Here is a 60,948-nt window from a genome sequence, read left to right as displayed (position 1 = left end):
TATGTAAACGTGTAACAGTAGATAGCCTATTTAGTGAGAGTTTCAACTAACGATATCCAAAGTGGCTCTCTGTGACCTTTGTGCATTTGCAGGTTGTGTATCATTTCGTTGTTTTGTTTTGGATATGGACCGCTTTGTCTGACGCAAATACATAATAGGCTAATAAATATTAGGTGTTGTTAAAAGAAGTAAAAGTTTCTTCGGCATTTTTCGGAAATAAAGCTAAGTCTCTATGTTTTCTTGTTGCTAATTCCTGGCTGAGATGTTTGGTATTGGCAAAACTTGCACTTTTAATGCAATTTTGTTTAAAATTAGGCACTTTTTTTTAGACTGATAGCATCATTCTCAATATCGTAACGTCACACGCGTGCCAAAGGGGGGTTGTAACCCCCAAACCCCCCCCCCCCCCCATTTGGCTACGCCACTGGTCGTAACAAAGCAATCAAAATGTTTTATAAATTAAATAAAATGTTACCACAATAGCTTAACGATTGAGTCGTAGCGTAGCCTAAAGATTTGAGTAGGCTACAAGACGTAGTCCGGGAACATCGTGAATCTGGGGTGGTAAAAGGATAGACCCTCGGCTCGGCCCCAGAGGCTCACACGACGACGACGTCATATTTTAAACTGATTGTCCTGCTTTATAATAATAATCGTGTTTTTATTTGCATCCATTGCGATAACATACAGTGCACTGCGATCACAGATGCGATACAACAGACGACAGGAAGCAGCAAAAGTGACATAGTCTTCAAGTCAGCTGGTCCCCTTATTTTGGCTTGCCATTAGGCCTAAGTGTCTTTACCGAGACACAGCCGCGTCCTTTCGAACGCCAAATATCCGAGAGACGTTCTCATCACTCGGATATCTGGTATCATGCACCCTATAACGTCCGAGTTTTGTCGCTACTACCTTTTTCTAGATCTCTGCTATGTTTGTCATATACTGTTTTTTCGTTGTGATTGTTAGAATTAAAAACAAACTAAACCGCCACAAAAACGCGTAGCCTAACGATTGAGTCACTTCGGGTGAGAATTTAGTTTAAAAAAAGGATTACGTTGTGATCGTTAGAATTAAAAACAAACTAAACCGCCACAAAAATGCGTAGCCTAACGATTGAGTCACTTCGGGTGAGAATTTAGTTTAAAAAAAGGATTACCTCTTGGAGGTATCGAACTTATATCCTGGGAGTTCAAACCAGACGATAACCGCACGCGCCACTGAATCACTTTTCAAAAGCAGTTGAATTTAGTTATATATCAGCATTTTTTTCAGCAACAGCGCGCATGCGCAGTAAAAGCGACGTAAAGATTAAAAAAACAGGCATGGAACGGCTGTATTTACGGCGCTGTAAACGTAGCCACTTCCTTTTAAATTTGCATTTGCAAATCTAACTTTGATTTGATGATAAAAATCAAATACGAAATATACGTCACAATAACTATTATTAGAATCAATACATGAACTAATATCAATCAAAACAATAGGAAATTTCTCGAACCATAAATGCCGTGTGCTCGTTGGCAGGGCGCTATCTCGGATATTTCTTATTTACGTAATTATTGCCTTTGTTTCGTGACGCAATAATGAATTCGTTCAGCTTTGTTGTAAGGCTGCAGTTGCAACAACATACCCGACCTGGAACCGAACCCAGTCCTACTTGCACTACAGCCGGTGACACTAACCGTTCTGTCATTAAGCTAACTGGAAGCCTGTAGGTGGCATCCATGAAAGGTTTAAACCAAAAAGTAAACGAGAAGCAATATTCAAGAAAATCATCATCATCATTAAGTTCCTTCCTCTCGTCGAGGGTTGGAGGCAATGAGACGCTAAGTTTCTCTGTTGTGAGATTTTTCTACTGCAGTTTTGTAATTAAGTCCTGACCGGTCTTCAATATCATTCTTGATGGTCTGCCGCTATTGCGTTTGCCGTTCATTTTTTCTTCTAGCAGTTGTCTTTGAATAGAATTATCGCGAATCATGTGGTAAAAATATCTCAATTTTCTTGATTGAATTGTTTGTAGAACTTCCGTGTTGGTTTGTGTTTTAGACAGTGGCGTTGCCAGGAATTTTGAAAAGGGGGGGGGGGGGGTTGACGGCCGGCGGGCGAAGCCCGACAGCGTCTCTGCCAAAGGTGACACCCAGCGGCGGGGGTCTGGAGAGCTTCCTCCAGAAAATTTTCAAAAATTACTTTGAATTTGGTGCATTCTGAGAGCATTTTCAACAAAAATGTGGGTATAAATATTCCTGTAAAATGTCCAGTGACATAGCAAAAGGGTGAGATCATGTTTTCTTGGACATTTTTCGGTAATAAAGCTAAGTCTCTACGTTTTCTTGTTGCTAATTCCTAGCTGAGATATTTGAATGTTTGGTATTGGCAAAACTCGCTCCTTTAATGCAGTTTCGTTTAAAATTAGGCAAACTTTGTTTTGGAGACATAGAGACTGAAAGCAATCATTCTAAATATTGTGACGTCACACTCGTGCCAAAGGGGGGTGGGGGTTGTAACCCCCAAAACCCCCCTTGGCTACGCCACTGATTCTAGATACATCTTTGTTTGTGATTTTATCCTTCCATGAAATTTTAAGCATTCTTCTATAAATCCACATTTCAAATGCCTCAAGTCGTTTAACCATTTGTGATAACTTTCTATGTTTCTGCATTGTAAAGTAACGTATAGTCCATATATAGCATTTCATAATTTGTTTTCGAGTGTTGATGTTAATTTTGCGTGTTGTGTCTTTTTCATTTTTACGAAGTTGTTTCTTGCTATTTCTATTCGTCTCAATATTTTCGTATCACATCTGCCATTTTCAGTTATTGCTGTCTCAGACAGGCAAAGCTTTTGATTTGCTCGACCAGCATTCCGTCAATCGTAATATTTAACTTGGTACATTTTCTTTTCTTGTAATAATCATCGTTTTCGTCTTGTTTGTGTTGATTTTGGTGTTATATTTCTTTCCAGTATTGTTCACTTTTTCTATTATTGTTTGGAAAACTTCTGCTAAATATTTTCTACTTATTTTCTTACAAGCACTGTCACCTCGCAGTGAAATTTCTAAAATACGTTTTCACATTCCCTGCAATGAAAGACATCTCGTGACATCATTTTAATTCCATGGCCGTTGCACAAATTGAACCATCCTTGTCTGGAGCCATGTTTGATTCAATTCTTTTGGTCGTTTGATTCGTCACCTCGTTTAATTTCAGGTTCAATGGTGTTCGTCGTTTCAACACAACAAAATGCAATGGACTTATCGAATGCCTGCATGGTGAGGATGAATGTGGAGCTGGCTGCTCTGGTGAGTTGCAGACATTGACAATTGTTCAAGTAAAACAAAAATCATTAACTTATCAAATTATGTTCTAAATCAACTATGGGACGTTTATTACGTAGGTTAAGCTTTTCTTTGTTGATTGTTGCTGGTGTGAGGTCATGAATTTTAAGCGCTATATTTTATTGTATGCGATAAACCTCAAATAGTTTAGTTTTCGTTGCATTTGCAATGAGTTTTGTTGTTATATCGTGATCTCCGTACATAGATTGTCTTCAGGGTTTCACGTTTGTTGTCTTGGTTTATGATTAAGCAGATTGTTCATGAGTTTATGCAGTTTCACATCGACCAAGTCAGGAATTCGTAGAAGTAGAAAATCGCCAACTCGGCTGCAATATCCGAAATGTGGAGATGAAAGTGTTGCCAGATATTTTAATTTTTCAGAAAAAGTATTATTTTGGCATTTTTAAATTAATGGTCGCCCACAATTAAACAATGTCACAATTTACTTCTACCTCTTACCAGGAAAGAGACTTGTAAAGGTTCAATGACGTAGTTTTAATGGGTTATAACCGAAAAGCAGTCAAATCAAATGTCGAATAGTTCTACTAGTGAAATTATAATGAAAATTCTTGAAGGACTTTAACGAATGGTTCAGCACTTCTAGCAACTAATCAAAGTACATAATAGTAACAGTGAACAGCAATAGATTCCAACGCTTACAACTATTAATCGAGTTTAACGTAATCCACTCACAGCTTCTCATACGATTCTAATTTCAATCAAAAATTATATTAGCATCAACTTTACTTTAGTCGTATTCAATAACTTCAACTCTCGATCAATAATAATCTTTGCGTCTATTGCCAACTGCCACTACCACAAAAATAATCTCTCATAATAATTAAAACGCAAATTACACCACTATTTATAGCAGGTTGTTTGGTCTAGTAACTTCGAGAAGATTACGTAATGTTACAGAACTCATTGTTCTGTCAAGTTGCATTCTTCATAAACCCTGCACCTGGCAAAACATGAGAAGCAGGCAAAAGAAGCTTCCTTATTCTAGAAATAAGTCAGGTAATAAAGATTTTGCAATCAGAAATTCCCTGGTAAACATCCTTATGACGTCATGACAAACGACATTTGGCAATTGTGAAAAACAAGAGAATATTCCAGATTTGCATGTTACAGAATGATCTGGAAGTACGTTACATAACAAAGATTTTGCAATCAGAGGTTACTACAGGTCAATAACCGATAATAACACATCGCATAAGAATTTTACAATCAAAGCAGCACGTTCAGTCAAGATACAAAGCAGCCCATCGCGAGGCTTTGCACATTGATTGTAACATACGCCCCCCCTTAGAATATTGTTGCAAACAATATAACAACACAATCAATCACAAAAATAAACACATTACAAAACAATTAATTACTCGACAAAACAATTCTCATAAGTTATCTTCAACGACTCATTAGTCCATCGTTGCATGAACTACCAACGACAGCGTTTTCAAAACAATAATCACGTTTACTGCGAAAGTTTCCACCGTCCTCAATTACTTCAGTGCACCGGCCAGCGAGATGACACATCTTCTTACATCGGAAACACTTCCTCTCAGGACAGTCTTTGGCCAGATGACCTTCTCTGTGACAGTTGTAGCAAGCCTTTTCATCAAAAGGGCAGCTCCAAGCTATGTGTCCAATCTCCCCACATGGGTAGCAATGGTTGTCACGGCAACATCTGTTTTCCGAATGTCCGCCGTCAGCAACGCATTCCCTGGCAAAGTGTTCGCGTCTACCGCATCTATAACAAACTCCAAATGGTCGTCGCCTGCCTCCTCTTTTAATTGGGTCTTTCATATTAACAAATTTCTTCAGAGTCAGGTCGTTTTCTTGAATCTAAGCCAATTTATTCCTCGTAACGGTTAATTTGGACTGTACCTCAGCTACCTTTAGAGGCTTTATGTTATCTTCCCCCTTCTTTGCCTGTGCCCTCGTAACAGCGGCGGCAGATATAGGCTACCCCACTCCGGATCAGGTTCACTAGGTGCCCTTGCTTCATCCACATTACCAATCACTAGATCAACCAAAGGCCTTTCCAAACACAAGGCTTCCACAATTCCGGTAAGGAGTATCGATATGCACTCTCGCTAAAGGTCCTTGACTTAAAGTGTGATCAATTGCCGTGGTATGACCCGTTTTACCAGTCAATTGATCTTCACTGACTAAGCTTCTTTTAATAATTATACCCGTACATCCAGTATCCCGTAAAACTTTTACCTCCTTATTTCCCACTTTCGCATCCACTGTGGGTAAATTAGTGTCAATTTGTTTTTCTTCACACTACCGGTCACGTTCCTCAACGGCTGATGTGTAGTTTGTGAACGCGGCTTGTCTCTGCATTTCTTCGTTTCATGCCCATATCTACTGCAGAAATTGCACCACTTTCGTCCATCCCTGGGTTTAATTCGACCATCAATAGCTTTATGACCTATCATATTACATTTAAAGCAAAGTATTTCGCTGGTAGAAAGGCTCTTGCGAAAACTACTGGTATGACCTTTGTCGATATTACGTCGAAATGGTTCTTTATGCGCCAATTTCTTGCCATGAGCAACCAAGTACTGTTCTGCTACACTGGCTATGTCTTTTAGAGTCTTTGGACTTCTCTAGGGACGGTAGATACCGGGACGCGCAACTCCGTTGTTCCGCCAACATTAGAAAGGTCAATTGCCAATTTGTCATTTTTTTCACGCTTTGTTGCTCGCTTGTTTTCAACTAAAAACCTTAAATTACTTTAAAACCAACTTCGTTCTTCTTATATAACCTATAAAATGTACATTATTTTGTAAATCAGAAAAAATCGTAACCCTTCTAGTGTTGCGGATAAGCCAAAAGCGGATGTAGTTGCGCATCCCGATATTCTACTGTCCCTAGGACTTCTCTCCATTAAATAAACAGAAAGATCTTTTGAACACGATTCTGTAAATTGTTCCTTAACTATAAGGTTTGCCAACCCGTCCAATGTTTGTTCAGCCCCCGAAAGTTCAAACCATGTTAACAAAAGGTTTCTTAGACGTTCAATAAATTGACCTGGGCTTTCGTGTCGTTCAGGCTTTGCTTCACGGAATCTTTGACGCTATCCATGCTCGGTAAAATTGTATCGCTTTAACAGAGCTAATTTCAATCTGTCGTTGTCCATAGCCTCTTCTTGTGAAAGTCTTGAATATGGTAGCCATTTTAACAAGTCGAAATTCTGCCACTGAAAATGACTAGAATGAAACCGCCAACCAATCATAAGCTACGGTTTAAGTGACGTAAAAAGAGCGAAAAGAAGATCATAGAAAGCAAGTTAAGTAATGGATTTTTTGTCAGCTGGTTGGCTTAGGGGTTAGGGTCAAGGCTAGAAAGTAGTCATTTCATTGACGCGAGTTCGATTCCCACCACTGCTGTTGCTCTTTTTCTTCTGTAATTACCAAATAAAGTTCAAAACAAGCATTAACTCTCTGGATGAGTGCTAGAAGGGTCACAATTGGACGGTAGCCTCTTATAACATGTTCTGATTGGTTGGCGGTTGCATTGTAGTCATTCGCAGTGGCAGGATTTCGACTTGTTAAAGTGGCTACCTTGAATATACATCAAGAGCTTGTCCCGATAACAACATGCTTAACTGGGCAGCTCACGTTGACTTCTCCAATTTGGCTATTACAGCGTATCTTTCAAATCTTAACAAATAACTATCTAGCTCATGTTTTTCCTCAACAAAGGATGGCAAATCTGGACGTCTAACTTGCGCCACAACAACATCTCGAACATTATCGTTAGTAGAATTAGATCGCTCACCAATGTCCAGTTTTTGTTTTTGTAAATCAAGTTTTAACTTTTCCAATTCATATTGCGCTCTTCTTTCTTCTGCTTCGCGTTGTGCCCGTTTCTCTTCAGCTTCAAGTTCTGCTTTCCTTATTTCACGAGCAGCTCTTCTTTCTTCTCTTTCGTCAGCTTCTCGCTGAGCTTTTTGGTCCATTATCTTGCGATAACTCTTCAATCACAAACTGAGACTTCTCATTTTCACTCAGCCCCATTCGTTCAACCATGCTCTGTAAGTCTTCGATCATCTCATTTTTGACGGTATCCGCCATTTTGACAGCTTGTTGTTGATATATTGTTCTTTCGGTATCCCGGACGAGCCCTCAGAATGTCACAATTTCTTTCTACCTCTTGCCAGGAAAGAGACTTGGAAAGGTTCAATGATGTAGTTGAATGGGTTGTAACCGAAAAGCAGTCAATCAAATGTCGAATAGTTCTAGTGCAGCGTTTCTTAACCGGGGGTGCTGGAATAGACTGTAGGGGGTGCTAAATGCATGCAGTATAGTATCAAAAAATGCCATTTTACTTTTCTGCATTTTTTCTTCTTTCTGCCAGTATCAGCAGTTGTCACATCAATGATTGCTGTTTCGAAGTAGCCTACATGATTTGCTGTTATTGTAGTCATCTCCCAGTCAAGTACGCAAATTGATCCTGAGTAGTTTGTGCGAATTTACCTGGTGGGTGCTTTGTTGTAATATTGTTGCTCACCTTTCGCTTCTAGAAATCACCATCGCAAAATATGTTCCCACAAATCACTCATATCTAGAATGAATACAGCAGCCCTTCTTGGCAGACATGAGTGATGATAACAGACTAAAGGAGGAGCTGATTGACATGCAGGTGAATCAGAGTTGTCGGACAAAGTTTCGTCCTTCCGCTTGCTGATTTCTGGTGTGATCAGTTGACAGCATATCCTGCATTGGCACGAGCAGCATTGGAATGATCGTTCCATTTTCGACTGCCTACCTGTGTGAAAAGGCGTTCTCCACCATGCTCCAAATCAAAACAATTGGCCGGAACTGCCTTCAACATTGGTTGTTCCACGATATAAGAGTGGCTTTCACCAACACGAAGCCTCGAATAGAGAAATTGGCCACACATAAGCAACAACAGAAATCACATTGATACATGTGTAACTAGTTACCCAGCTGGGTAACTTAAGTATGCTTTTCACTCATAGCTTGTCACGCCAGTGTCGGAGCCAGGTAAGAGCATTGTTTGTGATGTTTTTGAGGTCGTTGCCATCACATGAAGGGCTAAGGGGGCAGTTGATGAGGATGTGCTTCATCGTCTGATTGTCTAGGCCGCAATCACACGTTGGATCAGGAGTCATCTTCTATCGGAAAAGATTGCTTTTATTTCTCCCGACTCCGCAGCGGGCTCTATTTAGGCAGCACCACTCTCTTCTCTCAAGGGTGGGAGTTTGTTGCAGACTTTCGGAAGGACTTGGGATGGCAGGATGTTGTGCCCTATCGTCCTCAGAGGTCCACATTTCCAATCGTACAGCAGTCGCGCTTGTGTGTTCCAATGGGCCGACTTTGATGAAGCTCTTGCGTGACTTGAGTCTTGTTGGAATACGTTTGTGTTCATACAGAGGGTGGCGTTGGTCGGATATTTGTTTTACTCTTTCCTTTTTCGTAGCGACTTCTCTTCGGATATGAGGTGGAGCTATAGTTGCTAAGTTATAGAGGTCGGAGATTGGTGTTAGGCGGAGTGTGCCAGTTATGATTCTACATGCTTGGTTTAATTCGGAGTCAATTACTTTGGTGTAGCTTGACCTAGCCCATACTGGAGCGCAGTATTCAGCGGTCGAATAACAGAGAGCCAGTGCTGTTTGCTTCAGTGTGTGCTCATCTGCTCTCCAGTTTGAGTTTCCCAGCTTTTGCAAAAGGTTATTGCGAGCAGATAATTTTTTCTTAAGCTTCAGTAGGTGTGTCTTATAGGATAGGGTCCTGTCCAGTGTTATGCCAAGGTATACAGGAAAGGGGGTATATTGTAAAGCAGTGTTTTCCCAATTGATAATAAGTTTTTGGTTAGCCTTATGATTGTTCAAGTGAAAGCATGTTACTTGGGTTTTGGAAGGGTTTGCATTTAGACTCCAGTACTTGTAATATGTGGTATACTCGGAGAGTGCTCCTGTTAAGGTCTTTTCTATCACCGAGAAGTTTTTTGATTGGGTAGCTAGGCTGAGGTCGTCGGCATAAATGAAACGACGTACGTTGGGGGGTTTTGGTTGATCATTGGAGTATATGTTAAATAAGATAGGTGCAAGGACAGAGCCTTGCGGCAGGCCATTACGTTGGGTTCTCCAGCGGCTTTTGCGACCATTCATCTCAACAAAAAAATCGTCTATTTGTAAGAAGTGATTGAATAGCTGGGTTGATTGTGGGGTTCTTGATGACTTGATCCAGTTTAAGAAGCAAGGCCCTATGGTTGATGGTATCATAAGCGGCAGATAGGTCTACGAAGACCGTTCCAGTGGCTAGTTTCTGTTCGAATCCATCCTCTATATATTGAGTTTGGTTTAATACTTGACAGCAGCAAGAGCGCCCTGGTCGAAAACCTGCCTGGTCATGTGTGAGTTGGTCATCTACTTGCGTTGAAATCCTATTTAGTATGAGGCGTTCGTATACTTTCATGAGGATGCATAAAAGTGATATTGGTCTATAATTCTTTGGGGAAGAGGGATCTTTTTGGGGTTGCAAAAGAGCTACTACCTTTGCTTTTCTCCAGATCTTTGGGATTGTTGCACCGGCCAGACAATTGTTGAAGAATTTTAAGAGCCAGGATTTAGCTTTCGTACCAAAATGGAGGATCTGTTCAGTAGTGATTCCATCTAGGCCAGTTGCTTTACCACTTTTCAAGTGTTTGAAGGCTACCTGAAGGTCTGCTGGTGTGAAAAATTGATCGTTGGTTTCCCTTTCTAGTAAAGTATCGCTTTTGTGCCTGGTGGGTTTGTGGTATCGGTGCTTGGCTTTGGTCTTTCCATTAAGAAGCAGTTGGTGGGCGACTTCGTTTGGTGTGACTGCTGCGAGGTTATTTTGCAGTTGATTATCAGAATTTAATTTTTTTATGGTAGCCCATGCTTTCTTGCTATTGTGGCGAAGGTCAGTTGACTCTATCATTTCTCTCCAGCGCGTTTTTCTTTCTTCATCGAGTTTGTTGAGGACTGTTTCGCCAAGGCTCAGTGCTTCTTGGCTGAAAGGATCCTGGTTGTATTGGTTCCGTTATTCTTGATACACTTCTTTGCTTTCAGTTGTGAGACCAGGTATGTATTCTTTGCGGCTTCCTCTTGGTATGATCTGTTTTGAGACCTTCCAAACCAGTTTTTGAAAAACAGTGTAGGCTATGATTGGGGTGTGGGGGTTATATTGTCGATTTCTGCGTCTAGTACTTGTGTAAAGTTGTCCCAGTTAGCTTTGCGGAAATTGAACCGTGGCAATGGTTTGAAGATTCTGGGCTGAATTACTGGGTTTATGTTGATGCATACTGGGAGGTGTTGAGACTTGGGTATGGGTTCGAGGATTGTTCTTTTAACCCATATCCTCCTGAATCAAAATTTTTTGTATGTATATTATTTTTAAGGTATCTTAACCAAATTGAACAATATTTTTGAAAAAAAAATTTGGTGGGGACAATATTATCAACAATTTTTGGCCTGTCAGTTTAAACTGACGTTAGGAGCAGGAGGGAGCAGATAAAATAAATACGAAAAAGCTTTCTCGGTCAGTGTTTAGTCTAATTCGTATTCAACCAAAGCAATAATGGAAAAGGACAAAAAAGTCAAGAAATCACTACATGTTAACGAATCAAATAAATGTCACAGTATCAAAAGATAGGAATGTTCTTGGTTGATTCAACGTCTGGCGATATTGATTTATCGTAAAAATGTACTTCATATTGGCTTGAAACCATTTCGTGTCACATGTTCACCCGGCTTTAGTTCAGCTAAAATAGCCCAATTCTGACATCATCTACTGTATTTCATGTGGTACTTCTTAAAACACCGAGGATGTAGGCCAACATTGCAGGTTTCACAAAATAAAGGGATGTTCCAGAACATCCTGGTTTGGCGCAGCGGCGTTGCTTCCCTTTTATGATCCAGTGTTGGGCAGTGCTGTATGTTATATGGGGTTGCGGAGATGCCCTGGGTCCCGGAAACAGTATATCTGGAACATCTTTTCGATAAAGCTGGTGGTAACTTTCACCAACTGCTATTCTGAAGCTCAGAGCATCTAAACGAATTTCACCAGCATCGGTCTTGCGATGGCGATATATTTGAAAAGCATTGTTGACTGCCATATCAATACAAAAACGAAATAATGGCCACCACCATTTTTTGCTTCTCAAGTTGATCATATACTTTGAAACATTTTGATCCAAACGGTCAACACCACCCATGTGTTGGTTGTAAACGTGTATTACATTTGGCTGCTGAACATCAATCTTTTTTCTCTCTTGCTTACTATATCGCTTCGCTTTTTGCAGTGGGTCTTTTCCTGCAAAGGTTGACAGGACATTTACTACTTTTCTGTCTTTCCATCGGATAGCAGCAATGTTATGTGATATCTCCACAGCAACATCCGAGGCACCTCTGTGTAACTTGTCAATTTCATTAACTCGCTAGAGGGGAGGATTTTCCATGCAGTTAACTCTGGCTGTTCCGGTAGCAGCAATAGACTTTTCACGAAGGTGTCGCAGAAGTCCCGGACTTGTGAAAAAGTCGTCCATAACCACATGATAGTTGGAACTGGACTCGCTTTGCGGAGGTAGATGTTGCATCAAATCAGCTACTACTGCAGCACCCATCCCAAGTCCAATATCCTCGTACTCTTCCAGCTGGGAGTCTTTTCCTGCATAAGGGCGGAATTGTACGCAGTAGCCTAACGGCTTCGCTAGCACCCACAGCTTATAGCCAAACTTTATAGGCTTCCCATGAATGTATTGTTTTGCGCCATGTTTCCCAAAGTATGGTACCATGCTTTCATCCACACTCACATGTTGTTCAGGTTTGTAGTTTGCAAGGCATTGTTTGTTCACTGCAGCAAAGAATGGCCGGAGTTTGGAAAATTTGTCACTTTTGTCTAATTGCTGGTTGTCAGAGAGATGAAGAAATTGCTTACATTCTTCAAATTCATTTTTTGTCACCAGTTCAGTTACCATTTGGTTGTTGGAATCCTTTCACCTCTGCCAATACATCTCTTGTTGTGACTTTTGATTATATCTGCTTAACAGAAGGATTACTTGAAATTGATAATATTTCAAGTACATCGACTTGTTGAATGCCCTCATTCCCAACGAGATCCAATTCAGCATTAGCCAACAACTGTCTACCAGATAGATTGTCTGGAATACAATCCATTTCACCACCATCATCTTCATCTGTATCCATACCATCATCTTCAGGAGGAAATATAACTAAATTTGCTTTAGACACGACTTCTGATATTGATTCTTTCATCAGTTTCTAACCTTTCAAGAGCTTCCAATGCCTTAAAAACTGTCAATTTGTTGCTATCATGCAAATGTTTTGCCATTGCTATGCTGTATGAAATCAAAAGATGTATGATATATCACTACTTTTAACTTCAAAATGAAACAATTATACCATATTATGTTCACCAATTGACCTAGATTAAATTTTTATTTGCTAATAGTAATATATCAACGTTTTTCTTGAAAATCAAAGTGTTTGCAAAATAACCCCTAAACTCAACTACTCTGCACATAATTTGTAAAATCATATACAATTTACATGCTCCCTTCTGCCTCTAGCGTCAGTTTAGACTGACGGAAGCGGAAATGGTACAAAACTTAAACAAGCAATTAATTTCTTCTAAGTATGCAAAATATGGATACAGCAATGTTGGTTCTAACTAATTTCGTGGTTTATGTCATTATAACGCGATCCAGTAAAAATTGACACCGCTATAATTACGAACAACAAAAAATATCCATTTTGGAAATTTGATCCGTTATATTCAGTCGAAGGATAAACGGAATTTCACTAAATGTACTATAGTGTTAGGTACAGACCTTGCGAACCTCATAACATACTAACTGGGTTTCGACAAAACGGTTTGTAATCTAGAAATCATCTAAATTTGCTGTCAGTTTAAACTGACGGTAGGATGATATGGGTTAAAGGAGTTGATGTATTTTGAGCTAGCAAAAGCAAGGTCGGGATTATAGCCTTTCTTCCAACGGGCACTGTGGAAGGTTGGTTTGTCTTTCGGCGAGTAGAGCAATGAGAGATTATTGTTGGAGGCCCACAGTTCGACCAGTTCTCCATCTTTATTGCTGCTGCTGTATCCCCAAGCAATGCTGTGGCTGTTGAAGTCTCCTATTATGAGGTACGGTTTGCTGTTGTCGATCCAGGTGTTATTTGGCCAGGAAAAAGATTCTGTGGGGGGGTTTATATATCGAGAAGATTTCCAATGAATTAGTTTTTATGTGCAAAATTTCTAAAGCATCCGTTGTTAGATTGGCCGATCCGAGAATAGCTGACTTCTCCCTGCAGAATATGGCACTACCATGGGTTCGGCTGGGAGATTGAATGGCTAAGTAGCCTACATTCCTGGGATGCTAGGAGGGATTTTGTCTCTGTGTGTTTCTTGCAAGCACAGGATGTCTGGTTGTAAGTTAGCTATAAGAACTGCTTTTGTGGCTGACAAACCTTCCTTATTGAAGCTAATTATTTTCATCGTAGGGCCGAGGGTCTATACTTTTACCACCCTAAATATGCTCTTTTCGGCAGTAACTGGAGTGTAGTGTTGAGATTAGTCTCCTGTAAAGGATTGACGGGGATCGCCACGTGAAGGCTCTCAACATGATCCCCTTAAGTATGCTTAAATTTGTCCATGTTCTTTCACTATTCTCGGGTTTTCCTATTTCTTTTATCACCAATGATGACAGTAGTTTTGAAGAATAAACAAAAAGATCAGTTTGTACATCGCTTTCCTTTCAATAGTGCAGGCCAAAGTTTAATGGCGGCGCCGAAATTTTGACATGCTTTAATCGCTTGCTTTTTGATCGCTTGCGGTATATTTTGTATTTTTTTGGCGCCTAACAAACTGTGCTGTTGTTTTAAGAGTGTTGATTCACTTACATAATATAGTTGTAATTGAATTTCTGTTGGTGAATGAAAGTCAAATACCAAATCCTGAATCAACTTCGAACAAGTGCACAGTTTGTTAACAACAACAAGAGACTTCATTACAAAATATATCTCCAGCGATCTGAAGGCATGTCAAAATTTCGGCCTCTACTAAACTTTTGGTCGGCACTGTAGTAGTTGTATGTCAAAGATAGTTAGGGGGTGCTAGACTGTTCAGGCCTGTTTACAGGGGTGCCAGAGTCAGAAAAGGTTAAGAAACACTGTACTAGTGAATGATAATGAAAATTCTTGAAGGACTTTAACGAATGGTTCAGCACTTCCAGCAAATAATCAAAGTAATAGTAACACTGAACAGCAATAGATTCCAACGCTTACAACTATCGAGTTTAACGCTATCCACTCACAGCTTCTCATACGATTCGAATTTCAATCAGAAATTATATTAGCATCAACTTTGCTTTACTCGTATTCAATAACTTCAACTCTCGATCAACAATAATCTTTGCGTCTATTGCCAACTGCCACTACCACAAAAATAATCTCTCATAATAATTAAAACGCAAATTACACCACTATTTATAGCAGGTTGTTTGGTCTAGTAACTTCGAGAAGGATACATAATGTTACAGAACTCATTGTTCTGTCAAGTTGCATTCTTTGTGCCGTCATAAACCCTGCATCTGGCAAAACATGAGAAGCAAGCAAAAGTTATGGGGGAAAGTCATCGGGATTGGCAATGTTTCCACAAACGATGCCAAGAGACAGAGTTTTAAAAATCCTGAGATTTCTTCGATTTGACCTGAAGACTGAAAGGCGTAGGAATTAATTGCATGCAAAAAAAATAAATAATAATAATTGCATGCAAATGATCAGGCTATTCCGTGAAAGCAGAAAGTAGACGCTGGTCTGAGCATGTCTTTTAGGCTGTAATGTGTTTGATATGTCACTAATCAACAGTTGGGTCATTAATAAACAGGTCTGTCAGAGCAACACAAGCCGTAGAGAGTACATACAAACGGTGGCAGAAGATACGATAGGGCATTTCCCAACGACGTCCAGAAAGCGACCAGTGGATGAAGATTCCCTCCAACAGCTCGAATGCTACACCTGTGGTCAAACAAGAGCAAAGTGTTCTAGTTCTAAGTGCAGAAAATCGTACAACTGATGCTTGTCAGCATTGCTAGAAAACCGTGCGCGGACGATGTGCTTCAAACAAGTATAAATCTTGTGCTTGAATAGTGTGTATCGTATGGGGACTTTTCAATCATGCACATGTTAAACTGCATACTTCGTTTTAGCTTGATGTAAATAAAGAAGTATGTTGCTGAAAATAGTTTAAAAAGGAAAGGGATTTGCCTCCTAAATGAAATGTGTAGGATTTCCGTCATTTTGAAATGTTGAGTCAATTGACGCACTCCGTCCTTCTAAGTATGCAAAAAAAAACAAAAAAACTCACATCCTTCTAATGTGTGCTAAGTAATATATTTTTTAAACTTGTATGTTTTATTCAATTTAATTTTTGTACATAAATTTATATTGTTATTTCAAAGTAACTGTTGTGAATTGCCTTAAACTTGCCTGAATTCGTTTGTATTTGTTGATTGACACGTTGCTTCACTCACTCTGTATTGTGCCTGTGTTCCTTGTGCGTTGACTAATCAGTTCGTTACAAACCCGATCAGTTGTACAAGTGTTTAGTTGCCAGTCAGATGCCTAATTCTATTCTCAGTTATGTGCTTTATTTTCAGCAACTCTTTGTGTTTTTAGACGCTCTACTTCTAAGTTAATTAAAGCTTCAATAAAGTAAAGTTTCATCACAATTTAATTAACTTAGTTGTCATGTACAATGGAGCGGTTGATGCAGCCGTCACGATTAGACATCGACGTTAATTCATCTTCAAAGCAATGGCGACACTGGTTAAGAACCTTCGACAACTATATCGAAGCCCTAACCCAAGCACTCCTTGAAGAGCAGAGGCAGAGTGTGGAGAAGCTTAAGATCCTCACAAACTGTGTCTCGCATGGTACTTTTGAGCACATTGAAGAGTGCGAAACTTACGAAGCGGCTGTTACTACGTTGAAGAACCTATATTCCACAACTCCTAGGGAGATCTTCGCCAGACACCTGCTCGCGACTTTAAAGCTACAACCTGGACAGTCGCTAAACGAATTCTTATTGACGCTTCAAAAGCTCTCAAGAGATTGTAATTTCCGCGCTGTGTCGATCGAAGAGTGCCGGAATGAAATGATTCGAGACTCTTTTATCAACAGGATCCTATATCCTATTATTCCACAACGGTTGCTAGAAAATCGCAAATTAAGCCTCGAAAGGGCTGTTGAACAAAGCACCAGCGCTTGAACAGGCTCGAAAGCACTCCGAACTCTATTCGCAAGCACACACGACAGGTCTTGGAATATCTGCAACTGGATTATCTGCAACAGCGGTGACAGAAGGAGTGACTAAGGAAGAAGCAAGTAAAGCAACTGTCTCAGGAAGTGTGAGTAAACTGTGCTTTTTTGCGGGCGCCACTGTCACAAAAGAACTGTGTGTCCCGCTAGGAAGTCTGTTTGTTTTAAGTGCTCGTGAAAAGGACATTTCGCTAATGTTTGCCGATCGAAAGTTCAGCAAGGAGCAAGCACCGGTGCAACGATGTGTGCAATCCATGAAGCGCCAACCTGTCCGCACAAAGGGCAAGCGAGTACTACCGCGGTAGTGTGTGGTACTAAAGTTTCTGCATTGATTGATACCGGTAGCTCGTGCAGTTTTATCAACGAAGATACCGCAAAGCGGTTAAACCTACATGTCAGTCCTTGCTGCAGCAGTGTATCAATGGCTTCATCAAATCTGAAAAGTAATGTTCACGGCAGTTGTACTGTCGATCTTAGTATTAATGACTGCATATATCTCGACGTGCGTTTTAAAGTACTTAACCATTTGTGTAGCGATATATTATTGAGGCAAGATTTTCAATCACAACATAACCAGGTTGTTTTTCAATATGGCGGTAAAAAAGATGACTTTATTATTTCGCAAAGTACGTGTGCGCTGGCCTCAGCTTCTGCTAACAAGCCTTCCCTTTCCACAACCTATCGCCTAATTGTAAATCAATTGCCGTGAAGTCCAGACGTTTCAATAATCAAGACCAAGAGTTCATAAATAAAGAAATTACTCGTCTTTGCACTGAAGGTATAATTCGACCAAGCATTTCCCCCTGGCGTGCACAAATAGTAGTTGTAAAAGATGTGGAAAATGATAAACGCCGTTTATGTGTTGACTATTCGCAAACTATCAACCTGCTTACTCGATGCTTACCCTTCACCTAAAATCGATACTTTAATTAACGAAATGACAAATTATCACGTATTTTCTACATTTGCCACATTTTCTACATTTGCCCCGATAGCTCAATTGGTTAGCGCGTCACTTCTGGAACGAAGAAGCTTCAAGATCAAGCGGCGCTGGTTCGACTCTCGGGGTGTGCGCTTGAGCAACGCACGTTAAGGACTGCTCTCCATTCAGCGGCATCTAATGGATGGAATAGTTCCCCGGCAACAAGACTTCAACAATCGGAAACTTCACTCTGTCAATCTCGGTGACCGGGCCTGCGTCAGTGATTCAAAGCCTCTACAAGTATGCGAAACTGCCAGGATTAAGCTCTGCAAGAAGCTTTCCCAGTCCGAGGATAAAGATTCAATCAATCAATCGATCTCTGTAGCGCCTACCACCAAGTCTCAATTGCTACAAAAGATTGCATTTTTGCGGCATTTGAAGCATGTGGTAAATTGTGTACTTCAGAGTAACCAATGGGGTACCGGCCTTTCAGAGAGAAATGGATAAGCTGGTCCAAGAAGAGGGTCTGGTCGATACATTTCCATACTTGGACAATATCACTGTTGCTGGTCGTGATCAGATAGAGCACGACAACAATGTCAAGCGTCTACTCCAAGCACTCACACTCCGGAACTGGACTCTAAACGAAAAGAAAACTATTTCATCGGTCCGTAGTGTTAATATTCTCGGTTATTTAGTAGGGAATGGTATAATAAAACCGGATCCAGAACGATTGCGATCCCTAAAAGAACTTCCTCCCCTGGAAATGCGAAGTCGTTAAAGAGGGTTCTAGGGTTATTTGCTTACTATGCTAAATGGATATACCGATTTTCTGATAAAATCTCCGTTTGAAAAAAGTGAAGTCGTTCCCGTTAAATGATATCGAGTTAGAAGATTTCGAGGATCTGAAGAGAGGCATCGAAAGAGCTTCACTGCGTTCCACAAATGAGAATTTACCGTTCGTTGTGGAATGCGATGCGTCAGAGGTCGCAGTCTCAGCAACCTTAAATCAAGCCGGTCGACCTGTAGCGTTTATATCTAAATCATTCCAAGGAGGTGAATTACACTACCGGCTGTGGAGAAGGAGGCTACTGCCAGGGCCGTTGACAGGATTTCTCGGGCCCGGTACCAATTTATTTTCGGGCCCCCTTCGGCCTTCATCGACTATGTTATGAAAATAAAGGTTGTTTACAAACTTTTATTGATGTCGTTTAAGCATGGTCATTTAACAAATCTTGCGCAATCTTAAAATTTCTTGAACCGCAAAACTTACTATCTCTATCTAGCGGTTGCTTTTTTGAACTTTTATTTGTCACATGGCGCTAGAGTATTCTAGGCTCACCAGAAGAGAATTTACAGCAAAGGTAGTGCAGACAGTCAGAAAGTTTTCAATTTGATTTGGGAAAGGTGTTTGGGCCTCGATCAAACATTTGCTGATTGCTGCAATCTGAAAAGCGGTTTTGTGCAGTTTTTAGTGCAGTGCAATGCAATTTTTAGTGCAGAAACAGGGATAGCAATCTTCTTACCTGTGCCATTTCAGTTTGAGTTTAAACAAATATTAACCTGTTTATGTTGAAATTCGTGTTTCGGGTAATTCGTGTTTCACTTACCTATTATTTTTAAATGTATGTAGCCATAACATAGCAAAACAGTTTAGAAGTGCAAAAAAAGTGAATTCACAAATGCTTTAACAAACAACATTTTAACACTTTCACCAAGTGGTAATTATGTTTTGCCTTATAGGATCGCCGAGGTGGAGGCTGACTTGGTGACCACATAAGGTCTTTCGCTTCTTTCCTATCTCACTTTTATGTAATGTACCAGTGCATTTGATGTAATATTTTGTGAAAAAAAATAAACCAGTGATTGATTGATTAAACCACTCACCTATACAATACTTTCAAAAAGCTAACAAGTACCCAATCAAAATGCTAACATGAAAACTCAAGTGTACTCAAATGTGCATAATCAGGAACTTAAGTACGATAAAAACAATAGTTTACCAATCTAGTGATATACTTTCAATTCACAACAGAACAGTGTTAATCCATAACAGCACAGAATGGCGTACATGGTTTATTAACTAGGCCTACTCACACAAGATACACTATTATTAGAAACCTGTTGTTAATCATGCTATATTTCACTAAAACATTTTTTTTATTAATTGCTTTATTTTTGGAACATTGTGGTTGTTGAATTTAAGAAGCACAATTATTATGAGCAGCAGTTGCTGTAATCTAACTGTTGAATTAACTTTTCTACATGAAATTATTTTTTCATATGCAAACACTATTGGTCATGCTAAAAACAGCTGTTATTGGAATGGTGCATGAGTGCTGACTTATGTAGATGAAGTTTAATAACTTCATCACATGTTGCAACTACTTCACAGGAATCACAGCATACACAAGAAAATTACTATGATCTTTAACAAAACGGAGCAATATTTACAGTGTAACACTAGTTAATAGGTTTCTAGGTAAGGTCTAACAGCTTCATCACTCACTGACAACTTTGCAGTACTCAGAAAGCCTTCATAGGTTACTGGTGCTTAATGAAATATTATCATGCTTACTGCACAATACCGGCTAACTACTACCTAGTTAAAGTTTTATAACTTCATAAACAATCATCAACCCAGCAGTGTACAGAACACAGCAGAAATATAACTAATAGTAAACACAGGTCTATCAAGTTATAGCTTCATCTTTGCTTGGAATGAAAGAAATGAAACATAAAGCAGCAACGATTTGAAATCACAAACAAAATACTGGCAACTGTCATAAAATACTTATTATACTGGTATCTAAATGTAATATGCTGGTTACACTTGCTGATAGCTACCTCTGTAAAGTCAGGGATATTTATAATTGCGGGATTGTAAATGCTAAAAATGAAATGCTAATTAAGCTATGAGAAATGCTATTTTGTTTACTGTTCACAATTTTTTAGCAATAAACAAAATATGACTGCACAAATGGAATATGCTACAAATAAGACAAACATTTTTATGGCCTACAGTTAAAGGCAGGTTAATTGATTATATACCTATTACACTACTCAATGTTCGCTTATTACTTGCTGACCTTTGACTTTGAGGTCAGTTTTTGAATTGTTTGTCTTACTTTTGGTGGTCGTTCTTAAACTTGTGGCCTGCTGATCACTTTTTCTGGTTCTTACCACAGCAATTAAAGACATGGGTAAAGATCGCATTAAATGCTTCATGGTTTCTGGTACATTCAAGGTTTAACATTTGGCTCAACATAACTTTTGAAAAAAAATAAACTATGCAAAGACCTTGGAGAAAAACATTCCCTTGTTTGGAACATCTACAAAACTTTTACAGCACGTCTGCACCATTGCTAATCAATGTAATCATAGTAAACGAATGTATTCCAATTGCAATAACGGCAAAGCAAAGTTTGCTAGGTTCTGACAAACCTCCATGTTCAGCCATTTCAAAGAATTCCTCTTTGAGAGTTTTGTTTATTTGAAATGTTTAAAGCAAGAATGTCGCTAGTTCAAACAAGACATCTTCTTTATGAAATGCTGAATGAAATCTTGGTACATAGCAAGGTTACACCATTCTAGAACTAGATTACCGGTTGTGAACCAGTAACATTCACTTTGAAGTAAAGCTTATGAAAACAAAACACCCTGTAAAACCAAAACGTTAAGCTAAAAGTGCAACAGCCTTAATGCAGCTTCTGACACTTCAAAAAATACTTTTACCTTGCAAGTTATACCGGTAGATGTAGAAAAAATATTTTATTGTTAAATGGGATATCAATAGACCAACCATACTTTAAGCTAGTCCAGTATTACAAAAAGTATTTCATGTGTCTTGTTTACTTATTGGCAGACTTCAAAATCAATCGTACCTGACTCTTAAAGTTTATGCTAACGAGAAGCTAACCTACAAAACATGAACGCTTTCACCTTATGCTAAAGAAAGGTTTCAATCTATGCTTTTGCAAAATTTAGACAAGGCATTGCAATTAAGTTATGCAAATGTCTTATATAATTTGCCCATTTATGACAATCATTTTAAAATGAGCTGTCTACTTCGTGGTTTAACCTATAACAGTAGTACACAAAGTATGGTGACCCTACCACTACCAGTGTATCATATAAAGCGGTTTCAGTTCAACAGTTGCCAATTCCAAAGTTTTACCACAAAATACGAAAAAATAAACAACCAAAATAATTAAAACACATTTATCTTAAACACACCTTTGTAGGAATTGGGCCTGTCTTGATTTCAAGTATTTAATTGCAACCAACCTGTTTTATTTCAAATGCAGGTAATTTTACTAATGTTGTCACATTTTAACTTAAGATAATGTGGTTTTTGGAGATGTTTTGGTATAAGGGCCCAGCATCTCATTGGTACCGGTACCGGGCCTAAATTATCTTGTCAATGAACAAGTAGGCTACACGCAGTAAACTTTAACAACTAAAAAACAGATTGTTACTGAAACGCAAAAGTCAATTACCTGTGGGCCCCCTGAAATTCTATCACAAAATAACGACCAAGATAATGTGGTGATTTTAGAGATATTTTGATATAAGAGCCCAGGCCCAGCATCTCATTGGTACCGGACCTAAATTATCTTCTCAATGGAAGTACACATCGTAAACTTTAGCAGCTAAAAAACATGTTGTCACTGACACGCAAAAGTCTATTACTAGTAGGCCCCCTGAGATGGTGGGCCCAGTACCCAGAAGGGGGCCCGGTACTTTACCATCTGACGGCTAAAATAGCAGTTTTAACCTCTGATGGCAATTCCTTCAGATCTGATTATATTAAGATCTTGATTATGTTTGAAGTCGCGGGGAATTTTTAAAATCCGGGCCCCTCAAATATTCCGGGCCCGGGTCCAAAAGTACCACCTAGACCCCCCTGTCAACGCCCCTGGCTACTGCCATCGTGGAAGCGGTGCGAAAATGGAGTCACTTCCTTTCCCGTCAACACTTCACTTTGGTTACTGATTAGAGGTCCGTAGCGTTCATGCTAGACAACCGTAAACGAACAAAGATTAAAAACAATAAAATCCAGTGCTGGCAGCTTAAACTATCGTCGTATAGTTACACAATCAAATACAGGCCGGGGAAAAATAACGTCGCCCCTGATTCATTGACTCGGGCTTTCTGTACTTCGATATCGTCAGAGCTTGACCTCGCGAGCATACACTCAGCTCTCTGCCACCCCGGAGTGACACGATTGCTGCACTTCGTGCGTTCTAAAAACTTACCCTACTCTACAGAAGATGTTCGCAAAGTTGGTTCTGCTTGTCGGACATGCTCGGAGCTTAAACCATCATTTTACAAACGTGAAGAGAGCCAACGCATCAAAGCGACTCGTCTCCTAGAAAGGATCAGTATCGACTTTAAAAGCCTCTTACCCTCTACGTCGAACAATAAATGCTTCTTATAATTGACGAATATTCCAGATTTCCCTTCGCCTTTCCATGTCGCGATATGCATGCTTTTACTGCTGTCATTAGTTGTTTAAATAAATTATTTACGCTTTGTGGGGTACCCAACTATGTTCATTCCGACAACCATACGCGCCGACTTCCGGGGGGGCCAGGGGGCGGCGCCCCCCGTAAATTTATAGTTGAGGGGCAACAAAAATGGCTATTACAAGTGGTGTTTCAAAGATAAAATACTTCGCGAAAGAGATTTTAATCGGACTAAAAAGAATGCCGAAAGCAAAAAATAGCCTACGTTGCTCTTTCCCGCAAAACAGCAGCTGATCGCATGGCTTTCTCTGGAACGTTAATTTCTACTAAGATGCGCACGGCACGCACGCTCACAGTCACACACTGCTTATCTTCCCGTGCGTGAGGAGCAACTTCAAAGTCAAAACGCGTGGTAACCAAAAAGCAAATGCGAGGTTGAATGTTTATTCTCATTTCACGAGTTATCCAAACGTCCGTTGGATTTTTGGTGACTTCAAACATGAAATCGATTTTAGTAAATTTTATCGAGTTAAAACTACGACACAACGAACAATTACGTGACTACATTTTGTGAAAATATATACATCTCATACACTCATCAATATACACTCCTGCTCTACCGTGTAGCCCAGTGGTTCCCAACCTGGGGGTAAATTACCCCCGGGGGATAATTTGCCTATTTTTGTGGGGTAATGAGACCCGATTTAGAAACAGCGAAGCAAGTGAAGGTTGTGAACTTTATAAAAGCGAAGGAATTGAACAGCCGTCTTTTCAAGAAACTGTGCAAAAAGATGGAAGAAAGATACGAAGCATTACTGTACCACACAGAAGTACGATGACTGTCTCGTGGCAAAGTGATAACCCGCCTGGTCGAACTTCGTGAGGCTGTCCATGTTTTTCTGATAGAAAAGAAGTCCGACTTGGCTGAAAACTTCTCTAACCAACAGTGGATTTGCCAGCTGTGCTATCTGGCTGATATCTTTGGAGAATTGCTATTGCTAATTGCTATCTGGCTGATATCTTTGGTGAATTGAACAAAGGCAATCTTTTAATTCAAGGCAAGAATGTAGTTGTGATCGACACCGAGTTGGAAGAGGCACCGTGGCGCAGTTTTAGACGCTCGGCAGTCGAATGGACTTAAGTTGAGATCAGCGGCGTTGAAGGAGGACATAGCTGACCACTTAGGCCAGCTAGCCAAGAAGATGGACAACTATACTTTCCGAATTTGGATACGGCTAGTCTCTAATGGTGCACTGAACCCTTCACATGTGATGACAGCCAGGTGGATGATGACGACTTTCCGACCAAAGACACCCTTCTGGTTTAGAAGACTCCAGGACGCACCAACGTTAGCGACACGGGTATTAAATACCCTGACATCTTTTTCAACAACGTATCGCTGTGAACAAGGATTATCAACTGTCTTGGGAATGAAGGCAAAGAAGCGCAATCGCCTAGATGTCGAAAGCGATGTCATAAAGCTGGCGGCTGAAGTCCAGGCCCAATCTTCGCACTGAATGTTTACCACGCATTTTTATCTTGTATTCAGTATTGTAACTTATTGCACTTTGATTGTCAGAGTTGGCCCTTTGAAATACATAGCAATAAACACTTTTTTTTGAAAATTGATTGTGGGGGTAATTGGCTCACTTCAGGCTGGAGATTAGGGTAACAGCCAAAAAAAGGTTGGGAACCACTGTAGCCTATAGTACTCGAGTATAGGTCGAACCCCTACTTTAGAGCTAAAAATCGGTGATATTTCCTTCTCCCGTGTATACGTTGAATAGCTTCTGACACTACCATTCGATGGTTCATCAAAGTATTGGCATTAACATACTGTGAGGAAATTTCAAAGTAGATCGTAGAGTAACTTACGCTGCTGGAATAGTCACATAACTATTCAGGGCAATATTAAGTAAACCAGCTAAACTAGACGCGCTATTTTCAACGAGGTCTTCCCGCTTTGAGATCAATTATGATTCAACAGAACGCATTGTTTGTTCGCAATGTGTGAGAATTAAATCGAAAACCGATAAAAGAAAAGGTGTTTAATTTGGTCTTGGTCGCAGATATTGTCTGCATTAACGACGTCTCTTACCGCTATTATCACCTAGTCCTAGCCAACCTGACATCATTGTTTTATGCGGCTGCTAAGGTTTGACATCAACTTCAACGATCATGGATGTTACGTAATAAGAACGATTATATCTTACACGCAAAAATAAAAAAAATTGTTCTCTTAAAAGAGCTCTTTCTGCTGTTTTGTCTCGTGAGCTTTGCATGTATTGCTCAACCAGAACATAAAGTTTAGAATTGACAAGAAATCATTAAATGAAAATTAAGTTTGAATCACTGCAAATACCGGTATTCAAAACTTTTACTTCGACCTACGCCATTTCACGCTCCGTAATCTACGTCGGCAATGATTTTGCCGCACCAAAAATGCGTTCATTTCGTAAACTGCCGATCTGTAGACAACAGCTAGTCCCGTGTATAAATTGAACCAATCAACCAACCTATCTTTTTGAGGTGAAAATCACTTGCTAACATCTCGAGTATATACGGTCATTCGATAAAAGACTAACTTATTAAGACTTTTGATAAAAATCAAAAGAGAAAGCACTTCACCGTTGTCAACGCTTTGAAGGTAAGTAATTAGCAAAACGAGCGAAATGAGGTAATAAAACTGTAGCGGGTTTCCACTCTGCTTGAGATTTTTTTTTTTTGCGTTTTATTTCGATAACTTCACTATCTTGGTCTTTGTTATTTACTCGCACGAAAAGGAAATGAATCGGCTTGTTTTCCAACTGTTCCAATTTTTAGCTAACAATATCAAAATTTTTGCGACTATAGGCGTACTGCATGCGTAAAACTAATCGTTTCAAGTAGCGGTTCTAATAAATTCGGTTTGCGACCTAGGTGAATATAAACAAGACAGTAAGCTTAATCAAAGGCTATTTTAATTGAGTAAAATAGCGTTACGGTTATGACGTCATCACCTTTCTCGCCCCCCAAGATTTTTTGAAAAGTCGGCGCCTATGCCGACAACGCCATGTGTTTTACATCTGGGAGCGTTAAGGATTATCTGTTGAAGCGGGGAATTGCTTCTAGCACATCATCGCCATATCACCCGACCGGAAATTCACAAGTCGAACGCTACATCGGCATTATATGGAAGTCGATTCGTCGTGCTTCAAGAAAGTATAAATCTTGTGCTTGAATAGTATGTACTGTGTATCGTATGTGGACTTTTCAATCACGCACATGAACTGCATATTTCGTTCTTGCTTGAGGTAAATATAGAAGTATGTTGCTGAAAATAGTTTAAAAAAGAAAGTGACTATAGCCTCCTAAATGAAATGTGTAGGATTTCCATCATTATGAAATTTTGAGTCAATTGACGCACTCCGTCCTTCTAAGTATGCAAAAAACAACTCACATCCTTCTTTGTGGGCTAAGTAATATATTTTTTAAACTTGTATGTTTTATTCAATTTAATTTTTGTAACTTATATAAATTCACATTCTTATTGCAAAGTAACACAACTACATATTGCTTTAACTCAATCTTGTGCAACTTTAAACTTCAGGTCAGTTTTCAACGAACAAGCTTTGGGCGACCACTACTTTAAAAATGCCGAAAAATATTTTTACCAAAATCTTTAAAAATATTTGGCAGCATTTTTACCTCCACCTGTCGGATATCGCAGCCGAGTTAGTCATCCTGTAGTTTTGTGAATCCCTGGACCATGGCCACCTGGAGATGCGGCCTGATTTGTCACATTTTGCAGATTTTGATTACAGCTACTGCTAGTGTTTGACTGACATTTTGTTAAGATGGTCAGAATTTCCCCTCTGTGTACAACAAATTACTTTAACTTTAGCTTCACCTTTTCCATTCTCAGTGCGTCTTCTCTACCATTGTTATTGCTAATCCCATTGCTTTCTGTCTTGTCTGATGTCTTTTCAACGTTTCTTGACAGTGGCCCAATAGATAGATAAATTTACGCTGCGGGAAGTAGCCTACTGGTTTTAGGCATTCACTGCATTTAGTTTAACCTCTAGGTATCGTTGCGTGTTTTAATTCTGATTCTTGCTGCTTTACTTTACTCATTTTATCAGTATGTTTTTGTGTTGTGCCATCGTTGCTGAACAGGTTGTATTAACCTGTTTTAGCCACCTTGATAAAGTCAGTCGTGCTGACTGACGAAACGTCGGAAAAAAAAGCTAGTTATCATCTTTAACATCACGAGGTAACCTAGTAAATAGTCACCAGAAGAACGCAAATTAATTTTATTACCAAATGCCTGGTGAACAGTCTCTCTCTGTTTTTATTTTGTTAGATGTTGTGACAAATCAGGCCGTATCTTTAGGTGGCCATGCCTGGACTAAGTTTAGTTTAGTTCTAGATAAGAGACGTACAATGAATGGCCTGGATCCAAAATTTTGTAGCCAGAGAAAAGATCCAGATTTTAAATTGAGTTTAGTCTGCTAGACCAGATATTTCAAACTTTTTAGCCTCCGCTAAAAACGTAGAATAGTAATAGAAAGAATAGTACAGAGAGCAAGACCAGGTTAGTTTGTTTTAAGTGAATTTATATTTCTAAAAAAAGGTTTGTTTTTAGGTGTATAAAAAATTCTTGCCAAATAATTTTTGTGACAAATCACACACTATTTTAAAGTTTCCCACTGCTACCAGTAATATAGTTACTAGTATATCAATGTACTTATTACTTCATCAGCCTGTATCATTACTGTATTTTACCACATTTGTAAAAGTACGTAATGTACTACTTTCATTACTATTAGGCCACAATTTTGATAATTACAGAAAACAGCAAAAAAGCGTAAAATTTTGTGCCCAAATTTTTATAACATCGGTCGTAGTCAACTTTATCATATCAGATCCAATATTAACCAGGTGGGTAGTAGCGCGCTACTTTTGTAGCGCCAGTGCTACATTTCTTTCAGTCCCACTCCCGCTACCCGCTACTTTCCAATATAAAGTGAAAAAATGCCTCGTTTTAGGAGACTTTTCATTGAAAAAATAAAAGCAGAAATCATTCGACCATTGCGGGAAACATCATGCCACGTTGATATCGACAAAAGTGACACCAACGCCACTCGCAACTTCGAGGATGATTTATTTGAACTGGTACCATCGCATGAAACGTCGGTACGAAAAGAAAAGTCAATCGTGGAGGCCTTTTTTCAGACCAAAGCACGTCCTTGAGCTTCCCTGGTGCCAATTTATTAAATAAAACACCTCCATTCCTTCCAGTGTTGCGATGGAGAGATTTTACTCCGTTGGAAAAGACGCGCTGAAGTCAAAGATGGAAGGACTAAGCGACTGGCATTTTGAATTGCTCGTGTTTTTGAAAGATGCGTAACTATAGATTTCACCTAGTACGTGTTTTCTATAACGACGTTGAAATGGCATTGCAAACAAGCGATATCATTTGTTTTCAAGGTCATTGTAACATCACAATGTGCTTCCTGTGACCGTTTGACTTGAGACAAAAGTAGCGGGAGAAGCAACTGCAGCACGTCCTACTATAGCCCGAGTAGCGGTAGCGCGCTATCCGTACAGTAGCGGATGCCTACCTCTAACATCAATCCCTGTTTTCCAAAAAATCTTCTGCGAGTAAAGCGACTGAAATCAAGACGCCCATTTGTTCCGCCACACAACAGCTTCTGAACATCGTTGAAGATCTTGGAATAAATGCGGCACATTGGACGAACTACACATGGAACATGGAGTGGCAAAACAACACCTCCCGACTCCGTGATTGCCTACCCGACGTCGATCCCCACCCTCCGGGAATGTCCTTCGCAAGACTTGCGTGGGTCCGGCTTAACCGCCTACGAACCGGCGTCGGTCGTTTTCGTTCAGACATATGCAGATGGGGCCTGCCTCCCTCACCGGGATGCGAGTGTGGCGCCACAGACCAGATAGTAGACCACGTCGTCCATGACTGCCCAATTATTTATCTGCCTATTGCATCTAAGTCGAAAACGTTCGACCTAAAAACTATTTGTAAATGTGTAAAATATATTGTCATCATGCTCTACCCTGTTGTGTTGCTGTGTCTTGCCTATCTGTGGTATAAAATCAACTATTTCCCGAAACTATATCATTTTTATTCTTCTATAATATCTGCTCAAAAAACTTCATGAAATTACGATATTTAAAGTTTATTGAAATAACTTCAGTTTAATCCTATTTCTTCTGAATGTAGTGCACCAACCAAATATAAAAGAATCGATAGAAGAAATTGAATGTTATTTTCCATTTAAAAATATGAAAGATCGATTATTCAATTTGAGTAGAGAGGTAACTCTTTTAAACCATAAACAGCAGTGGCGTACCGTGACCGCTATGACAGGGTGTTCAGTGACGGCAAAGCAACAGCGGGGGTCTGGGGCCCCCCCCCAGAAAAATGTTAAAATTAACATTGAATTTGGTGCGTTATGAGAGCATTTTCAGCACAAATTCTGAACATGAACAGAACTGACAAAAACAATGTTGTCGGAATGGAGAAGAATACAAAATAGATATTTATTTGACAGCGCCTATTGAATGAAAAACTTAATAATATCAAACATTAAGTTGCATTTCTAAAGTCACATACTTCAGTTCAGGTTTTATTTCCGACCATCAAAACGAACAATATTACTTGCCATAACACAGCAGGAGTCTGAAAAAACGCAAAAGTTAAAGCGTGCTCGAGATGGAAATGATTTACTTCATGCAAGCAGTAGGCACGGTCGCAACACCTTGAGAAATGCACAAGCGAATTAAAAACAAACAGGTGAAAGTTAAAACAAAAAAATAGCAAAGCAACTCGATAATAAACAAGAAAAGAAAGTCGATTGCTATGTTGTTCGGCTGTACTTTTATCCGCCGTACTACTTAGTAAAAACGAAAATGTTTAACACCTCGACTACAGAAGGAAAATTCATCTATAGGTGTTTCAGCAATAAGGTACAATACCAGTAACATACAAACACTCTAATTACAAAACGATTAGATGTGTTGTTTTAGAATGCTGCATCAATGATATTGGCTGTTGCCATAAGCTTTGTTGCAGATTCAGACAAGCTAGACCTAATTTACTGGCACTTGGTGCATAAAAAACATTTTATCTTATCTTGTTTCCAACTCTGATCACCTCAAACTCTAATCCAACAAGCTAAAACTTGCTATTGCCTGGGATTCCCCCAATGACGCGCCAAGGTGTTCAGATCAGCGAGTGAACAGCCTAGCTCAGCGTTTCTTAACCTTTTCTGACTCTAGCACCCCTGTAAACAGGCCTGAACAGTCTAGCACCCCCTAACTATCGTTGGCATACGACTAGGCTACTACAGTGCCGACCAAAAGTTTAGTAGAAGCCGAAATTTTGACATGCCTTTAGATCGCTGGCGATATATTTTGTAATGAAGTCTCTTGTTGTTTAACAAACTGTGCAGTTGTTTTAACCAAGTTGATTCAGGATTTGGTATTACTATTTGGCTTTCATTCACCAACAAAAATTCAGTTATAAGTTTATAACCATATGTAAGCGAATCAACTCTCTTAAAACAACAGCACAGTTGGTTAGGCGACAAAAAATACAAATTATACCGCCAGTGATCAAGAAGCATGTCAAAATTTCGGCGCCGCCATTAAACTTTGGTCTGCATTATTGAAAGGAAAGCGATGTACAAATTGATCATTTTGTTTATTCTTCAAAACTACTGTCGTCATTGGTGATAAAGAAATAGGAAAACCCGAGAATAGTGAAAGAACATGGAAAAACTTAAGTTACTCAGCTGGGTAACTAGTGGTGCACGGTCGATTGGTCGACAGACATTTGGTCGACAGGACAATTGGTCGACAAGACAGTTGGTCGACAGGACGTTAGGTCGACAGGTTAGGGTTAAGTGCGTAGGGTTAGAGTTAAGGTTAGTTAACTAACCCTAAGGGAACGTTCAAATATTACGTAACGCTTTTTTTCCGAATTTTTGACCCCCCCTCCCCCATGTAACGCCAACGTAACGCTTTTTTCAATCCCCCCCTCCCCCATGTAACGCTTTTTCACTACGAATTCAGCACAAAAAACTACCATTCCGTACTCGAAAGCGTTACGTAACGTTTTGCTTGAACCCCCTCCCCCCCGATGTGACGCTAACGTAACGCTTTGCATAAACCCCCCCTCCCCCTCGAAGGCGTTACGTAATATTTGAACGTTCCCTAACCCTAAAATGAATCGTTTTGTCGACCTAACGTCCTGTCGACCAACTGTCTTGTCGACCAATTGTCTGTCGACCAATTGTCCTGTCGACCAACTGACCGGGTACCGTAACTAGTTACACATGTATCAATGTGATTTCTGTTGTTGCTTATGTGTGACCAATTGCTCTATTCGAAGGTGTCCGGTAATTTCATCGCAGTAATTTCATCGTAGTAATTTCATCGCATGGTAATTACATCGCAGTATATCACATCGTCAGGTAATTGCATCGTAGTATGAGAGCTGCGTAGGCTACCAGCTGCGGGCGACGGGAGCACCGCCGGCCGGGCAGCGGCCTGAAAGGGCCGGCTCCGGCAAGAGCACGGTCTTCGGGACCCGAAAGATGGTGAACTACGCCTGGGCAGGCCGAAGCCGGAGGAAACTCTGGTGGAGGGCCGCAGCGATTCTGACGTGCAAATCGATCGTCCGACCTGGGCATAGGGGCGAAAGGCTAATCGAACCGTCTAGTAGCTGGTTCCCTCCGAAGTTAGGGTTAAGGTTAGGGTGGGTGGACGTTAGGGTTAGGGTGGACGTTGACGAAGACGATTAAATTACTGACGATGTCGTGTCTTGCGATGTAACTACAATGCGATGACCATGTATGCGATGTAATTACCATGTGATGAAATTACCAGTGGCGTACCGTGACCACTTTGACAGGGTGTTCAGTGACGGCAAAGCAACAGCGGGGGGTCTGGGGGCCTCCCCCAGAAAATTTTTAAAATTAACATTGAATTTGGTGCGTTCTGAGAGCATTTTCAGCACAAATTCTGAACGTGAACAGAACTGACAAAAATAATGTTGTCGGAATGGAGAAGAATACAAAATAGATATTTATTTGACAGCGCCTATTGAATGAAAGACTTAATAATATCAAACATTAAGTTGCATTTCTAAAGTCACATACTTCAGTTCAGTTTTTATTTCCGACCATCAAAACGAACAATATTACTTGCCATAACACAGCAGGAGTCTGAAAAAACGCGAAAGTTAAAGCGTGCTCGAGATGGAAATGATTTACTTCATGCAAGGATTAGGCACGGTCGCAACACCTTGAGAAATGTACAAGCGAATTAAAAACAAACATGTAGTAAAAACGGATGTAGTCTAAACGCAGCTTTAGCCACTAGCCAATTTTTTTATTATCAGTACCGGTATCATTTTGTTCATTGGCTTCACATTTTAATATATAGGCTATATTATATTATATACCGTACCGGTGGTACACCCAAGACGAAACAAACATAGACAATAATTAATGTGAGACAAACCAGGAGACACAGAAAGCGACTTTGAGTCAGCTGGCACTTGCTACATAATTAAGGTGTTTTAGCAATAAGGTACAATACCAGTAACATACAAACACTCTAATTACAAAACGATTAGATGTGTTGTTTTAGAATGGTGCATCAATGATATTGGCTGTTGCCATAAGCTTTGTTGCAGATTCAGACAAGCTAGTCCTAATTTACTGGCACTTGGTGCATAAAAAACATTTTATCTTATCTTGTTTCCAACTCTGATCACCTCAAACTCTAATCCAACAAGCTAAAACTTGCTATTGCCTGGGATTCCCCCAATGACGCGCCAAGGTGTGCAGATCAGCGAGTGCACAGCCTGGCTGACCTAAAACCATTGCTGTTTTCGCTGCCTTGTGACGTCATTTTTCTTAATTGTTTATTTTAAATAGCACTCGCCAGGCTGTCAGTGCACACCCAGCTTAAAGGTAATGACCGAAAAAAAATTAAAGGCAATGACCTCAAACGTTGGAGTATTAAAATTAGAAGGGGACGAGTTTTGCAATTAAAAAAAAAGCAATCAGCATGCAGCAAGATGTTAGAATATCATGAAAGTAAAGAACATCGACAACCGATGGAAGTTTTCTTTTTTTCTGGACTTCTTGGGGTGTTCAGTGCACACCTTGAACACCCTGAATATACGCCACTGGAAATTACTGCGATGAAATTACCGCGATGAGATTACAGTGAATCCTATTCGAGGCTAAGTGTTGGTCAAAGCCACTCTCATATCGTGGAGCAACCCATGTTGAAGGCGGTTCCTGTCAATTATTTTGATTTGGAGTATGGTGGAGAACGTCTTTTCACACAGTTAGGTAGTCGGAAATGGAAAGATCGATTCCAATGCTGCTCGTGCCAATGCAGGATATGCTGTCAACTGATCACACCAGAAATCAGCAAGCGAAAGGGCGAAATTTTGTCCGACAACTTTGATTCACCTGCATGTCAATCAGCTCCTCCTTTAGTCTATTATCATCACTCATGTCTGCCATAAAGGGCTGCTGTATCCACTCTGGATATGAGTGATTTGTGGGAACGTATTTTGCCATGGTGGTTGCTGGAAGCGAGCAGTAATATTACAACAAAGCACCCACCAGGTAAGTTCGCACAAACTACTCAGGATCAAGTTGTGTACTGGGAGATGACTACAATAACAACAAACCATGTAGGCTACTTCGACAAAGCAATCATTGATATGACAACTGCCGATGCTGGCAGAAAGACGAAACAATGCAGAAAAGTAAAATGGATTTTTTTGCTATTATACTGCATGCATTTAGTACCCCCTACAGTCTACTCCAGCACCCCCAAGGGGTGCTGGCACCCCCGGTTAAGAAACGCTGGCCTAGCTGAACTAAAACCATTGCTGTTTTCGCTGCCTTGTGACGTCATTTTTCTTAATTGTTTATTTTAAATAGCACTCGCCAAGCTGTCAGTGCACACCCAGCTTAAAGGTAATGACCGAAAAAAATTAAAGGCAATGACCTCAAACGTTGGAGTATTAAAATTAGAAGGGGACGAGTTTTGCAATTGAAAAGAAAGCAATCAGCATGCAGCAAGATGTTAGAATATCAGGAAAGTCAAGAACATCGACAACCGATGGAAATTTTCTTTTTTTCTGGATTTCTTGAGGTGTTCAGTGAACACCTTGAACACCCTGAATATACGCCACTGATAAACAGTTATGTCTGTTATGAGTTATGTCTGTTATGAGTTATGTCTGTTATGAGTTATGTCTGTTATGAGTTATGTCTGTTATGAGTTATGTCTGTTATGAGTTATGTCTGTTATGAGTTATGTCTGTTATGAGTTAGTCTGTTATGAGTTATGTCTGTTATGAGTTATGTCTGTTATGAGATGTCTGTTATGAGTTATGTCTGTTATAAGATGTCTGTTATGCGTTATGTCTGTTATATGAGTTATGTCTGTTATGAGTTATGTCTGTTATGAGTTATGTCTGTTATGAGTTATGTCTGTTATGAGTTATGTCTGTTATGAGTTATGTCTGTTATGAGGTATGTCTGTTATGAGATGTCTGTTATGAGTTATGTCTGTTATGAGATGTCTGTTATGCGTTATGTCTGTTATATGAGTTATGTCTGTTATGAGTTATGTCTGTTATGAGTTATGTCTGTTATGAGTTATGTCTGTTATGAGTTATGTCTGTTATGAGTTATGTCTGTTATGAGTTATGTCTGTTATGAGTTATGTCTGTTATGAGTTATGTCTGTTATGAGTTATGTCTGTTATGAGTTATGTTTGTTATGAGTTATGTCTGTTATGAGTTATGTCTGTTATGAGTTATGTCTGTTATGAGTTATGTCTGTTATGAGTTATGTCTGTTATGAAATGTCTGTTATGAGTTATGTCTGTTATAAGATGTCTGTTATGCGTTATGTCTGTTATATGAGTTATGTCTGTTATGAGTTATGTCTGTTATGAGTTATGTCTGTTATGAGTTATGTCTGTTATGAGTTATGTCTGTTATGAGTTATGTCTGTTATGAGTTATGTCTGTTATGAGTTATGTCTGTTATGAGATGTCTGTTATGAGTTATGTCTGTTATAAGATGTCTGTTATGCGTTATGTCTGTTACATGAGTTATGTCTGTTATGAGTTATGTCTGTTATGAGTTATGTCTGTTATGAGTTATGTCTGTTATGAGTTATGTCTGTTATGAGTTATGTCTGTTATGAGGTATGTCTGTTATGAGATGTCTGTTATGAGTTATGTCTGTTATGAGATGTCTGTTATGCGTTATGTCTGTTATATGAGTTATGTCTGTTATGAGTTATGTCTGTTATGAGTTATGTCTGTTATGAGTTATGTCTGTTATGAGTTATGTCTGTTATGAGTTATGTCTGTTATGAGTTATGTCTGTTATGAGTTATGTCTGTTATGAGTTATGTCTGTTATGAGTTATGTCTGTTATGAGATGTCTGTTATGAGTTATGTCTGTTATAAGATGTCTGTTATGCGTTATGTCTGTTATATGAGTTATCTCTGTTATGAGTTATGTCTGTTATGAGTTATGTCTGTTATGAGTTATGTCTGTTATGAGTTATGTCTGTTATGAGTTATGTCTGTTATGAGTTATGTCTGTTATGAGTTATGTCTGTTATGAGTTATGTCTGTTATGAGTTATGTCTGTTATGAGTTATGTCTGTTATGAGTTATGTCTGTTATGAGATGTCTGTTATGAGTTATGTCTGTTATAAGATGTCTGTTATGCGTTATGTCTGTTATATGAGTTATGTCTGTTATGAGTTATGTCTGTTATGAGTTATGTCTGTTATGAGTTATGTCTGTTATGAGTTATGTCTGTTATGAGGTATGTCTGTTATGAGTTATGTCTGTTATGAGTAGGGCAACCAATTTTTTAACTCTTTCATATCTGGGCTTTTTGAGACGATGTTTTTCTGGGCAGGGGCACAAAGTGCCTTAAAGTTTAACCGCTTATCACTTCTTTCAGTTATGAACTAGAATCTTTTACCGCTGGAAAAACAATCGCAAGGCTTTTGAGCGTTGAATGATATTAACATGTTTGTAATACATATTATTAAAGTTTGTTAATAAACGTGTTTATGAACGCGGGTCAAATTTAAAAGCTGCTTGATTTTATAATAAAGAAACAAATCTTTCGTTTTTCCCACTCTCGTGTCATTTGCCTTTTTCTAGACCTCTTTTTCGCTGTGATGGTCAGAAATAAAAACAAAACTCAACTGAACTGTGAAGACGTATTGTCGCCTGATTAGTTACGCTTGGCCGGCCAACAAACAAACTATGTCAATTCAGTGATTACGACGACGTTTGACAGAAATAGATTTGTAGGGAATCTAGCGATCTTTTGTGGACGCACATATTGAATCTATAATGCTCTGGTGAAAGATTATCTGCACTAATTATGTTCCTTATATCTTCACACTTGAAACGAAAGTATAATTTATTGCCAAGTCGTGTATTTTGACAAAACTTTGATTTTTGTGCAGTGTTTTTCTTAAGCGTGCGCAAACTTCCAGGTTACCTTAGTTCAGCTAGAACACAAAAACTGTATTTTAGGAAAAGGTCCCACGTTGCTTATCTCCTAAACCACGTCTGTTTGCAACTCTACATCGAATAATAAAATATCAATTACGCTCATATTGAGCAATTTCCTCGAAATGGAACCTGTTTGAACTAAAAAATTATAATTGTCAACTCCGTGTAAACAAAGACATTAATTCTGTTTTGTAAAATATGTTGCGCTTTTAATTAACTATACATACTACTTGTAGATTTCTGCGTAAATTATCAAACATATTTAGCTGCTGCAATTCTGTAAACAGAGATCATCGTACTTCGTAAGCGATGACGTAAGTATATTTGACAGCAAACAACACTTCGAAGCAAAAGAAATCAATTACACAGAAGGAAGCGTATACAGTATCAAAATTAATTATACGTAATATAAACAAACAAATAAACGATCATCATGGAGGGCAGCTTTCGCATAATCTTGACGAGTGCAGTTTGCACACAGGCATACCACAACATTGGCAGTGGGAATACAACTTGCATAGTTTGTTTTTCTTAGCTGTTGCACCTGGTCCTGAAATTGCACCTTTGCAAACTTTGCATACGCCTTTCCGTTCTGACAGAGGAGGCAAACGATTTCGGCTTGACACCGGCACAGGAACAACCGTTTTTTTCCCTAAAACTGTTCCTATTTTGCGTCTGATGTCCTGAGTCAGACCATTGAGCGATCGCGCTTCAATGTGGGGTTTTATTAGTGAAAGCACGAGGTTCATGCCGAAGTCAAACGATGATTGCTTTCGCGGGTCCTTGTCCTGGTTCAAAGCTAGCACCGTGGAGGCGTTCACTCTACAAGAGTCCAGGACATACGCGAAAGCAGTCATTGTCCAACGGCGTGACTTCGTTTTGCACGAATAAAACCCCATTCTTTGGTCTACGACATCAGTCCCCCCCCTTTGTTAGGTCGTAGAGCTTATAGATAGCGGGCTTCTTTTTGCCATCATCCTTCGTTCGACCAAGCAGTGGCTGCATCGTAGAGAGGAGGAGCACGTTTCTCTTCCCTAAAAAAGCAAAAAGAATGTTTATGTCTGTAAAATCGCACAACCACTTCCAAGAAGCATTCTATTTTAATATAGTAGACGAGTGCAATACAAAAATTCGACAAAAGTGACATAAAAAAGTTCTTATTACCCGCAATAAAATCTGATATTTGGGCTTAGGATTAGGGTTTGCCCTGAAGACGCATAACACAGTGCAAACATTGCCAAGAGACTTCATTATTAGAATTCTAAATTTCACTGCTGCAACACGAAAGTAATTGCAGTAGTACAAAAGTTTTTTCGAGCCTACCTGTACTCTTGGTGTTGACGACATAAGAGTGCAAGTTCAGCTTCTTGTCTTCTTCCTCCCAGAATACCTCGTAGGAGAACTCCTTTCTTCCACGCATGTCTTTTACTTCGTCTGGAATGCCCTTCCGGTTGGACTTGAGAGTTCCAATGCAGGTAATTGAACGTCTAAGCAGCCACTGCGCTAGCGGAATGGACGTGTACAGCCAGTCGAACGATATATTTCGACCCGTAAGTTCCCCATATTCATCCAACAAGCTATTGGTTAGTTTCTTCACGAGATTTTCGGTTCCTTTTACATAGTATTGGTGGGGCATCTTCTTTGGTTTCCCGCAATACACGTTTGTAGTATGAGTGTATGGATACCGTGCTGCGTTTATTGACCGAAAGAGCATTCCATATTTTGCAGGCTTATTGGGATTAAATTGTTTGAAGCCGATTTTCGTCCGCATTGGATAAAGGGTTTCGTCAAGGGCTAGAAAATCTTCCGGAACCATATGACGTTTACAGTTTTTATCAAACATTTGGAATAGCAATATACATCATTAGGTTATAGGAAAAAAATATGTTTTATGGCCCAATTAATTTGATATTGAAAAGGCCAGAAGTAAAATAATAAACTTCGGAGCATAACCGTAGGATTTAGAGGAAATTCGGACTATGAATATCAAAGCTAACACATTAGCGAACATTTTATTCAAACGTTTCGAAAACTGCTGTTTTCATCGTCAGTCAAAAGTAAGAATGAAGCTATGTTTTTACAATGGCAAAATCGAGCGAAAAATGCGATACAGTAGTTGAGTCACCTCGGTTATCAAAATTAGTCACTCAACAACGATTCAACATCTGCCAACGTTGAATCCATGCAAATGGCTGACTCTGCCAGCAAGGGATAGTATAGCGTCTGAATAATAGTTGTAACGAATGTCTGCTCTTTCCTCCAATTATTGTATTATTAAATTTAACTTCTTAATTGCTCAAAACACGAACAGTTGAAGAAAAAAATCTTCTCACACCCTATGTTGGATTTATTTTTCTTGCAAAATGAAGTCATTTTGTTTCAGCAAGTGGCCCGTGTGTACCTTATACCACAGTTCAAAATTATGGCTTCGAATGTGTATTATGATGCAAGGCAAACGGCAAATTTATTAGCAACCGAAGATGAAAGAGATGCAAATTTTTCGGATAGTGATGTTGATTTGCCTTTACAGTATCTGATGGTGAAGATGGTCAGCTAACATCTGACAAGAGTAACGAAGATGAGGTCGTGACCGTCAGACATAGGCAGTCCCAACGTCGTAGGAGCCATGCCGTCAAATCATTAGATAGCGCCTTGGATGAGGAAAATTACCATACATTGCCTGACCAGGAAGAGGAGCGAATGTCGGTGGTTGTTGACTAAAGAAGTAGAGTGAAAGTTGTTTGGAGTACCAAGCAACCATCAATAAGAGGAAGACAAAACTCTGCTAATGTGGTGCACAGTTTACCAGGAGTAAAGCGCGATTATCAATATGCAACGACGTCGTATGATGCATGGCGTTTCTTATTTACAGCAGAGATGATCTACATCATTGTTTCAAGAACCAGCACATGTATACGAGAGAGGCTATCGCGAATATCGGAGGCTCAACGAACATCTTGGCATGCTTCAGATTTTCAGCAAACTGATGCCATGGAACTAGAAGCATTCATTGGATTGTGGTGTATTAGTTAGAGGACTACTCAAGCGAACATTTCACCAAATTAAGATTGCTTTTCCCATTTATATGGACATCCTATATTTAGTGCGACAATGTCGTTGAACCGATTCAAATTTCTGTCTGCAAATATTCGTTTTGTTGATAAAAGCACTAGGGCCAATCGCTGGCAAAGTGACCGATTTACAGCAATCAGAGAACTTTTCCAATATTTTACTGGAAATTGTGAAAAGATTTTAATACCAGAAGACTTCCTTTCACTGGATGAGACTTTGTTTCCTTCCCGCGTTGGTTTGTCCTTCAGGCAATAAGCTTCAGGCAAAAAATAAGCCTGCTAAATATGATTTGTTGCTAAGAAGCATAAATAGTGCGCGTATGTCATTCACCTATACCGCCATAGCTTATGCGGGTAAGCCAGTAGGTGTACCAGGACCACACTATCTGACTTCCACTATGGAATATGTGGAAACGTTGTGTCACGATTTCTTTCTATCTCTTACCAGGAAAAAGACTTGGAAAGGTTCAATGACGTAGTTTAATGGGTCAAACCGAAAAGCAGTCAATTAAATTCACGGATAGTTCTACTGGTGAAATGATATATAAAAACGCTTGAAGGACTCCAACGAACGGCTTCTCAAATAACTCTAATTTCTGCATCAACTATACCAATTCACAACTCATAGCACAACTCTCATAATCAACTCGTAACAATCACCATAATAATAATCTCAGAATCTCAGAATAAACATTACACAAACTACACCACTATTTATAGTTGGCTGTTCAGTCCAGTAACTTCGAGAAGGTTACATCATAAAGAACCATCGTTCGGTCACGTAGCATTTAAAAGGTAAACAACAGAAGTCTATAGAAGGTCACGTAGGGAAAATGATTCCAGAAAACACGTTACATAATACAGATTTCGTCATCAGAGGTTACTTCAGGTCATAACCGACAATAACACAACGCACCAGAATTCCATAATGAAAATAGCACATTCGTTGAAGATACAAAGCAAGCCATCGCGAAGCATTGCACCTTGATTGTGACATACGCCCCCCCTTAGAATATTGTTGCAAACAATATAACAACACAATCAATACAAAACACACCATAAAACAATTAATTACTCAATAATCAGTTCTCATAAGTCTATCGTTGCATGATCTACCAACGATAGCTTTTCTCAAAACAATAGTCACGTTTTCTGCAAAAGTCTCCAACGTCCTCAACATCTTCAGTGCATCGGCGAGCGAGATGACCCATCTTCCTACATCGGAAACATCTCCTCTCCGGACAGTCCTTGGCGAGATGACCTTCTTTATGACAATTATAGCAAGCCTTTTCATCAAAAGGGCAGCTCCTGGCTATGTGTCCAATCTCCCCACATCGGTAGCAGTGGTTGTCACGGCAACGTCTATTTTCCGAATGTCCGCCGTCAGCAACGCACTCCCTGGCGAAGTGTCCGCGTCTACCGCATCTATAGCAAACTCCAAATGGTCGTCGCCTGCCTCTTCTCCTCGGTTCTTCGCGCTCGTAATATCCGTCATCGTGAGATCGTTGCTGATTATCTGCAGAACAATCTCGAGCAAAGTGACCATTCTTGCCACAAGAATAACAAGTAACTTCAGAATTTCTTTCAATAACATTTCCGATTATCAGATCAACTAAAGAGTTTTGTAAACATAACGCTTTCACAGTCCCACTACAATACGGAGTTTCGATAGATATCATCGCTAACGGTCCTTGGATTGAAGTGGTATCTATTTTTGTCACATGGCCAGTTTTTCCCGTTAATTGACTGTCTTTAACCAAATCTCTCCTCACTATTATACCAGTAGAACCAGAATCACGTAAAACTTTTACCTTTTTGTCTCCAACTTTTCCATCCACTACTGGCAGGTGATCTTCAGGTATTATTTTTCCGCAAACATCTTCATCCGGATTCTCCTCGTCAAGCTTTGGTTTAGGAATCATTAACGCACAACCGCATCGATAAACGTCCTCTGTGTCTTTATCTTTTCCAGACTGATTAGGTAAGGAAAACGACTTGTCCTTGCATTCCTTCGCTTCGTGTCCTTGCCTATTGCAACGATTGCACCACTTCCTCGATTCCTGATGATTTCTGTTAGTCTTCCTCCGGCAGTTAACAGACTTATGACCTAAGCCATTACAATTAAAACAACGTACTTCTCTTGGAACAGCACCTCCTTTAAAATTATTTGTTTGCTCTTCGTCATTATCGCATGACAACGTTTCTTCAGTCGACAACTTCTCATCATGAGCAACTAAGTACTGTTCTGCCACACTGGCTATTTCTTCTAGAGTCTTTGGACTTCTCTCCATTAAATAAACAGACAGATCTTTTGAACATGAATCTGTGAATTGTTCCTTAACTATAAGGTTTGCCAATCCGTCCAATGATTGATCGGCCCCCGAAAGCTCAAACCACTTTAACAAAAGGTTTCTTAAACGTTCAATAAATTGACCTGGGCTTTCGTGTTTTTCAGGCTTTGCCTCACGGAATCTTTGACGGTATCCATGCTCGGTAAAATTGTATCGCTTTAACAGAGCTAACTTCAATCTGTCGTAGTTCATGGCTTCTTCTTGCGAAAGTCTTGAATATACATCAAGAGCTTGTCCCGATAGTAACATGCTTAGCTGGGTAGCCCACGTCGACTTCTCCAATTTGGCTATTGTAGCATATCTTTCAAATCTTAACAAATAACTATCCAACTCATCTTTTTCTTCAACAAATGATGGCAAATCTGGACGTCTAACTTGCGCCACAATAACATCTCGAGCATTATCATTAGTAGAATTAGATCGCTCACCAATGTCCAGCTTTTGTCTTTCTAATTCAAGTTTTAACTTTTCCAATTCATATTGCGCTCTTCTTTCTTCTGCTTCGCGCTGCGCTTGTTTCTCTTCAGCTTCTCGTTGAGCTTGTTTTTCTTCAGCTTCAGCTTCGCGCTGCGCTTGTTTCTCTTCAGCTTCTCGTTGAGCTTGTTTTTCTTCAGCTTCAGCTTCGCGCTGCGCTTGTTTCTCTTCAGCTTCTCGTTGAGCTTGTTTTTCTTCAGCTTCTAGTTCTGCTTTCCTTATTTCACGAGCAGCTCTTCTATCTTCTCTTTCGTCAGCTTCTCGCTGAGCTTTTTGGTCCATTATCTTGTGATACTCTTCCATCACAAACTGAGACTTTTCATTACCAGTCAGCCCCATTCGTTCAGCCATGCTCCCTAAGTCTTCAATCATCTCATGTTTGACAGTATCCGCCATCTTGACATTAATTTATTATTCTTTCAATAAATCTTTGGTATTCTTCGGTTTTTCGGTTAAATCTTTTCGGTTAGTTCCCGGACGAGCCCCCAGAATGTCACGATTTCTTTCTATCTCTTACCAGGAAAAAGACTTGGAAAGGTTCAATGACGTAGTTTAATGGGTCAAACCGAAAAGCAGTCAATTAAATTCACGGATAGTTCTACTGGTGAAATGATATATAAAAACGCTTGAAGGACTCCAACGAACGGCTTCTCAAATAACTCTAATTTCTGCATCAACTATACCAATTCACAACTCATAGCACAACTCTCATAATCAACTCGTAACAATCACCATAATAATAATCTCAGAATCTCAGAATAAACATTACACAAACTACACCACTATTTATAGTTGGCTGTTCAGTCCAGTAACTTCGAGAAGGTTACATCATAAAGAACCATCGTTCGGTCACGTAGCATTTAAAAGGTAAACAACAGAAGTCTATAGAAGGTCACGTAGGGAAAATGATTCCAGAAAACACGTTACATAATACAGATTTCGTCATCAGAGGTTACTTCAGGTCATAACCGACAATAACACAACGCACCAGAATTCCATAATGAAAATAGCACATTCGTTGAAGATACAAAGCAAGCCATCGCGAAGCATTGCACCTTGATTGTGACACGTTGGTACACATATTGGACAGAGTTTCTTTACTTCAAGGACGAAACATATCCCTTGATCGCTTTTACACTTCACTTGATTAGGCAGAATGGCTTTGGAACAAAAACATAACTTTAGTTGGAAAATATCAAAGCAATAGAAAAGGGGTTAGCGAGTTAAAATCTCTCACTGATTGGGAAGCATTCAGTACCAAAATTTACTGGGAGGAGTCGAGAAACCACATTACCGTTACGTCGTACGCAGTCAAACCAAAATCTACCGGTAAACGCAATGTTCTGGTCTTATCAACTATGCAGCCAATCCTTGGAGTAACCAAAGATGACGGAAAGGAAAAACCTGTAATAATCAAGCTCTACGATTTTATCAAGGGTGGGACTGATGTCGTCGACCAGAAGATGGCATATTTTGCGTCAAGCCGAAATCAGCAAAATGGACTGTGTCTGCATTTTCTTACATTTTAGACGTTGCGCGGGTCAATGCAATGACCATTAGTTACTTGAACCGCGAGTTGTCCTTTTCACAAGCCAAGGGAGACGAAAGTTTTGTGGATGGGTGGCAGCTAGCTATGTCATTAGTCAAACCACACATGTCTAGACGATTGGATGATGTACCTATTCTACGTGGGTCACTCCGCCATACAATGTCAACATTTTTGGGACGAAACCATAGATTAACAGCAAATTCAAATTTCCTATTACAAGTGGTTTTCATAATGAAATGGCGGGCTATCATAAGATTTGTTCTTATCATGTTATCGTTGATTATGAGATTAGATAATTTAATCACAGTATTTGGTCATTTCTGCTATATGGCCGTGAATCCTGGACTGTATGCCCGAAGATAGTGAAGAAGATCAACAGTGCTGAAATTTGGTTCATTCGTAGAATGATGGGAATTAACTGGATGGATAAAATCACTAACGAAGAAGTGTGGATACGCCTTGGGTGCACCCCTGGCGTCCTCATCACAACTATCAAAAAAAGGCAAATGACATTTATCGGGCATGTCTACCGCAAACGCGGAATTGAACACTCGGCAATGATGGGGCGATTTCCTGGTCAGAGACACCAGGGGCGTCCACGTTTGGAAATCTTCAAAAATCTTTCAACGTGGACAAGCCAAAATTTTGAAAATCTAATTAGAAGTATGGACAATCGATCGTTGTGGAGACTCACGGTAGCCGACGCCTTATTCAGGCATGGCCGATGATGATGATGATTTGGTCATCACTGTTTTATTCAAAAGCGGGGTATTTTTCTATCTATTGATTGATCGAAATATTACTTATAAAGCTGTGCGGTTCAATTTCATTACCATTATACTTGACGATGCTAATTTACTTCACTTGCAATACGGTCTGTTTTGTACAATATTTTGCACAAGTCATATTTAGTTTGAGACTGGAATTTCTTGTCTTCGAAAAATTTTGATAAGTCAGTTTTTCTCAATGCAATGACGAGCTGCATGTCTTCATTTTCAATAAACAGTGCCTGGATGACATTATGTGTTTCAATTTTCGCTGATAGGCATTACTTTCACAGATCAAATGTTTGTACTGTTTCAACGTCTGACGACGGTGAACCGCTGTAAAGCGGCCGATATTTCCTGCGAAAGTTTTGCGTAACAAAAAAAGCATTCATTCAAGAGGAATGCAATTTGAAACAAACTCATGATTTTCTTAGGTTGTATCGCAACACCGCTGAACGTTGCATCGACATAAGCAAAGTATCTATAAGCTGTTAGCACTCGCAATGACACGATAGGACATATCAAGCTGTGTTTATTTCTCTACGATGAGAATTAGGTCAGGGCAAGAGCGGCAAGCCAGAGTTGACCTTTCGCTGCTTGATATTTGAGCAAACAAATTATATGGTAGATTATAAATATTAGAGCAATTTCTTTGTAATGTAAAAACGCCCAAAAATGCCTTATATTTATAAGGAAAAGTAAATTTTTGTTTAGTTTAGCATTACTCCATGTTATAATTCAAAAATATGCGTTCGAACGGTCAATTTTGAAGCTGTTTTCGGGAAATTAGAATAAAAACCTACTTTCTATCGTTTTTTCATCTCAAACACTTTATTTCAATAACTTTGTGGGGTAAAATTTTAATTTCTATACGCACAATACTCATGGCTATTATCTTGCAAAATATTTTGGCTCTGTGATTTTCATAGCTCCCGTTATTACCGATTAATTAGCACGGGGCTAAAATAGCCCGTGTCGAATATCGAATATCGTGACGTCACGCGCGTGCCAAAGGGGGGTTGTAACCCCCAAACCCAACATCTCTCACCAACCACAATTTACAAAGCTCACTCTAAACTATTACTTACATACGTTCGACGTCTGTTGATGTTGTGTATGTCTTGTGAAAGCGGCGCGATCATTTCGGTTACAGCTGCACAAGCTAACGCAAGGCGAGGCACGAAAGGAGATGCTTATAATAATTTGACGTATACTGGCGTTGAATCAATGCAAATAGGGTGATGTTTCTATAAAAGATTAAATTCTGCAAGTTGGGCACGTGCTATGCGCCGGCGCGTAACACCAGTGAATAAAGAAACAACAAGAGAAAATTTCTGCTATTAAAAAGAGCAAACTGCAAAAATGTTTCTGACAAGGTGTCATAAACCACGTTGTATTTCAAAAAGTATCTGAGATACAAATTTTTGAGTAGCATCTCCAATATGCGTATGAACTTTGTGACAAAGTCATGAAATTTTAGCTTTTTAGAATAGTTTTATCGTGTGGTTTTCAGCGTTTAAAATTTCGTAAGGCATGAGATGCCCTAGCCCAGGCATGAATTAACATGCATGAAAGTGTTAACCTAAAAACGTGAAATTTTGACTTTATAATTTACAAATTTTGACCTAATTTTTACCAATAACTTTCTGCATTTGCAAACAAAATGCAAAATACAAAGCATATTGGAAATCAAACCGATATCTTCTTATTCTAATAAAATAAAAGAAAAATGTGGAAGACTCAACGACACCACAGCTAACGAATAGGCAGTGATGGGCATTATCGGCGATAATTTATCGGCGATAATTATCGGCGATAAATTTTTATCGCTTATCGTTATCGCTTAATTATTTTTTCAGTTATCGTTTATCGTTATCGCCAAAGGCAATATTTGATTATCGCCGATAATTAATCGCCGATAAATTTTATTTCGGATCAACACAAGTGGAAAGACCATGAAAAGTAATATTTTTACTAGCCACCTAATTCATGAAACTAAAATTAAAACCAGTTCTTCTTCAGTGCCTGAAGTGTGTGTGCACAGGTCGTTGTCATGGGAGGGGCACGCCCCGTGTAGCGACGGCCCTGACAACACAATAATTTTTAGAGTTGCAAATTGCAATGCAATGAAATGCATGCAACAAGTCTCTTGTTGTTTTGCTGCAATCGGCAATCGCGAGTGAGTTTTACAATTAAAATGTAAGCGCACAGGCGGTACAGATTCCTTTGAAGCGAAGCGAAAGAAATTGGCAAGTGGTTTATGAAAGCGTCGCAATACGACTCCGCTTTTACATCGGAAACATGGTCTTTCGCGCCACCATCACTGAAACAAGTCATTGCAAAATATGATATTGCTTGAAGCATTTGACATGCAGACCGACATCACACTTTTTTGCATCTTGTAGTAGTTTTTGCATGACAACAGGCGCATCGAGTTGCGTGGTAAAATTTTGCTAAATACAGTATAACCTTTCTCATTTACCTATAGTGTATAGCCGAGTGGTGAGAGCTCTTGAACGGCAATCGAAAGGGCGCCGGTTCGACACCGCTCATGAGCATACAGCTGTGTCTTTAGCAGGACACTTAAAGGCATACCTGAAGGTGGACATGAAGATTGGCTTCCTTGCCTTCCCGTCCACTTAATCTAAATCTTCAACCACCGGGCGTAAGCCTGGATACGACGACGATTTACCTATGCGACATAGCCTACCTCAATCAAATATTTTTATTCCCACTAATAATACAGTGCCTATATTGTAATTCTTATCTCAACAACTCAGCGTTCTGCAATTGCTTTAATGATGGTGTTTACAAAGAAAACAGAAAAATTTATCTGGAATTATCAGTAAATTACGATAATTATGTTATTGTTCTTAAACAAACACGACTAATTTGACAAGCTTGATGGATTTCACAGTATGCACATTTTTACTACCAATAACGCTTAAGATTACATAAATTTTCAAGCATTTTGCGTTTTTTGGAATTTTTTTAATTATTGCTGACTTTGCTGTAAACAGCCCGCAGAAAGCAAAATACAAAGTTTGGAATTTTTTATGGTATTTTCATTTGATTTAATTATTTTGCCTACTGCACGTAAGCGATAAGCACGGCGGTTACCTCAGTGGTTTGATTCTGGATCAAGAGGTTGAAGATTCGATACCTACTGTCGCTGTTGCGATTCTATTCATGCATAACTTACAAAAAGTTTTGTCCCTTTACAGTATATTATGTTCGATTTTTCGTCATGTTGATGAAAACAGTTCGTGCTGCATGGGATAGGGCAGCGCTGATCAAGAAAAAAAAATTATCGTTATCGGACATTATCGGCGATAATTTATCGTTTATCGTTATCGCTTAACTTTTTTTTGATTTATCGTTTATCGTTATCGCTTTAGGCATTTTTCGTTTATCGATTATCGTTATCGCTTAACTGAAAAATGAGTTATCGCGCCCAACACTGCGAACAGGTAATGAAAGCCACTTGAAAAACTGCAAAAGATAAATATGGAGTGTGTTTAAATATCCCGAAATTACTGAGAGGGTTCTGCAGTATTATACTTCAACATCAAGTAATGTTTCACATTATCGTCTTTGAAGTTCCTGTCTCTTGCCAAAATTTGTCCTAAAATGAAGAAGCTGCTCTCTACTGATAGAGAAGTATCTTGGGAGCTCCTCAGCAGGCTATAGAAATGTGGTGAAATATCATCTCGTCCCATGTTCACAATGCACTAGATGTCATTTCTTGAGATTCTTGCTTGAATACATTTTCCAATTTGGCAGCCATCAACACCTAAGTGAAGGGACCTCATTTTCTGGTAAGCTTCTTGAATGGTGTAACGGCTGTCTTCCATCTTCTGAATTATATCAAACATCGCACTGTACTGCTCCTCTATTTCTACAAGGTGAGCAGCTAAATTGGGAGCTTTTACAGCATCTTGAGCACGCCGCAGCAAGACACCACCATCATGGAAGCCTACCACAATATTTTTTACTTCTGGTGGACTTCTTGAATAATAGAAAGCAGCTTTCAACCAAGTGCCCCATCTAGTTACAGTTGGCTGTGGAGGTTGGCCAATGGAACTTCTTGACCTGTTTTAATGGTCACTGCTTTTACCCTGGCAACCAACTCATCTACAGTACGGTATAGTTGGCTAATATTCAATCGTCAGTAGTGGGCGAAACAAGATTAGGCTATTACCTCAGAAATTGCAACAAATAGATTATTACGTCAGAATAGCAACAGAAATTGCAACAAAAATCAGTATCTGTGTAGTTTTAATAAAATATCAACAGAGAGAAGAAAAACTACGTTAAAATAAAATTTTGACCTAACCATGAAATTTGACTTTTTTTTTACTTAATAACTTTGAAACCTCTTCGTATTAGCCTGGAAATTTAGTTTATGGACGTTTTATAAACTTTGAAGAAGGCAGAAAAATTTTGACTTTATTGACTTTTGGTTGCCCTAGTTATGAGTTATGTCTGTTATGAGTTATGTCTGTTATGAGTTATGTCTGTTATGAGTTATGAGTTATGTCTGTTATGAGTTATGTCTGTTATGAATTACGTCTGTTATGAGTTATGTCTGTTATGAGTTATGTCTGTTATGAGTTATGTCTGTTATGAGTTATGTCTGTTATGAGTTATGTCTGTTATGAGTTATGTCTGTTATGAGTTATGTCTGTTATGAGTTATGTCTGTTATGAGTTATGTCTGTTATGAGTTATGTCTGTTATGAGTTATGTCTGTTATGAGTTATGTCTGTTATGAGTTATGTCTGTTATGAGTTATGTCTGTTATGAGTTATGTCTGTTATGAGTTATGTCTGTTATGAGTTATGTCTGTTATGAGTTATGTCTGTTATGAGTTATGTCTGTTATGAGTTATGTCTGTTATGAGTTATGTCTGTTATGAGTTATGTCTGTTATGAGTTATGTCTGTTATGAGTTATGTTTGTTTATCGATTATTCAGTTTACAATAAATCTTTAGAACTATCTGGAGAGAAAGCTTCAGATTATTATTTTATCACTGGTTCTAACATACATTAAATTAATTTCACTGTGCGTTTCCATTGCAGACGAATCACCTTACTGCGATTATGTAAATTCCCATAAGCGCAGACGTAAAGACAGGTTTACTTGGATTTGGAAGTATAGGCCACCTCCCGGTCGTCGTTGTCGTTTACGACACCAATGTAGTCGCCCTTGCGGGCCACCTCCCTGGAAAGCGTGCAATAAAATCGTAAACTGCGACGACAAAAGTGATGAAATGTTTTGTCCTCTTCTGAAGCATTGTGACGAAAACGATTCTTCATCGCCAGTTTATCATGATCATTGCACGGGAGACAAGTGAGTGGGATAGAAATTGAATGGTTGTGAAATCATTTTGGGTTTTACTGTATAGTAGTAAAATAACAATAACATTTATATCACAATGACGTCCGCGTAACAATGATGCTTCTAGTTTTGCAGTTGGTGAGGTACAAGTCAATCAGACGTGGCAAACAAAGTTCATGAGAGAATTACTCATAATAGCAAATAAAACAGAAACCTTTCAGATGAATTTTTGATTTGTATAGCAGGAATAGAAGTTGAGAAGGCAAAGCTCTGGCCAAACGCAAAGCAAACTCTCTACTAAAGCTTTATCAGACTAATATGATACAACAGTATAATTTCCATACCTTAAACAGAATTTAATCCATGAAGATAAGGAAATCACACTATTTAATCTTCTAAATAAAATACATCTTTCAACACATCACGTCATGATTGCAGTATCACCATGTCAAGAAGTATGAAGATGGTTGTGCCTTTTTACACAACTGCGCTAGTGTGATTGTCTAGCAGCCCTGAAACATTTTCCATTTCGTATCCTTGTTCACTATGATTGGTTGGTTGGTTGGCTGGTTGGTCGGAGGGGAGATTATAAGATCCAGGATCCAGAAGAGAGGTTATAAGATCCAGGATCCAGAAGAGAGATTATAAGATCCAGAATCCAGAGGGCTCATTGTGCGATGCATTCCTTGAGGTCCAGCTCCGGTCGACTTCTTGATATTACAACGAACCGCTGCAACAGCCCTCGCTCTTCTTTAATTTTGATTACCTTGTCTCCCATCTTAGATTTTGCTGTTGCATTGGAACTTTTGAATATAGACAGTTTCTTTGTGCATTTATATATTTACATTAAATATAGTTACTACTCTCTAAAACCTCTACAGCCTGTTTCACCCTAAAAGGGGGATCATGAGAAGATCCTTATTCAAACAGAATCTATTTGAATATATGATTATTTTTATATTATATGACATAATATATGATTATTGATTATTATTTATTAATCTATGGTAAAAGAAAATCACCTCTTTACTAAAATTGAATCATATATATATACTGTATATGGCGCAATTGATAAAAATTAAATTGACTTGAACCGATTTACAAAAGTACACTACGTATGACTTTTGCTGCACTACACTATGTATGAAAATTCGACTATGACACCACAGATTAAAAAAAAACAGCTGAGTAAAAAGATTAAATAAGCTTGCTGTATGTGCGTCACAAAGTAACTTTGTTGCAAGGTTCACGTCACAAAGTACTTTTGTATATTTTTTACTGTAAATAAATAGGGCCAAAATGGAATTTTGGTCATTTTGATACGGGATTGTAGGTCATTTAAAGTAAAGTTTTTGCTTTCAACAAAAAAAAAACACGAAACATTTTTTCATGACAAATATGCCCACACTAAATATAGATATTACTTCCTAAACCTCTACAGCCTGTTTCACCCTAAAAGGGGGATCATCAGAAGTCAAAAGGTCCTTATTTAAATACAATTCTATTTTATAACCTACTTTTCTCCACATTGCGTTAGAGCTGAAAGTCAAGTAGAGAAGTTATGAATAACTTTTTTACACTCTTTGGTATGAAACGATTCTGATTTGTTCCAACAAACTGCTGCATAAGAGGTGTGAGATCGTTGGTCTGCGACTGAGTGCCAGAATTTGTTTTTTAATATCTGCAGTTCGGTTCAGAACTATGCCAGGGGCACTGGAACGATTTTTGACTGGGGGGGGTGGGGAGCAGGACTATGAAAAAAGGGAAGTTTTGTTGCTGAAAGGCCATTTTTTTAAGTTTTAATATAAGATATAGCGATAATGCTGGGCAATTCGTTGATCGTTTTCCCCCTATTAGCCACATAAATCGAAATGTGAGACAGATGAAGATAAATGAATGAAATATATTGAAATAGCTTAAACAAGAAGAAACGAAAGATAAATTTCACTTTTATAGCGCCACAAAATGCTGCAAAGTATAAAATGTGTCTACGGGTAATTTGTATACTGTTGGGCTATATAGACAAATTCATGCCTGACAGAGGAACGAGAAATGCAATTTTTGTAGTTCGCATGCTGTGTGAACGTTCAATTCAACACCAACAAGATGTGTTGCTGTGTTTCATAGATTATCAGAAAGCTTTCGATAAAGTACGTCATTTCCAGCTTCTTTCATCACTAAAACGAATTGGGATTGATGATAAAGATTTCCGTATGATACACAATCTATACTACAAGCAGCAAGCCGCTGTCATGCTTCCCGATGGAATCACTGAATGGATGGAAATATCAAGAGGTGTTCGACAGGGCTGTGTCATGAGCCCAGATCTCTTCAATTTGTACAGTGAACTCATCCTTAAAGAACTGGAAGATATTGATGAAGGAATTAAAATTAACGGAAAACTTATAAATAACATTCGATATGCAGACGACACAGTCTTGCTTGCAACGTCACAATGTGGTTTGCAAATTTTACTAGATGCAGTTCAAACATCCAGTGAAAAATATGGACTAAAAATAAACATTAACAAAACTAAAACTCTGGCAGTCTCGAAACGTCTTCCTGAACCAACAATTTGCGTGTACTGCAATGATAACAAAATTAAACAGGTTCAAAAATTCAATTATTTGGGCTCAATACTGAATCCAAGCACCCGATGTGAAGAAGAAATTAGACGACGCATTGCATTATCAAAGTCGAGTTTCAACACCATGACAAAAATCTTTAAAGATCGAAAGCTCTCCAAAACTTTAAAAATTCGTTTGTTAAAATGCTTTGTTTGGTCAATTTTGCTGTACGGATGTGAAACCTGGACGCTAACAACAAAAACCCGAAAAAAGCTTGAAGCTGCAGAAATGTGGTTTTACCGAAGAATTCTCAAAATTCCATGGACAGCTTTTCGAACCAACAACGCAGTTCTCCAACAGATGGGCCAGGAGCAGCAGATAATGAGATCTATAGAAAGGCGGCAACTGAAGTTCTTGGGTCACAGCATAAGGAAAGGCGAACTTGAAGATTTATCTTTAAGTGGAAAAATAATAGGACAACGGTCAAGAGGAGCTCAAAGATTCACATTTTGCACAATTTTCAACCACATATCAAAAACCCTACTAAAATTTGGCAAGACGCACGAGATCGATCAAACTGGAACATCATTGTACAATGTACATCGAGGGCTGTATCAGCCATGATACCTACAGAGAGATATCGACAAATATCAAACCAATCCGAAGTACATTTTACGCGCATCGGTTGCTCGAATGAACTCCTTTGCAACAGCTTCTAAGTCAATGGTGTCCATCACCTGTTTGTGAGTAGTCGCAAACATTCGGTTGTTTAAATTGTTGTCTGTCATTGTGGTACGAAGCCACGTTTCTACTCTCCTCATGGCGCCAAAATTGCGTTCAGCATTGACCGAGACGAGCGCGATTGTTTGATAAATGCACAAAAGTTTGTGTATTTCTGTTGTGTATTTTGGTTTGTTTTTGTTGAAACAATGTACCTTGCTTTCGTTTCCCTTAGGTCTTCCCTTTTGCGTTTTCGTTAATCAGCGCTTCTCGTTTTGTTACACAGCATATTTTGGTTCCACGCTTTTGGATCATGACACTTTTCTTTCTTGCGATTTGAAATACAACTAGAAAACTTTTATGTGACTCTGGTTGAATGAGTTAAAAACACAACAATTTACCAAAGACCTTTGTTGCTTTGTTGCTTGTTTAGAACGTCGCATATCGTAGACAATTTTGTTGTGATACAGAATTTTGTGTCGTGAATATTATTTTGAGGAAAATATGAAAGATTATAATTAGGCTAAAACTGAATAGCAGAAATTGTTATATTGCAAAATGTGCAGTAGCTTACATGACCTTAAAAGGGCACCATTGCCCCCCTATGCCCCCATCCAGAAAAATTTTGAGGGCAGGGGCATCCGCTCCCTCTGCCCCGGCTTGCCGTGCCCCTGGAACTATCGTTTGCATAACAATTGTTTAATATAAATCACGCTTTGTTGCAAGCAAAAAGGATGCTGCTGCCCTAATAATTATCTTGCTTTGCGTCCATTGTGACAAAATACTGATCCTACGATTACATATGAAACACAACAGGAAGCTGGAAACAGTGAAACAACATTTAATCATCGAGTCAGCAGATCTCATTTATTTTAGCTTGTTAAGTGTCTAGCTTTTTCACAATACTTTGTTTTGCTTTTGCGTGTTAATGTTTCCAGAATACGTTTTTTGTCTTTGCCGTGATTGACATGCACAATACTGCCATGAGCAATACTGCCATGAGCAATACTGCCATGCACAATGCTGCCATGCGCAATACTGCTATGCGCAATACTGTCATGCGCAATACTGCCATGCGCAATACTGCCAAGCGCAATACTGCCATGCACAACACTTCCATGAGCAATACTGCCATGCACAATACTGCCATGCACAATACTGCCATGCGCAATACTGCCATGCGTAATACTGCCATGCGCAATACTGCTATGGGCAATACTGCCATGGGCAATACTGCCAAGCACAATCTCTCTCTCTGTAGGTATCATGACTAATACAGCCCTCGATGTACAATGATGTTCCAGGGCCAAGCACAATGCTGCCATGCGTAATACTGCCAAGCGCAATACTGTCATACGTAATACTGCCATGCGCAATACTGCCATGCACAATACTGCCACGCGCAATACTGACATGCGCAGAACTGCCATGCGCAATACTGCCATGCACAATACTGCCATGCGCAATACTGACATGCGCAATACTGCCATGCGCAATTCTGCTATGGGCAATATTTCGCATAAAGATAAAATTGAATTCAAAACACACTTTCAAGTTGCTACTTTATGCTTTCAGATGCAACTTAGTGAAGGATTGCGACAATTTGGTCGATGAGTTGAATTGTTCATCGTTGACGCATTTTTATTGCGACAAAAAAACAAAATTTCTTCCAACTCATAAAGTGTTCGATGGAGCTTTTGATTGTGACGATTACACAGACGAATGCATTGTCACAAGCTCAAGTATTTCGTCACAAACCGAACTTATTGGAAACACATTCTTTTATGTTGCTTTGTGGATCATAATGATATTAGCGGTGGTGGGAAACTTGATTGTAATCATCAAAACATCTGTGGACATTGGTGAAGCCAATCGAAACGCAAATGCTTCTTCAAGTACAGCTGGGCTCTGTTTCAACATCATGCTCCTAAACTTAGCAGTATCAGATTTCCTGATGGGTTTCTATCTTCTATTTATTGCTTCAAAGTCACTTGAATATGCTGGATCTTACTGTCAGCAGAAGCGAAATTGGTTATTCAGCAATCAATGTGTGTTCGCTGGTGTCCTTGCTGTAGTTTCAAGTCAGATGTCGGTTTGCATGTTGATTGTGATGTCATCTTATCGACTGTATGTAGTTAGGAAACCTTTCAAAGCAAAGTTCATGAGTTGGAGGCGGCTCAGTTCCATAATCGCATGCTTGTGGGTCTTGTCAATACTTCTTGCTGTCATTCCAACGTTCCCATCAATCTCCAACAACTTGGCAACTGAAATTGTCATAGATCAACCTTACATACCACAGTCCGTCAGTACAAAGCAACTAATGAATTTGACTGAAACTGCAAACAAACTTCCTGGTGAAAGACAAAACATTCCAGAAGTCACATCTCTGTCCATTCCAAACTTTTGCAACATATTCAACAAGTCCTTAGTTGTTCCTTATTATTGCGAGGAGTTAAACAAAACCACATTTGGATCATTTGGATATTACAGCACAGATGGAGTTTGCTTGCCAAGGTAAGTGGTGAAGTTTTAAACACTCTGCATGACCACCTAAATGTTCAAAACACAATACTTCTAAAATATACTTTGATTTTTGTTTTGTTTCTTGGTTTTAATTAATTTCAATTCGATTGATCTTTCTTGGTGGAATGTTGTTTTTCTTACGTTTATCAATCTAAACAGATTTGTCTTTTTGTTGGTGTTTGTTGGAAAGAAATGAAACGTATGAGAATCACAAAACCCTGAAACCGCTGTAAACAATCAAAACATGTGACCATAATGATCAAGATTCAATATTGTGCACTTTGCAAAATTACTTTTGTGCATAAATTACACATTTTGCGCATTTGCAAACTATATTCATATATTTGTTTGAACATTTTATAATTTTGTGATGAAAACGTAATCGGATATCTGGGGTGCGTATTCGTTATCTGCAGGTTGCTGCAGCAGATGAGGTTTTTTAACCAATCAGAAGGCAATATTTATATCAGCTGATTGCAGTCATGCAACTCATGCACGTTAGAAAGTAAATTAATCGAACGTTGCGCCGTCGCCAGCGTGGCTTAGAGAATTAGGGCTAGGGAAGAGTCATTTCGAAGGCGGGGGTTCGATTCCAACCACTGTCATTATTTTTCTTCTTCTTTAATTACCAAACAAACTTCAAAACAAGAATCCACTCTCTGTTTAAGTGCTAGAATGCTGCAGTCAGCTGGTCCAAAAAAAAAATTGTCTAATGTTCATATTGTCTACCGTTCAAAACATTCCGTCTGCTGCAGCGACCTGCAGATTATAAATACCCACCCGGTGTCATTAGTCGCCGTTTCCATGATAACCCACAAACAATTAATTTTCATGCCTGACACTTGGCCTACCGATGAATTCATTTTGCTACAATATTTTGAGGCTCATACAAATATATTCTTCATCACGCAGGTACACTTGTAGCACCATGGCAGATTAATTCAATCAGCATCTTGATGTGTTTAAGAAAATAAATTGTTTCAGTTTCGACAAAGTTTTTTTTGCTATTTTATACCTAATCGCGTTATTAAAAGAACCAGCCAACGACAAAATACGATTTGGAATGCTAGACCTGAAATAACTATTCTACATCGTGTGATGAGATTCCACAAAAGAAACAATTACTGAAATATCTCGCTGTTTATACTTCCGATGGTCTGCTCACCTGTGTTTTCATATTGATCAGATATTACGGCGCTTCAAACGAACCGGCATTCATCTACTCGTTTGCGATCTTAATGATGAATTTTGCAGCATTCTTCTACATGTTCATTGTTTACCTGCTGCTTTACTACTTTGCCAGTTACCAAAAGAACCAAGGTAATATGTTCGCGCTGTGAATAACGACGATGTTATTGTTTATTTGTTGTCGTTCTACAAACTTTATGGTTATTCAAGGAGTGTATAAATTTGCAATCACATTGTTATCCAATTTGTTCTCTCTATTTTACACAAGAAAGAATACAATTGGTACAGTTTTTAACTCTTCTGTATGATCCGACCTGGAACCGAACCCGGACCTACTAGCATGATCAATGACCATAGATTTAATTCATTATTATTTATCGTTGCTTTAATTGTACAAGCAATCTTTCAACTTATAAATTTCAGGCTGACACGAAGAGAGGTTTCAAATTTATTAAGCAAAAAAAGTCAAATTTCATGGTTAGGTCATAATTTTCTTTTAACGTAGTTTTTCTTCTCTCTATTGATATTTTATTAACACAGATACTGATTTTTGTTGCAATTTCTGAGGTAATAATCTTGTTTCGCCCACTACTGACAATTGAATATTAAGTAGGCTAGGCGTGGAAGGCAGGTAACGTGGTATTTGTTCTTGGTTAGGTGAATGCTCAAACCATTATACATATAGTACTGAATTTTAGCTTCCTGATGTTCTCAAATGGGTCTTTAGATAGCCTATAATTATGCCTAAGGTTAAACAATCAAATTCTTCTAAAGTTCGTAGTACAGTACACTGCTTGATTACGCTTCTGAGTTCACCTCAACACCTAAAGTTGAGTGACAGAAGACAGGTACTTCAAAGGCGATAATGTGAAACATTACTTCATGTTGAAGTATAATGCTGCAGAACCCTCTCAGTAATTTCGGGATATTTAAAGACACTCCATATATATCTTTTGCAGTTTTTCGAGTGACTTTCATTACCTGTTCGTTAGCTGTGGTGTCGTTGAGTCTTCCACATTTTTGTTTATTTCATTAGAAAAAGAAGATATCCTTATCTAACGGTTTGATTTCTAATATGCTTTGTACTTCGCATTTGGGTTGCAAACGCAGAAAGTTATTGGTCAAAATTTGTAAATTATAAAGTCAAAATTTCAAGTTTTTAAGTCAAAAAATTGGTTGCCCTAATTATTATTCCTCGTTGCTTTAATTTTACAAGCAATCTTTCAACTTATGAAAGCTGCGTTGTATGTCGCATTTTGCTTGCTTTTTGTTTACTTGTTTAATCAACATTCATGTTCGAAGTAATATTTTACTCATATTATTGTTATAGCTGCAGGTAGACAAGGCAATGTCAACACCGTCAGTCCAGCACAAGCCAAAAGAAGCAAAGACTTATCCGGAACAATCATGCGCATTATGATCACCGACTTCTTGTGTTGGATTCCTATTTGCATCATGTCCTTCTTGTCGTTTGGTGGAGTTGAAATACCAGGCATGGCGTACCCGATAACTGCCATCTTTCTCATCCCATCAACAGCGCAGTGAACCCGTGGATATACTCGACCTTTCTAGCAAGAAAGATAAAGGAGATTCCGTCAGTGATTCGCATCCAAATGCAGCAAAGGCAAAGTTCATGAGCAACAAATCACATGAACATGTTGATCACCCTTCATCAAAATTAAATATCGATAAACTTTAACGACTTTCACTACAAAAGATCTTTTTCTGCGTATTTATTTTTCTTTGAAAAATGTAGTTCGTTGATGTTATCATTAAAAATCTTTAGTGGGGTAAATACACTAAGTATTTACTTCACTAAGTATTTACTTTAGTAATCACAAATCATCAAAAATCTTTAGTGAAGTAAGGTAAATAAGCAATGTCTTTACTCTGCCTTCAACTTGATTTAGTTCATTCAACAATTCTGCCACACTAAAATCAAACCTTCAATAAATGCGGCAGAACATAATTAATTTTGAATGCAATTATGTCACAATGTAGTCATAATGTGTCACAATGTAGTGTCACAATGTATCACAATGTAGTAATTAATTTTGAATGCAATTATGTCGCCAGGGGCGCCGGAACGATTTGTGACTGGGGAGGCAAGATTACGAAAAAAGGGCACTTTTGTTTACTAGAAGGCCAATTTTTTTTCAAGTTTTAAGATAAAATATAGCGATAATGATAATCCGGTATGCAAAGAAGGGCACCATGCTATGTTATAATGATGTAACCTACTGTCAAGCCTTAAAACAGCTTGCGGCCATGGCCGCTAAGTAGTGCTTGAATGACCGCCGGTGCTACCTCCTCAATCGGCCAAGTTTGGCCGCCGGTCTCTTCTAGCCAATTCTTTAATTTCGCAATAGAATGATCGTGGATTAACTGTCGAAAACATGTAGCATCAAAGAGTGACGCAAAATTAGGTCAGCGCGTCATAATCGCCACTGTTGCATTGTGCGGGAATATTTGTTATTGATGGAATATATCCATCTGCGATCACCAGCGCTGTAAGTCTTCTAGTTTCCGACGTTTATTTTAACAAAGTGTTAATCCGAAGTGCTAATTTACATCGGCTGGCAATATTGTCGTTTTTATGTCGATTCGATGTTGTCGGACATTGAATCGTTGTTAAAAAGGAGAACTGGGTTAGCTGACATCCGAGGGGAAAACATTTTTTGATCATATTTTGCAAAAATTATGCTTCTTTTAGTAATGTCCTTCACATCATTGAAATACCCGTCATCGTCAACACATGTCGAACGTTGTTTTTCGTTGCTAAAAAGAATTCTAGGGGAGTGGCGAACTTCTTTAAAATCAGCCACACTGGAGACACTCGTGCGAGTGTCGTTTGAATAGTAGGCTACTGGATTGCAATCCCGATAAAACAGTTATTGCGTGGTGCAACGATTTTATTGTAGGACGTCGCCCAGGCCTAGACTTCAACAACGCTAAGTGATCATTTTAGTATTGTTGCAAGTTTAATTCTATTTACTTGTGTTATCGTTATTTTTATTTTGGCCTCCAAGCACGCAGATTTGGCCGCCGAGAAGGAGCTCCCGGTAGGCCACGATGGCTGCCGAAAAAAAAGAGTTTTAAGGCCATTACTGTGTTGCAAAATTTTGTGCCGTAAATATTATTTTGAGGCAAAAATGAAAGACTATAATTAGGCTAAAAGCGAATAGCAGAGATTGTTATATTGCAAAATGTGCAGTAGCTTACATGACTTTAAAAGGGCACCATTGCCCCCCCTGCCCCTCCATCTGCGGAAAAATTGAGGGCAGGGGGGCATTCTCCCCCCCTGCCCCCCCGCTTCCGGCGCCCCTGTATGTCGTAATGAAATTCTTGATGCAGTTCATGTTTTGTTTAATTTTAGTTTTTCTGCTCATCTTACGTATAGCACAGGAGTAGAACAGCCATTTTTGTCAGCATTACCAGGAATCGAACCTGCGCGGACAAAGTTTTACCGACCATAGTACTAGGAAATGATCATTCTACAGAGTTCCAGAATTCCTCGAAGATTCCAGACCCTTTTGGATAATATGTGAGATATTTCACATCTTATACTGCTGTACTATCGTACAATGCCATTCGCTTTGCTTGGTCGGGTTTATGTATATCATTATTTTGCAGGTGTTACAGCTCATTTTCGATTCGATTTAAGTTCAGCTGTGTTTTTTGTATTTTATTGTATTTTGGATCATGCCCAGTGTTTGAACACTTT

At 39.0% G+C, this 60,948-nt stretch overlaps 2 protein-coding genes across 2 annotated transcripts; one reads left to right on the top strand and one right to left on the bottom strand.

Moving 5' to 3' along the window:
• Positions 1–16,113: 16,113 nt before the first annotated feature.
• LOC145783567 (uncharacterized) lies at positions 16,114–16,626 on the top strand. Its single transcript, XM_082595463.1, has one exon. It carries the CDS (start codon positions 16,114–16,116, stop codon positions 16,624–16,626), a length of 513 nt encoding a protein of 170 aa, XP_082451589.1.
• A 20,346-nt stretch (positions 16,627–36,972) lies between these two features.
• LOC145783712 (uncharacterized) lies at positions 36,973–38,412 on the bottom strand. The gene is made up of 2 exons (XM_082595601.1): positions 37,998–38,412; positions 36,973–37,708 (listed from the first exon to the last, which is right to left on the bottom strand). The coding sequence occupies exons 1-2, from the start codon at positions 38,386–38,388 to the stop codon at positions 37,590–37,592; spliced, it is 510 nt and encodes a 169-aa protein (XP_082451727.1). The 5' UTR covers positions 38,389–38,412; the 3' UTR covers positions 36,973–37,589.
• Between the last annotated feature and the right edge of the window lie 22,536 nt (positions 38,413–60,948).

This window comes from Aplidium turbinatum, chromosome 14 (genome assembly GCF_918807975.1).
Source record: "Aplidium turbinatum chromosome 14, kaAplTurb1.1, whole genome shotgun sequence".
Taxonomy (NCBI): domain Eukaryota; kingdom Metazoa; phylum Chordata; class Ascidiacea; order Aplousobranchia; family Polyclinidae; genus Aplidium; species Aplidium turbinatum.
This window is presented reverse-complemented; position numbering and strand designations above follow the sequence as displayed.

Coding starts and splice junctions, on each gene's coding strand:
- LOC145783567 (XM_082595463.1), top strand. CDS start 16,114: ATGGAGCGGTTGATGCAGCCGTCACGATTAGACATCGACGTTAATTCA.
- LOC145783712 (XM_082595601.1), bottom strand. CDS start 38,388: ATGCTCTTTCGGTCAATAAACGCAGCACGGTATCCATACACTCATACT. Junction 37,709..37,997: donor CGTCAACACCAAGAGTACAG/GTAGGCTCGAAA, acceptor TTGCTTTTTTAG/GGAAGAGAAACGTGCTCCTC.